General features: G+C 35.5%; 3 protein-coding genes across 3 annotated transcripts in view; all 3 read right to left on the bottom strand.

The window, feature by feature from the left end:
- Positions 1-483, bottom strand: part of lamp5 (lysosomal associated membrane protein family member 5) — a 9,089-nt gene extending 8,606 nt beyond the window's left edge. Inside the window, exon 1 of the mRNA XM_066705886.1 lies at positions 1-483. This exon is cut by the window's left edge and continues 250 nt beyond it. The gene's annotated coding sequence lies outside the window, so the exon portion shown is untranslated.
- A 1,539-nt stretch (positions 484-2,022) lies between these two features.
- LOC136759116 (uncharacterized) lies at positions 2,023-3,937 on the bottom strand. Its single transcript, XM_066713970.1, has one exon. The coding sequence runs from the start codon at positions 3,935-3,937 to the stop codon at positions 2,354-2,356; it is 1,584 nt and encodes a 527-aa protein (XP_066570067.1). The 3' UTR covers positions 2,023-2,353.
- Positions 3,938-5,809: 1,872 nt separating this feature from the next.
- On the bottom strand, positions 5,810-52,675 carry plcb4a (phospholipase C, beta 4a). The gene is made up of 39 exons (XM_066705873.1): positions 52,514-52,675; positions 46,375-46,472; positions 40,389-40,469; positions 39,548-39,607; positions 38,803-38,946; positions 37,865-37,944; positions 37,728-37,781; positions 37,504-37,585; positions 36,851-36,951; positions 36,199-36,256; positions 35,237-35,345; positions 34,326-34,536; positions 33,516-33,609; positions 33,220-33,299; positions 32,698-32,782; positions 32,518-32,608; positions 30,560-30,655; positions 30,047-30,067; positions 28,951-29,051; positions 28,236-28,322; positions 27,795-27,936; positions 26,108-26,192; positions 25,489-25,613; positions 24,552-24,603; positions 23,618-23,720; positions 22,342-22,506; positions 20,702-20,906; positions 18,731-18,819; positions 18,057-18,207; positions 17,489-17,541; positions 16,538-16,603; positions 14,763-14,878; positions 14,145-14,220; positions 13,865-14,040; positions 11,571-11,672; positions 11,124-11,181; positions 10,393-10,479; positions 10,031-10,067; positions 5,810-9,129 (listed from the first exon to the last, which is right to left on the bottom strand). Exons 2-39 carry the CDS (start codon positions 46,456-46,458, stop codon positions 9,041-9,043), a joined length of 3,696 nt encoding a protein of 1,231 aa, XP_066561970.1. The 5' UTR covers positions 46,459-46,472; positions 52,514-52,675; the 3' UTR covers positions 5,810-9,040.
- Between the last annotated feature and the right edge of the window lie 12,779 nt (positions 52,676-65,454).

Here is a 65,454-nt window from a genome sequence, read left to right as displayed (position 1 = left end):
GTGCAGATCTCAACACACAGTGCTCTGTGCTGTCCGGCCGCGGTCCCGGGTCCGAGGGTCGCTGAGCGCGCTGTGGCGCTGCAGACGTGCAGGCAGGTAACACTCGCTCACACGTGCTGCTCCAGCCTGCTGTGGCGATGCAGAAGAAAGAAGTGGGCACGCTTCGCTCTTAGACAGATCTCTCGGAGCTGTGCCTGTTCTGCAAATACCTACAGAGTGCAGATAAGGAACTGCAACGTGACTCGAGGAAACGACGCAAATGAATAACTTCTTCTAAGTTGTTTCATTGCAGCTACTCCTGCAATGCTGTTATTTCCATGTCTGAGGCTGCAGCTGAGCTTTGGGGATGGTCTCTATGAGAAGGGGTTGCAGCTGTGGTGCGGCTTGGTCCTGATTTCGAGATGTGCTCCTAATGCAGTGCTGTAATGTGTGTGCTGAGCCGTGTAAAGCAAAAGCTGCGACCCCATAATAATCATGCCCAAGTTGTCACTTGAAACATTGCGCTCTGAATTATTCTCCTCAGTATCCTTTATGGCATGCCCACAGTATAGACTCCACCTAACGTTTGGAAGTCGTAGGTTGTCCAATTTATTTCTGAAGGGATTCTTACCGAGATCACACTAGATAATTTTATTTTTATACAACCATTTAATTTTAAACACTTATTCATACATTAATCACATTGCTTAAAATAGAGCATTGTCTCACTCCCATATGTGCATGTATATATATGTATGTATATATATATATATATATATATATATATATATATATATATATATATATATATATATATATATATATATATATATATATATATATATATATATATATATATCCTTAGTCTGTTTAATGGTACACCAAAGAACAGCATGATAGTACTAGGGATGTTTCAACAATGTAAAGCTTGCATGTTCTGAAGATTGGTTTGGTGATAAACAGGTTCATCATCTCTCTGTGGGCTATGCAGGTGAATTCATTAAAAAGGTTTATTCAAAGCTCTGCCACTTCTAGTCTGTGACATTTGTCTTGACCCTGACCTTTTCCATCTATCTTTCAAGTCCGATCAGTGATGTTGAAAGTGTCTGATTTAATGTGATGTGCAGTCATATGTTAGTCAAACACTTTCCATTGCTCTTATAAGAGCATGGTATCTTTATGTGTTGGGTAGCTAATCCGATTAGTAAATTAGGATAATCCATTCGTGTCGAATTTCCTTACATTTTTAAATATATAGTCAATCATTCTATGTTTCGCATGAGCCTTTTTTTAGACGCAAACATTTTTAATGTGGTTCCAGTAACCTATTGGCAATCTATGCAGAAACGACATTATCAGCACATATTCTGCTAGTGAAATAAATAAATCTATAACTTAAAACTGTTTAGGCTCATCTATTTGTATTTTTCTGCATTGACTTCTCTTGTCTCAATCACCATTTTATTGCAAGTATAAATTAGGTGCAGCGGGGTATAGCCGAGTTTTACAGTGCTTGAGAATAAGGTATGGCAATGTTAAACTTCACTTTGACAACTGACCTTCATGGGTGGCTTCCACTTTTGTAAATTTACCATAAATTGGTGCAATGCACAACATTCATTACAATACTCGAGGAAATAATATTCAGGGTACTCGATTCCTTTTTTAAGATATGACACCATTCCCCTTTGGGTTCCAGTAACAACAGACGCAGTACGTGATGACGACACATCCCCAGTACCAGGGTTTCCTTGCTCAGACTAATTTTATTAGTACATATAAGGGTTACATGTTATAATAAAAAATAACCAACAGAGTAATTCATATTTACATTAGATTCTTAACTAATCAGAATAAATGACATGTATGATTAAATACGCCAATCTGACACAAGTGCTAAGATATGGAAAATGCAACACTGAATATAACAAATACATAATTAAATAAATAATGAAATCGAATATATACAGACTCAAATGTCAAACACTAATGTTATATATAATCTAAAAAATGTAAACAATGTGTCACAATAAACGTCTTAGAAACATGTCTATGTGTACCCCTTAGCATTATTGCTAATGAAAAACCATGGTTATTGTTTTTGAATATGAGATACAAAGATAAAACATGTTTTTTGTTGAGAAAACAAAACCAACAGACGGAACATCATCTGATGGAAAAATGTATACATATAATGTCGCTCTATTCAACTTATCCTGGGACTTTCTGCTTTACTTTGCAGAAAATGCAAATCCTAGTATCAGCCAGTAATGTGTCCGTCTCTAACGCAACCATGTGCATCCCTCCGTGCACAATCAGGAAGTTGCCCATAGTACCATGTAAACGCGTGCATTACCTTTGATTTAGAGCATCATCAGGATGCAGTGGATTTAAAGGGAAAGTCAAATTCGCACTTCACTGCGCTGATGCTGTCGATGCTGGGTTTGCTTCCCACTTGGGGATGCTTTTTACTGAAAGGATAAGTCTCAGATCTGGACATGCCCCGCGCTAATAAGTCAGGGCTGCTGACCGACGCATCGGCGCATCTATCCTCCTGCTGGTCCTTGTCCACCTTTCTGAACTCGGGAAAAGTGAATCGCCGGAATAGTTTGTTTCCTAGTCCTGTGAAAGTTGTTGAGGCAATGGGCGCAGTCGGACTCGGCGATCCTTGGTGACCGTTTTTCTGCCCACTCTTTGGTTTGCGCAAAGGCAGCAGCCACCGCTCAGGGGGCGCTGGATGCAGAGTGCTTGTGGGTAAACTGCACCTCTTCTGATAGTAACTGTCGTCGAATCGTCTGACTCCTGTGTCCAAGTCGGACTGTTTCAGCTTTTCGATCTGCACTTGGTCTTCACCAGTTTTGGCCGCCGCAATCGGGGTTAACAGGATGCCAAGAGGACTGGACCAAAGTGTGGAGGTGGAGACAGAAGTGTGAACCCGATTTGGAGCAGAACTGTTTGGTGTGTTTTTATTTGGCCTTGGCGAATGCAAAGTTGAAATCTGGAGATCGGAGGCTGCAGGTAAGTGTGGTAAATGCAGATGCACGTTGTTAGTTTTCTCTTGCAGTTTCTGGTTACTGTATTGGACACTCCAAGAGCGCACACGTGGTCTTACGCTAAGACCATTGTAAACATCTAATCTTGGCGACTGCAGAGCACCCTCGCTTTCCTTTTCTGTCTCGTCTATTGAAGCCATAGATGTCAGCCGATGTCTCACACTTTGAGACCTTTTCCGATCTGAAACGTCAGCGCGTTCATTTTCATTTGCGGTGATGGCGCATCTTGGCTCAATAGGTGGGCACACGGGACTATTGATATGTTTAAAATTGACTTGTTCCGAAAACTTTCTGGAGTACTTGTCTTCGAGTACATGTTTCTTAAATGGACTCTGTGGAAGCACATCTATTTCTTTATCATGGCTCTTCTTGGTGTGACTCGTTAGTGCCAGGAAACACTCTTTATGCCCCAGGAACTTAGCGACCTCAACCGCAGAATTGCCAACTCGGTTGGGTCGGTCAATCTCCAGACCCATCCTTTTAAAAGCTCTCACTAGAAATGCCACCACCGAGGTGTGACCGGCCACCGCGGCATAAATCAGAGCCGTGTTCCCCCACATGTCTACGAGTTCAGGGTCCGCATTATTCTGAACGAGGGTCTTCACTGCCTCCAAGTGCCCCCTTTCACACGCGTAACTCAGGGCAGTGCGTCCGCTCTCGTCCTGGCAGTTGACGTCTGCGCCTCTCTGCAGCAGCAGCTTCATGAACTTAGAGCTCATGTGTGTGTCGGCAAGCAGGACAGAAGACATGAGAGGGGTCTGAGCTCTCTCTGTCCGTGCATTGATGATCTTGCCGTCCAGGGCGTCCAAAATGAACCTCGCCAAGTGGATCTTGTCATTGGACATCGCTTCCAGCAGGATTGCAGCCCCAGTCTGCTCGTTTGCTTTCTCAGACAATTTCAACATGATGATGGGGGCACTTCCGACACTGGCTTTATTGGCGATTTAAGCCCGGGGATCGAGCATGCTTTTTTGGAAGTGTGGAGCAGGTCTGGCACACCTCTCTCCTTTCCAACCTGATGCTCATCACAGTGGATCATGAGCATCACACGGTATTTATACCCTGCAGAAGCGCTACTCTGCTACCAAGGCAACACTGCTTTCATACTTTGCCCGGCCTTTCAGACGCGCAGAGGAGCGCGATTAGCAAGAGGAGCTTCAGAGATCACAGGAACATGCTACACACGTGCATTCGTTATTCGTTTGTGTATTGTTGGTGCTTTAAAAAAGAGAAAGTTATGCAGTGTCTGTTTTCAAACAAGGTCCTTTAGAAACCCAGTCTAGTATGCACACAAGTACATTATGTAACTGCATATTTGATGCATAACTGCATAACTGCATAGTTTGATGACATATATTTCGTTCGGACAATCTAAAATAATGCACCCATACAGGCGTTTTCGTTTTCGAGCAAGCTTGGTCTGAACAATTAAAATATAAGATATAGTTTAAATGCTATAGAAATTGAAGGTTGACGTTTTGGAAAGTAATGTTGTCTAAAAGTGACAGTAGAGTAGACTCAATCAAGCGTGTGCAGTTTATGAGGAAGCGTGTGTGTGGAGTCTGATAGATATAATGCTCTAGACCAGTGTTTCCCAGTTAAGTCCTGTATAGTTCTGTCTCTCTCTGTAACAATAATTAGAACCAGGTCCCTTGTCAACACCACAAATAGTTGTCAATACAAAGCATTATGAGATGATATTCCTTCTCTTAGGCACAAAGCCATTCAATTGACCAAATGTTGTGAACTGTATAAGATTTCCAGCTGCCCCTTCAAAGCAGGTAACTCTTTGCACCTTTGAAGTTTTCTTTCTCTTGACTTGAAAAGCTGTGGTCACTGTATGTCAGCTTCTATTGTTCAAGCTCTGCAATGTGAACCTGAAGTGAGTGTTAATGGGCAAACTGTATCAGGTTCAGCTATACTTTCATTCAGTGTGGGTAGTGCTCCATGTTTTCTATCTAGCAGGTCAGCTGTGGTAGCAAGGAGAGAAAAAATAAGCTAAAGAAAACTCCAACATCCTTGTTTCAGCTTTACGGGCTGTTATTCACAGCTCTAGCTTATAGTCTTAAGGGGCATCTTTGCAGTTCAAAGTTCCCCAACCATCATCCAATAGCAACATGCTCCTCATGACCACCCCACCCAATCCAGCCATTCAGAAAGATATTTTCTTACTGCATTTAAAAATGTGCAGTTTGATTAATATTGGAATGGTATCTTATAGATAATTTGTGTTTTAATTATATAAAGTGGATTAGGCCACTTAAGTCTATTGCCAAATACAAAATACGTATTTCAACAAACTCAGAAACAATAATGTGTCTGACCAGCCTTCACACTCATGAGCTACTGCATTTTACTCAAACATTAAACCTGAAACTCAACTGTGACTGAACAGACTATATGTAGCCTCAGGAGTCATTGTTACATAGTTTTCCAAGAATTCATGTACAAACTGCATCCCAGATTGTAAAAAACAGGAGATTAGTTGTGGTCCACATACACAAAACATACAATTTTGCTCCATACAGTGAGGGAAAAAAGTATTTGATCCCCTGCTGATTTTGTACGTTTGCCCACTGACAAAGAAATGATCAGTCTATAATTTTAATGGTAGGTGTATTTTAACAGTGAGGGACAGAATAACAACATAAAAATCCAGAAAAACGAATTTCAAAAAAGTTATAAATTGATTTGCATGTTGCATGTGCTGATTCTGTGGGTAAGCAAGCAATATAATTAAAGCAGCTAGGGCTAATTTTAATTGAAAACAAGCTAGACCCATTTTAATATTTGTTTATTTATTCATACATATACTATAAAACAGTATTAAAGTAGCAGGAGAACAACGATATTTTCCTTGCTAGAAGTTCAACAAATACCGTATCAATAAAATAAAAATGAAAAAACAAACAAACAAAAAACAAAAAACAAACAAACAAGAAAACAAAACACCCAAATGATGATCCTTCACCAAGTTTTGGTTAAAACAGAAAAAAAACAACATTGTAATTCTGATGATACTGCAAAGTAATCAGCTTTTACAACAAACCTACAAAGCAAAGGTTACATGTAGTCACACAACAGGAAACATACAACCAGTGAAAGGAGCAGCTAATAGTAAATTGTAATATAATAATATAATACCCATATATATATATATATATATATATATATATATATATATATATATATATATATATCCCTTATTTTGGCATTTATTACTCATCTCTTACAAGAAACTTTCTGGACTTATTTCAGTGGCACATTTGAAAGCAATACAATATATTTTTAAAGCACTTTACACATAGTACCGCAATAGATATGTGGAAAAAAACAAAAAACCTCTTATGATGTTTTAGATGAACAAAAGAGAAAGAAAATGATACCGAAATGGCTGATAATTTGCTTTCCCAGCAACAAACATATCCTTATTGTCCACATATAACTACCACAGAGCCCTTAAGATTTTGATATGCCTCAAAACACATTTGGTCTAAAATGATAGACTACATACATATTTACAATAAAGTGTTTCACTATATAATTTAGTGTACTACAATAATAGAATAAAAAAAAATAATGTAAGAAAATTCTAGGAAGAGAATTGTATCGGTATACGTTAATAAAAAGGGCATTGATTTGGATGTTCATGTGGTCAGCTTTGTACTGTCAAGAAATCTCTGTAATATTTAAAACCATGGTCAACATATAGTGGTGCCCATTTACTAACAATATGAATACAGCTGCCTAAAACTAAAAATATTCCCTGTAGTTTGGGCACATAAATTGCAGTTTCTGTCTTCAAAGTACAATATTATCTACCATGTCTTGGCTATGGCGATGGTTTCAGATAAATAAACTGAAGCTTAACACTTAGTAGTTCATACAAATATAGAAAAGTGCAGACAGACAGGGGAAGGCTGCAGTGATATCCTTCTTGCAGTGCAAACAATAACTGTTTGACATTTGGGAAACCAATAGCTCAGGAAAATGCACTGACTCACTCACTCAGAATCACTCAACCCCACTTGTTTATTGCGATAGCCTGTAGTTTTTCAACTCCCATCCCTTTATCCCCAAGGTTAACTCAAATTGTGTTTAGGTTGCATGGCAAGAGTTGGCGTTCCTGTGTTAGACAGGAAGGCAGCGATGTAAAAAAACAGCCAGGCGTGTTCTCCCCATGTGTTTCAAAGTGCCACTCATTAAAGCAAGAGCACTATAACATTATTTAATTGGTTTTAATATAGTTTTCACCACAATATGTAACCTGACATTATCTGATCAATGTACAGTAGTCTAGTGATGTACCATATGAAGCAACTGGTTTCCATGCAGGAATGTTGTGGATCATTTTCTACTGCAACACAAACATGCGCTGTTCTGCAATAAAACATACAGAAATAACATGCTTATTAAATGTTGCATCAAACGGATTTTACATTTCATCAGTAACACAGAAAGATGGTACAAAAATGGACTGCAGACATACAGACTTTATGCTCATCTGTGTAACAAACGCACTGTACATTTTATTTATTACTTTTTTGGTTAATGACTGAGTTCCTTTACACAGACTGTATTTTCACACAGGTAATTTAATGCTTCACCTGATATTTGTTTTTGAAATGCGGTACTCAAATGTGTTCAACTTGCTACTGAAAGAGCATAAATATGACCTTTTAAACTTCAGCAGACTTTCATCTCTGACTTCAAACAGAAACACCCACATTCCAATTGATCGCATGGAAGAGAAATATTAGGAACATATTTCTTCTTCTTGATTTTAGTTTCTCTGTTTATACAACCATGAACAACGGTCTATTAGGGCCTTCAGATAAGAAGTTTGATTAACCTGTCTGGTCTTCCTGCTTCTGTAACTTTCTTATACAAGATGTGATGGCAAACACCTGTTTGATTGCAGAGGAGCAGGTTTCATTAGGATGTTTTTTTTTGACATTTCACTTTTTTGTACATTGCATACATTGAATCATTTAATGTAAGGAGGTGGAAGTAATAAAGGCATTTTGCCTTAACCAGAAAAAACAACAACAATTTTGTATCCTTTCTTTCAGCCTCCGTGTACTAATATAAATATTATTCAAATCTCTTTGCTCCTTTCCCATTCAGATATCTCTCTCTATACTGTAAGTAATATAAACCAAAATACCTCAGAAATGTCATGTGGAGGGGCCCAGTGGTATTCCCTTGTCAGCACATACATTTGATGAAAGAATAATGACATTGCAACTGAGAAGTATACTAGTGGTATCAAGTAACCAATATTTATGCTAACTTTAATAGCTACAGTGCATGACTTTTATATATGAAGGACTTTTCTTAGTTTTATAAATATAATGTATCCCCATCACCCCACCATAAAATATTCTAGCAATTCACATTCCATAAGAAACCCGCAATCCAAATACATTACTACGTCTGATTGTTTATCAGAAAATGGAGGATATATTTAGACTTTTTTTCACAGCCTAACATTCATAAAGTGCTCATGACATAGTACTTAACTCTTGAACATTACATCATCTGAAAGCTGCGCTGGCAGATTCATACCATAGCTTCTAAGGGCTAACTAGGCCGCTGTTCCCGCTTTTCCATTAAATTAAAAATAACAATATTCATTACGAATATTCAGTCTAGAATAATTACTAAAAGAGCTTCTATTAAGTTAAAACAATAAAATATTTAAATATTCTGAATAAATATAAACGCTGAAAACAATTTGGCCATTTAAAAAAATATCCCCCCAAAAAAAAAAAAAAATCCAGGTTGTGAAAGTGACCCCACAGTAGACTACTACTCCCAAATGACACGTCATCCTTCGTTGTTACGTGTGTAACAGCAGGCCATACAGGCAGGATCAGTCCTCCAAGAGCTTAAGTATTATGTCAAAGGATTTCATCACAGTAACAAATAATTCCAAAAGACATCAGTAAGAGCGTAAAAAGTGAGCAGGCGGGTGCAGCCGTCTGTGTGCAGTGCAGCTCTGCACCCTAGTTGGTCTGGGGGAACTTCACACCACTGTGGCTGGTCTGCGGCCCATCTCTGCTTCCAGCTTCACCATCTGCTGCATCTCCTTTGCCTGCAACCAATGAGCCAGACATGTACACAGCCATTTTAAAACCCCTGTCCTTCAGTCGGGGAGAGAAGGGAAAGCTGTCTTCAGCAAAGCATTTACAGGTTAGTGGCAGGTGTAATTCGATTATATTATGGGAACTGAGTTTTCCCTCTTGAACAGTTAGTTCTGCACCAATTGATAGTTTCTTTCTCTGTGCATGCTCCTTTATAATGCAAGCCCTGCCAATCTGAATGCCTGTCCCAGACTAACAAAGATACAGGGGAGGATGTTTGTGAAAATTGTTTAAAGAAAAAGGTGTGATTTGTAAGTGTGATTTTGACAAAACAACTCTTTATCTAGGTTCTGGTCTGAAACCTAAAGAGTGGATCTAAAGAGTTGGCACTTTTGGAGAACAGTAGAGATTTGACTATAATGTACTCCTTAGAAGTCTAACAGGCTGTGTGCATTAATGCAAAATTAAACACGTCAAGGCGCTGTGCTGAATATCACCCATCTAACCATTTGCTGTTTTATATGAAGTGAGAACTACATCAACCTGCAACAGACATTTGACATTCTGAGTATTTTAAAACCAAATATAAGGTTTCTTTACAAAAATTAATTACATTATTTTAATCCCCCATCCACCCAGTTTTTTTTTTGTATTTCCACCCAACACACTACAAAAGGTCAACAGGCATCAAGTGAACTCACCCTCTTAAGAAGGTGACTAATATTCTACCCCTGTTCCAGGCTCTTAGTTAATGAGCCACTCAGAAGCCCCAGTTGTTCAACTAATATTTCTGCAAAATGTGTAGTCATACTCAGAAGAAAGAAAAGTTTTACAAATCAGTGGGAATGCAACATTAAAGGAACATGAGAGAAGTTCAGAGCATGAGTTTATGATTTGGAATGACATGCCTACCTTGACATTGAGACACTGCATGATGTGATTTCAAAAGCTGTACAAAAACAAATTAAAGCAACTGATATTAAAAAAAAAACATGTTCAAAAATGTGTAACAATGAGCAATGAGAGGCAAAAATAATCTGAACAAGAGAATATGAATATCCTTTAAAGGCAAACAAAGAGACATGCAAACCAACAAAAACATGATTAGGTCAATTGCAAACTACATACCATATAGACACGTCAAATACCTCTAACTTGATTCTTAGTGCAAAGCAAGGTTGGTCCTTAAAACTACTTCAGATGAAGCACACAAAAGGGCAACTCATATTTTGTAGTTCTTTTCCTGGGAAGTTAAAATGAATGAACATCACTACCTGCTCATTGAGTTTCTCCAAGTTATCTTGTTGCTCGCGTTGAGCTTTCTCTAGTTGGTCCATCTCCTTAGACTGCTTCATTGCAAGCTGCCAGAAATATAATTCATTAATGAAGGTCACCACTTACATCATGTTGTTGAAGTCATCCTTTTCGACCAATGACACTGACAAAACACAGGTCTGTGCTTTAACCGTGAATGCTCAATCATAAGATCTATAGATTCATGAAAGACATTAACTACTTGTATGCCACTGAAAGAAATCTATTCCAGCAGAGACAACTCAGAGAGAATACAAGATACTGTACATGTTTTGGGATAATTCTATGATTCTAAGGGTCACAGATAATGTGCATCCTTATAAGCCTGATTAAAATAAAATGCCCACTGTCTACGATCATTTATAAGGTATATAATGTTACCGCACTCTTTACTGTACATTTTACTGCATGGTAAACTTCCTAACCAATATTTCACATCATTGCCAATTAGGTATTAAAAACAAGCATCCCCAGAAACGCAGAGTCTAACTGAAACTGGTATGTTTGTATCTTGAATCATACTGTGGTGGTTAAGAGCCTATATTACTGGTAGCTTGTCTTATTCTGTTGATTTACATAACATAATCTTGCATTACATAATTTATTTATTCATGCTATACCAATTCATTCTTTGTAAAGTGTGTAGTACAAAATGTTTTAAAGAAAATAAAACACTAAACTGAATACATACCCTTTTCCTTTCTTCGAGGAATTTTTTTGTGTTACTGCTGTTTAATTCTCTGACTCTCCTAGAGGTGAGAGAGAAAAAAGGTTACTTGAATTGTGTTTTTATCTTCATTATCCACATAAATTCTGTTGAAAACGAATGAATATGTATACCACAAAGTTAATCAATAATTAAATAAATAAGAGGAAAAGAAAATGAATGGCTAAACCGAGACTTGTTCATTTAAGAATATTTTGTAATATATAATACAGAGAAAATTAAATTAAGAGCTGAAGCAGCAATCACCATACAAATAACTTTCACACATATATATATATATATATATATATATCAAAAGACCAGCATGCTTTCTGTGTGAACAATACTTTGTAAACCACACAATTATACCATGTCAAAGCAGTGAACTATTTAATGTACTGCTTTAGTCAAAATCTGCTAATTTCAACTTACCTCTCCCTCTCAGCCTTGTTTTTAATGGATTTATCTTGGCTAATGGCTTTGCTGTTTTCCATGGATGTCTTTGCTTGGTTGGCACGCATCTCCTTGCTCTGTCTTTAAAACACAATTGAGGCATAAGAGTCATTCACATTAAACTAAAGTAGGAACAGTACTTCAACCAATGTAAGTTTCTGTAGCATCACAACTTTCAGAGAGAGTGACACATGCACTGTGGTGCCAGTGAATCCATTTGCTGTGAATATGGGAAGGAATTCTGCAAACAACGTTGCTTCATGGCACATAAACCCGGTACGCAGTGCTAGTTCATTTTCAATGGAAAACACCACAGGGTCTTTACATTTAAATAAACACATGAACACTTAGATGCCATGCACATGATGTCTTTGTGACTTAAAGGTATGTGAATGAAAACTCATATAATAAAACAATACAATAAACTCTTTAGCAGTTCTTCCTATTTATGTTTCTCTACTTACCTTAAATACACACCACCTCTTTTACAGATAATGTGAGTACTGTTGAGGTGTCCGAGGCAAACAAATGCACTGTTTCTATTCACACTTGGTGATGCTGAAGTCCACTTTGATGGCTAAGGAGACTACAGGAACAGGTCTGATTTGGGACATTGGAAGGGTGCCGTTTTGCAGATGTTTTGGAGCGTACAATTATTATATATTGGCTGGGTGCATTTGTAACATGTTTATTTATTGCAGATTTACCCTTTAAGGTGCCTGTCTGTGAAATGCTGTGGGATGAGTAGGAAAAGACAGACGAACATTACAGGCAGCCAGTGTAAATATGCTGTGAGAGATTAAGGGAATCATGGGAAATAGACAGTGAACCACTACTAAACTTGCGTTTAGCCTGAGTTAGAATGCCAACAATCCTTTAAAATGTAATCTCTTTAAGCAATATTTTCTGTAAATTTTCTTTAAAAATACAATGTGGTGCTAATAGGGCTGATGTACTGAGGCTCTGGGTAATAACATGATTCACAATAAAGCACGGAGTTAGACACACGTGGGCATCATCATAAAAGAATATACGAACAAAAGACCTTACAATAATTAAACTGGACTTGGTGCTTTTTATGAGAGCAATGCTAAACCAAATTTCATACAATAGCGTGCAGAATTATCTCCGCTATATTTACATTCAAAAGGCTTTATGCATTCTGTATTCTGTTTTCAAGTGTTATTAATTAATAATTCTCTGTAAAATACATAAAGGACCTTTTAATGAAAATCTCTGCAGAATTAATACTTTTAGTAAATTCAGTGAGGACAGCATTTGATCATCAGTGATATTATTAATTCTGCATATGTGCTCATGTTTGTAAACCTCAAATGATACTTTACAAGGTCTATACTTGAATGTTAAACATAGATTTTCTATTTCAAACTAATAGGTTTTTAAGAGCTACTCTCAAGATTTATTAAGTAAATACATGTCTCCTTACATTTCGCTAACAGGCAAAACAATAGCAAATTCCATCTAAATATACACAAGGCCTAGGGATTCTTGAATTAATTCTTCTCATTCTTGGTGTGAGATACTTTATATGAATGATCCTACCCAACACAAGCAGAATTCTGTGGAGGAACTACTAATTCTATATTGTCACGTTATGTGCTTAAAATATCAGACTTGGAATGATGTTTCTTATTAGAAATAAATCATTACTTTTGAGATTGTTTTCTAAAGATACATTTATATTAAATATACCATATTTGTTTCTTATGTACAATGAAGAAAATGTATCATTCAAAAACAAAACAAAACAACAGCAGTACAAGTGCTAAGTGCAATATATTTTAAGAATACAGTCCAAACACAGGAAAAATTACATTTTTCAAAATTCATGAAAGAGAGTGGGCTGGTTTGAGGAGGGGGATACTTGACTGTAAAATTAGTTGATTTACATAAAGATAAAAAGTGTGTATCAACTCTACTGCAAATCCTTCCCAGTTCAACATAGATTTGTTTTTAGAGTCTGTCCAATATGAAGTGTTATCTAAGTCACAATGGGTATTTAATAGGCATCAAAGAAATACATGAATCTGCAGACTGCTGAGTTTTAACACAGATGTTACTTCAACAGAGTCTATACCCTTTATTCTGATTTCGTGCTCTATAGCAACATGAAGTGCTCGTGAAGAGACCTCTGTCTGGGACACAGCCAGCCCTGTGTGTTGTATGAAATTGTGTTTGTGGAGTATTGTAAGAGAAGGGATGGAGAGGCAATGTGAAAAGTGATTGAACCTTGAGTGTACATTTGCACTCACCTGTCATGAATGAGCTTGAGTTGCTGGACTTGTTGTTCCTGCACAGAAACAAGGAGTTTCTTAAGATGTTCACACTGCTGCAGCACGTGCTGGTCTCTCAGCTCCTGCTCCTCGGCCCCATGTGAATTAATCATCTCTGACCACTCCTTGGTGTGCTGTGCGACAATCTCCTTCACCTGCCAGGGAGGGACAGCCTGATGTTACAGGATAGCTCTTCACCAATCAGGAGAGGGCTGCCCTTACAACCACACACACACAAGTTTCAGTAACATATATTTACCTTTACTTTGTGGTCGGATGTAAGTGTCTGAACTTTAATCTCTGTTTCCTTCTTCAATTCAAGGCAGTTGTTTTCTCTAAAATGAATTCAAATGTATAACGAATATTTTGAGTAAAAAAGACAAATATGCAGTGTAATTCCAAAGAGTCCCAGCATGCACTTGGTCTACTTTTGCACAATGGCAAACATTACACATTAGAGAAGTATGATCATTTGCCTGAGATATGCATTTTAATGTTTGATTTGAGCAACTCTGTTTACACTATAATGACATGTAATTGACTCATTCTGGTAGATGTGTTTATGTCAATATTGCAGTGCATATTTTGTGCTTAGAAATAAGTCTGATATGTGTTTATTGCAACAGTAATACCTGGCTACCACAGTGAAAGAAAACCTCACAAGAATCTGTAGTTGATTTGCATGCAGTTATTCAGAGTTTAAACATAATTTACCAAATAAATTGTCATATTGTACCAAACATGTTGAATTTTGTATTCATATCACTGTTCACTATATAAAAAAAAAACATTTGCATACTGTTTTTACATAAAAATATAGCAATATGATTTTTTACTTTACAAAAATAAAATAAAATAATTATATAAACACACACACCCCTTTTTCTTAATTGCTTTATCCAAGTGCTTTTCATGAGTCAGTTTTTCTTTGTCATGCTGGGCTACTATCTTGTCCACTTGGGTGCAATGCGACTTCTGCATGGCACTGTGGTCCTGAAAGATAGATGATGAGTTAATTCACCTTTATTTTCCACTGGAGACGAAGTGAAGGACATGTAATTAAGTCATTCTAAGAATCAGTTTAAATGGCACTGTGTCCATCCAAGTTGCTTACAAATACATGTGTCAACAGAACTACAGATATTTAAACTGACAGCAAAGCAGCAATTTTACTGTGCAGTTTACTGCCAAGTCTCAGTAAAAGGCTTTGGAAAAAGATGTCTGCTAAATAATGTTGTATTATAATTAAAATAATGTTGTTGTTGAAGTTGCTGTTGTTGTTTGCAAAAAGTGAATGTGCGTACGTCCCCCAAACAACAGATGGCATAGAACAATAAGGGAAAATCACATGCAAATAGGCTTGCAAAAAAAAAAAAAAAAACATAAAACGAACACACAAACCGTTAGGAGAGGTAGATGACTGCTATCAACAAGTACAATTCACAGACACTGTCTAGCTTCTACTAACCCCATATTGAAACAAAAGGACCATTTTACAATTAAAATGAATGTACCAAAGGATCTGCACAATGAAGGGGATCAAAGAAAAAGACACAATACTCTAGTATCAGACAGATGTCACTTTCTCCAGGAAATGTGTTGGCTTCATAAGCTTTCTAAGCGGAGCTACACAAAATTAAAGCAATGACACATCCATCTAGAACTCAAAATGATGAGGTTGATGGATTGCCCTAATTAATACAGAGGCTAGAGCACTGAACAAACATGACGATTCAAAAGGGGGAAATTATTTGGAAAGTACTGCAAGTGAACAGCCACCTTTGAAGATGCCTAATACACTTGAGAATAATATGTTATGGTCCTTATAAAATAACAAAAGGAAATAATGTCTTCTTGTACTGTGTTCTAGTATTTTATGTTATTCAGTCCTGTTTTATCTCCTGTAAGGTTTGCCTATATTGAATTAATAGTAGCTCCTGTTTGAACTTGATGAATGTATCTGGAATCTTTATTAGTACACACTAGGATGTATAAAAACAACAACAGGCAATGGGTTTGCTTGGAAAGGTTCTGTACATGCAGAAGGCACATCATGTGTGTAAATACACCTATACAAGACACTGCAACTTAAACAAAATCAAACAGAAAGTCAAATAAGAACAATAACCACAAAATACAGCACATAACCGAAGAGCTTATACGTGGCAACAGAAGGGAGAACTTGTAAACTATTACAATCCGTGTGATTAAGGAAGCCAGACTATAATAATGATAACACTATTTGAATCCCAGTTGACTGTCCAGTTTGTTCTGACCCAGCTATTCTGAGACTGCGCCCACAAAGAAACACTAATTATCTTCTCTGTGGTGCTAACCTCTTAGCTTGACTACTTCACAGAAATGCAAATGTGGTCAGTTATTAAACCGATTCAATCTTCATCTAATATTGAGCTGTGTCCTTTCAAACTGAAAAACACTCAGAGTACAAAAATAATCCTTGCTGTTAGCATAAGATGAGAATGATGCAACCTGAATGTTAATACTGGTACCTACATAGTGTTGGATCAGCTGATCATTTGTGTGTGTGTGTGTGTGCCTGTGTATTAGGTGGATGATTGTAAGCAGGTACAGTACAGCAAAAAGATACGTTGAAAGCAAGCATGAAGATAACAAATATAAAGTTTGCCTTACCTTTGCATGTTTTTTCTTTAAGGCATTTAGCTCTTTCTGTTGTTTCTTAATCAGCTTAAGGTATGTCTGTAACAAAAAAAAAGAATTAAGTTATTCAAGAAAAGACTACCTTCAAGAGTTTATGAATAATTTATTTTCCCCCTTAGTGAATTAAATGTACAGCAAATAAAGTCTCTGCTGTATTAAATCTGATTTAAAATAATTGAACAAAATATGCTGCAGTATAAATATTTATGCTTAGTATTATTTCAGCCTAAAAAAACGTGTATTTTGTTTGTTAAATAAGATATAGAGATATTGATTCTGCTAATAAATACTGGAACAGCTGTTAAAAACCTTTCTAAGAAGAAAAAAACAACTGATAACTGATAATGTTCATCCTTTAACTGCTAATTGGAATAGAGTTTCTTCCATAGAGTGAAAAAGACAAATTGAAAAAACTCCTGTAAGGATATATACGTGCAGCCACAGAACAGAAGGTGTAATGTATTGATTTCATTTCTGCCTGTTACCCTTTGAAACCCACAAACCAGATCGTGTAATGAAAGGACCAGGCTCTTATGGATTTATCACCTAGCAAATGGTTAAAAAATAATTCTTACACCCAGACCATTTTAATCTTTAAGACTGTGATTGTGCACCATTATTGCTTTGTGACTCCAAATGAAGATTACAGCAGCTGTTACATTTTCACAGAAGACAGAAGACTGACAGAATACAAAGATATAATGTGAAAGGGAAGAGCACAGATGAGAATAAAATGCTGCCATGCATGACAGAAACTGTAGAAGATGGAGGAAACTTTATCTCATGTGAAATGCATATATTTAATGTCACAGGTCTTATGATAAACATAATGCTCCACACACACAGGGATTGGTGTAGTTCAGATGTGCAGAAGAGCACAGAGTTTGTCAGCTTTATCAATGAATGCAAAACCAAGTAAATTACCTTCATCTGTTTCAAGTCATCAATATTAACCTGAGGCACAATTGCGGCTGTGTCTGGAATTAAAGAAAATATATTATTACCCTTTATGTTCCTTATGGTGCTGGAATATGAACCTACTCCATAAATACTTACAGGAGAACCATCAAAGCTCTTTGCACTTCAGACTTTTATAATGAGTTTCAGAAAACTGGGTGAAGATTCTGATTTTGGAGCACACAACTGTGTAATTACCCACATCTAGTGTGGGTTCACGGTGTAACACAACACTCAGTGGATTTATGCTGACCACACAAAACTGATTTAGGACATATTAATACAATTGTACAGTGGTACAGAAACAATACTCTGTTTAGGACAATGCAGGACTTCTATTTTAAGCAACTGGTTCCTGGTTTGCAGTCATAAAGAAATACCAGCATACTCATGATAAACAGAAAAGTCTCCTGCAAACTGTTGGGTTGCATTGTTTCATGGGTGGAAATAGAATTCTTAATCTGTCATTCCAGGTCAAAAACGAATAACATACTGATGTTTCTAACTCATTGTGAAGTGTATTTGTTTCACAAACCCTTCTTTGCTTCGTTGACATTGGCCTGGCCGGAGGTGGAGTTTTGTCTCAACTCAGAACTGCTTTGTGGCGTCACACTTGCTTTGACTTGGTTAACCTTCCCTTTTTTGTCGTTCTTTGAGCTGTCATTTGGCACATCTGCAATGTCGCTCTACAATTGTGCAAAAACAACAAATCAGTACCTTCCTATTATTTATGTTATTGTACAAAAAGGCACAGTTTCAATAGTGATGACCATATTTAACAGAATATACATTAGTTCGAGACAAGAAGCAAGCACCTGAAATGTACTGTGCTTGATATCTTCAAAATGTTTATTTTAATCAAACATATTTGACAGTTGTGTAAAATAAACAGAGTATCTCTGTAACTGCATGGCCAGGAAAATATCTGTTGTTACTTGAGGCATGACTAATAATCTGGCTCCATAACCCCTCACACTAATCTGCTTAATTATTTTTTGTTTGTTAGAAACGGTGGGATTAAGATGTGGTAGATGCATTAATTGGTGCTTTTTTGAGACATAGTAAATTCAGCTATCTTGAGAATGTAAAAATAATAAAGATGACAAAATGATAGGGGAGCATTTGGCCCATCTTTCTTGTTTAGTTTCTGTGAGTCAATCCACCACAGAAACGTATATGTAAATAATACAATAAATATGAAGAACTTACTGTTTCAATACCCATAGCTCTCATTTGGTCAGCTCTCTTTTCTGTGATGGATAAGAACTTCTTTGGATCAGAAAGTGCATCTACAATAGCTGAAACGAAAGCATGTTAACAACATGTTATGCATGTCCTCTACATGTATTAATCTGGAAACTGACGTGGCAGCAACAGTTCCCTTTTGAAAATGATCTGTACAAATTTATTAAATGAACTGTATGAGAAGATTAATGTATTCTGTTGTGTAGGGAGAAGACTTATAAACACCCCTTTGTGTTCAAAAAACAACAAATGCAATAAGGGCATATCTCAGAGAAGCAGGAAATGATGTATTTATGACAATTGGAGTAGGATCCATGAGTGACTAAATCCCCTTGGGTTCCCATCATATGAAAAGCGCTGTTCCACTCTCATGAAACAGGGAAATGGATTTTATCTGTAGGTTGTCGGTAATGATGCTTTGAAATGCTGGCATTTAATGGTGCGTGAAGTCTTTTTATGATGTTTTCAGAGTCCTCAGAATTGGATTTCTGCGTAGTGACAAATGACGCTTTCTTTGATGTGTAACTCGACTTTTCAATGAAGCTCATTGTCCACTACTTTGAAAAAGCAGTATACGGTACATTAGAGAATTGACCTCCATGTTAAAAGTGCTCTTACACCACCATTCAAAAGTCTGTCAACTAACTGTGTACAGAGTGACTCAGTCATCTTGAACAAAGCAATGAACTTTATGAGAAAAGCATTTTTGTAATCTTAGTAACTCATAAGGACCATGTGTATATTTGCAGCTTGAGCCTTTATTGTGAATAAACGTTGTTGTTCCATTGATATTTTCTTGTATAGAAACATGTCACTGTAATCAAAACTCAAGTGTTCTAGGATAAAGATAGCAATGATATTATGAATTATTATGTGAATATTTATATTCCTATTAATGGCTTTTTCCTTACAAAGTAAATAAAAATACACTGATACACAATATGTTTAATATATGTCATTAAAAGGCCTGTCCATACCATATACAAATTAAATAATACAAATAAATATTTAAGCAAGTGTTGAGAAAAATAGCATTTACCTTTACAAAATAGTATAATTTTAGAATCATTTAAAAATTAAAATACAAAACAACACAAAACATCACATTTATGCAGGGACATATGCATTGTAAATGTATTTTTTAATTGAATCACAAAGTCTGTTCTTGGATTGTTGCTGATCAGGCACTGGTTTCCTTTATTTTCAAATATCACTATCATGCAGATGAATCACACAACTGAAGCACAGAAGTGTCCACAGGACCAAGAAAAATACATTTCATAGTCAAAGTGTCCGTGGGTTGTCACTGAAGTGGAATTTTATCTGTCCCCTATCAAGTAAACTGACTCCAAAAATACAGATTAATTTCAGGTCTAGTAACTCATATGTACTTAATATTGCAAAGCATGGAGTCATGATGTTATAAACAAGTGATGATACTTATTATATTAAATATATACATTTGTAATCATTTGTTTACTTGCATACTATTGAGTGCACAGTAGTATCAGGTCCCAATGACGAGAAGAATAAAAATGAACAAAATTAACAAATAATTAACAAAATTCTACCTAAAGCTGTGGTTAATGTCCAGCCCTAATAAAAACTCTCGAAGTAGAATTCTTAGTATACTGCTGGTTTCGTATTCTTGCTTTCCTTATAGGTAGATGGTAATAAATGAAAAGAATCACTGGAATTGGCAGCAGATTGGAAATCACAGTCAATATTATTCAGCCTTAAAAGTTGAGAGAAGACCAATAGAAACTCAAGTCAAAATATTTTTTTCTGATTTGAATAAGGTCAACAAACCACACGTAAAACTGGTGGGATTATGAAGCTGACATGATTCTTAATAATCAGGTACAAGATATATTAGTATTAAACCTCCATAGAAATTTGTATACAAGTCAACCTGTACAAATGTGGTAAGCTTACCTCCAAATCCATCTGGCACATATGTTTTCAGCACTATGTTGCAGAAGACTGTGGGCAGTGACAAGGGTTTGTTGCCTTCATTTCGCAGAGAGATATGTCTGTATCCAGCTTGAAGGCCATCCAGGGGAAGAATCCTCTGGCCAATCAACTTATTATTGTCATCATAAACTGCTATCCTTAGCACAGCCAGGTCAGGGAGAATCACCTGCATACAGAGAGGGAACATGGGTTATAAGTAGAATCGGAAGTGTCTGAATTAGAGCACAGCATAAACTCCTATTTTTAAAGCACTCCTAACTTCTCATGTATTGGAAAGGGCTGCTTACCCCTGACAACTTCATCAGTTGCTGTCTGATGACATTAACACTTAGGCCTAGATTCAATCAAAGCATTGACCCATCCACTAATGGTAAACTGTGAACACAGTACTTGATGTTGGCCAGAGGCTTTTTGTGTCTGCCAAATGGAAACCTGACTTAAATAGGCAAGTCAATGTTTATAGTTACTGATGACTAATCCCTGATTATCATGTTTTTAATATATTAATTTAAAAATGTAACTGTCATAAAATGTAGCTAAGTAAATATATTTTTTGTTATATATGTTTGCTTACAGTTTCCAGTGAGAACATATTTTACGCATATAAGATTTTTATAGAGTTGGTTTGTAACTGATTGCAGGGGTGGCTGCATTTTAATAACAACAATAGTGGTTGATTGAACTATTGTGGGCATTTGATTCATATAGGTTATCTTCTGCATCGAGGCATGTACAAATCAATACATTTCTTGCTTACAAATCAAACAAAAGGGAAGAAAAATAAGCTGGATGTGGAAAAGCCAATTGATAGGGCAAAGAAATTAAAAGTTCTGTGATTAAGAATATATGTGTGTGGGCAATGATTCAAAGCCATGCCAAACTGCACTGTTTGCTTTGGGGATCTCTATGCTGGATGTGTGAAACCACCATGATTGAAAATATACTTCAAAACAGGGCCTTCAAACCTAATAGGAAAACATACTGAATCTTTTTGGTTTTAATTATAGAAAATTAAATCCATCACATCCCCGGTGTTATGCACTTCTCAATAATTAGACAACACTGGAGAGAGTAATGAAGCCAGTGTTTCCCTTGGCAATGTTCTGTGCAATGAATGACTAGAATAAATCTAGCCTCCATGCCATTTGCTGGTGCTGTGTTCTCAAGATAAGCAAGCAAAAATATATTGACACACATTATTGACTGTTCCTGAACGAGACAATACAGCCTAAAATGATTAGATGATAAGGATGAGAACTGATACTTCTATGGGTCTGTTGCGCTGGCCGTGATTTATGATCGCTGGTGAGAACAGAAAAAGTGTATTTGAATCTGCTGCAATGGGCAAGCATGTCTTCTTTCAAGAGGGGGAACTGTGCTGTACACTAATAACTTCTACTGTGTCTGAAGTGTGTGCAGGTATTTTCTTAGATTGTATACAAATGTTCTTGCACTGCAGTACTTAAAGGCTCTCTCTCTGATAGTTAATGTTCCTCTTCTGTTGGTGTTTCAGCTCTACCTCCTAGTGTTGTCAGTGTAGCCTGCCATTCCCAGTCAGATGCATGAAATATGGCAATTTAAAGAAATCCATGTTGACTGACCTTTCTGAAGACAAAGGGCTCCTCATTGTAAACAGGATTCAGGCCGTTGTTCATCACCATTCTTGTTCGAAACTCCTTTCGAATGGTGTCTGTTGGTAACCCGTACATATCGACTTCTACATACGTGCCAATCTTCTTGTCTGATAAAAACTGACCTGAAAAAACCTTAAAAAAAACACTAAATATTTTAAAGGAAACAAGGAAACATATGGGTTCACTTTAGTAACATAAAGCTTCGTTAAGTATTAAATATATTATTATTACCCAATTTCTTAGCAGATACTCTTATCCAGGGTGACTTACAATTGTTACAAATTATCACATTATTTTTACATTTGTAGCCATTTATACATCTGGGCTTTTACTGGAGCAATCTAGGTGAAGTATGTTGCTCAAGGGTACAACAGCAGTATCCCCAAACTGGGGATTGAGCCACAACCCTCCAATCTAGAGTCCAAGGCCCTGACCACTACTCAACACTGCCACCCAGATATAGCATGAAAAGTAGTAGTAAAGCCTTTTGTTAGAATTCATGACTTATGTGAACTCTATATACAGTGTAGGCACGTGTGTGTGTGTTAATAAATGTTTAATGTATTTAACTGAAAACCTATTTTTTATAGGTGCATACAAAAATCATCCATTTGTTACTCATTATCTTATATTGACAACAATTTAGCAATTTTCTTTTTAAATTACATTGAGCACAGAGAGTCCAGAACAGCACATTTTCCATATTTTGTTAAAGGATGGCAGAGAAATAGATGCATAGAAAGCTAGAAGTATAGAAATACAGACAGAAACACAAGACAGGACAGAATGATTGATAGATCGATAAATAGATAGGCTGATCTAGAAACGTGATAGTGCCTCCAGACAAGTTAGAATAATTATCAGGTATCCCCATTTGTATGCTTCTGAACAGATCTGAACCTAGACATCTAGTATATAATTACACAAACGGAGTCAAAACATTTTAAATTATAAACCAGATTATTATGCCACTTCTTTATATGTCTATGCTGTGTAAATAGCAGCCACTTTCAACCTATATCACATCTCTCTGTCCATTTTTTAACATGGAATATGTTCAGGTCAGATGGATATGCAGAGACACCTACATAATTAGATAGATACATTATACAGTACAAACTACATAACATCTGGATCTCATGAATGATTAATTAGTTTACGAGTTTATTTCTATTCATTGGATTGATCTTCATTTTCTTTTTCCCCTATAAGGGGTCCCTAGCCTGTAGTATGTATGATGTACCTGAACGCTGCAGGTAGCTGCAATTACACCATCTACAGGGGTTTCAGAGAAAGGATCAAACATTCGGTCTGGTCGCCGCATGAAGTCTGGCTTTAACAGGTACCTGGGTAGAATAATAAAAACAAAAAATCATTTGACAAATTAAAGACAGCTATGCATAAAATGAATTGTTTTGTTTAATCATTCCAGTTCTGGTTTTTAATATGATAACATTTCATCAGATGATCATGAGCGATTTTCCTATTAGTAAAGCTCACTTACAGCAGCAATCCCAGCTAACAATTTAATGATGTGACTTTGCTGTCATGGCATTCTGCCCATGTCAAATTCAGTTTGGACAGCGTACATTTGTAGACTCCCAGATACGCCACTAAAATATTGTGAGAACAAAAATTGAATATTGTTGTAACATAACCACACTGTTTCTGGAACCACTCATTGACATTTGTGTGCTTATGGGGAATGAAGTGCCTTCAGAAGAAGTGCACCCCTCCTACTCCTGCAACACAATATATACACACACGCACATATCAAGAGATATGTGTCAAAAATGAACTGGGAAGTATGAAATCCTGGTTTAAGACTATATTATACATTAATCACTAATTCATAGCACTGCTTAATGCTCAATTTACTTAAACAGCAGAAAACGCCTCAAATCCTACAAATGCAAAACATCATGACACAAATCATTTTCTTGCAAGTCAGATCTTTGCTTGAGGCTCCAGTGAAATAGAGTCCCCATTGCTCAGATATCAATTTGTATTACATGTTTTAAGATGAGCCTCTCTTTTGTATTTTTCCATTTTCTTTAATGTGCCTAGTAGTTATCTGGGGCCTCTGGTGATGCTTAAGAATATGACACATTAATTTATGAGGTCTGAGTTGCAGTATCTTTACACAGAACGATAATGGTTTAAACTACACTACTCACCCACATGATCCATTATACTCAAATTTACCCTGGTTTAGCTGCATTGCTAAATCTGCAAAAAGAAAGAAAGTTCAACTCAGACAATAGTGCAGTTATTGATGTGTCATTCATCCCCATGAAAGCACAAAGATAAAGCGGTGCATCATTGTCAGTGCCCATACAACATGCTCATGAAATACATTACTCTCAGGCATTCATATCAACGATCTCTGAAAAATCTGCTGTTCCAAGCACTGAATAATATGTCATTTCAGTTAATAATTTATTCCAAACTAATCTGATTATTATCCATCCCTTGCTGAACTGCTTTTCTGGGTAAAGGAAATATGTTATGAATGCTAGCAAAATTTAATTAGTCCTCGATATATGTTTAAATACAGGGTTGTCATTTTTGTGAAATTGGAATTTCATTTGAATAGAAAAGTGTATATTGCTGTCTGCATATAAAGGTCAAGAGCTATAAAAATGTAGTGTATTAGAAAAATACTATTCTTATCTTAACTATCCTTATTCAATTATTATTTAAAAAAAAAAGTTTAAAGGCATACAATATGTGATTGCATGAATAATTTAAGCATCTAAGTATCATCTTTAATATTCAGCATTACAAATAATGTACAGTGATTACTTTTTAAAAAGGTAAACATTGGTGTCCATTTTAAGGCAGAATATCTCTGTCCTGATACCCACACTTCACTGAAACAAAATAGCTGTGCAGGATTCTAAAATGGACACTTCCACCTTTTGAAATTCCAGTTCCTGTTGTTCCGTTTATACATTATCCACTATTGATGCCTTTTGATTCTGCACACATGATTTCACATCAAGCCATATGTCAGTATCCAAAAAATGCCATCAGCAAAATGGTGGCATCTGTTTAGGAGCTACAGCCCTGCTCCCGAATCGGGGTCTGGGCTGAGAGGACAACGCATTGTACCTGGAGTCTGGAAGTTCAGAGACACCATCTGGCAGCCAGCGTTCCAGAAGATCTGAGGCATGTAATTACTGGAATCCACTCGGCCTCCTTTGGGGTAGATTCGACTCATTTGACGTTTATTATAGCTGAGCATCTCATTCAGGAAAAAAAATAAGCCTTGCAGATGGATAAGCAATTAGATTTTTTAGAAATTACACTTTATTGTGTTTAATACCTTTGTTTTATATATGTGATATTTCATAATATAATATAGACCAGATTGTAAACTTTCCTATACATACACAACAATTGATAGCTATCTATCTAGCTATCTCTTTTTATAAGAGTGATTCCTTAACCATAGTACACACACACATACATAAGACTAATTCTATTATTATTATTATTATTATTATTATTATTATTATTATTATTATTGTATTTACAATGCTGTGAATTATACCAAAGGAATTCTCTTAATCACAATGTTTTTTATGTATTATTTCCTTTCTGTCATCTGTATTTCATTACTGGAACAGAACAACCCAAGGACAAATACACCTCATAAAAAAAAGAAGAAAATATCAGTTAACAATACATAACCATTTGTCTATTCAAAACAACAGGGACCAAAGGATACTTCACAAATTCTATGGCATTCGTCTTCAAGTATCCCAATCCAACTGATTCGTTGAATGATGACATATTGTGATGAATATTCCTTTCTAAAACAACAATTCACATAAAATGCCGTTACCATCGGCCAACTATCAGGAAAAAGAGTAATCGTACAGTATATGCACATAAATATGTTTCTTTAAGCAAGGGACTGCTCAACATGTTTTATATGTATATTAATGATCATTTAATGCCAAGGGCAGAGAAAGCCACTAACTGATTTGCCACAAATTAGGTGATAAATTCACATTGTATAGTTGGATGCACAAAGACAAAAGCTAATCAGTAAAAAAACAAATACACACACTATGTACAAAACAAAAAATAAATACATGTATTTAGTCAGATGAATGCTATAGTTATTAAAAGCTACCATGTTGCAGGGCTTTTTTAATACCTGCTCCTCAATTATTTAATTTGGGGTTATTGTCTGCAGGAAAGCAACCCAGGAGTTGCAACAGTCCCACAATGCAATGGGCTGTGGGGGATATGTGTTGAGTAGTCCTGCTCTTATACATTCGAAATTACCAGGTGTTACTGTATACAGCCAAATGAGGCAGCAGAACCCATGTGTAACTTCTGGTAATTCATCCTGTCATGGATATTACTTCTTAAATATAAGACATCATCCCATAGATAAGCCCAGGCACCAAGAATACCATTTTAAAGCAAAGACTATAGGCAGTAAGATAAATGTCTATCTCAAAGCATAAGAAACTATGGTATGGGATGTATTCATAAAGCAATAACCAAAATGTTTCTTCTTAAAAGATGAATGGCTGGATTTCATTCCAGACTGACAATTTAGTGTCATAACTCAATATTTTGAATATGTTTACTCTGTTTACTGTTGTGTTTGTATCCTGTAAAATGTGTGTTTTTGTATGTGCAATTTGTGTGTGAACAACATAGAACTAAATGCTTTTTGAATACAGCCCTATAAGATTGGGGCCAATTTGAAAATTTTCCTCTAAACCTGTATTTACATGTATACAAAGACATTTTAATTCCTTGTACAGAAAATAAAAAATAAAAACATGTTTTTGCAAAATGACAGGGTAAATAATGATTCTTCCTAAGGTCTGAAACATTCTGGTTAAGTCATTTGGAAATTGGGCCCAATGAAGATTTCACTTGATAAAGAAAAGCATTTGGAAACAATCCTGATGTTTTTTTAAAACACATGCAAAAGACCATTGCACGGTGATTGTGCTGAACAGACTACTAGTCACACACTGCCTTCACCAGCATATTTAAAGTAGGTGACTCAAAAGGCTACAGTATATATCATATAGTACATATGATATAGACAGTACATTTGTGCCCACATATTTATATATACATATGCATACACATAAATACATATGAATATATTAGTGCATAAATAGAGAAGGAAGGGGGGGAGAGAAAGAGAGGAGAGAGAGCAAGACAGAACTGGTAGAAAAAAATGTGTGTTTTGTATGCTGATGAAGTTATAGCATACTCTCCTGTGATGTACTGCCTCCTTGTGTATCATTCCACATGTAATCACCTAGCAGAAATAATGTGTCTAAATCGAAAATATAAAGATTTTTTTATTAAGGGCTATCTTTGCACAGACATTTGATTTAATTACTGTTTCCGTTACATGACATTCACTGTATACTTGCCTTCTGCGACATCAAAGCCCTGGAATTTCACCGGCTGGGCGTAGTTGATCATTGCTGAGAGGTACGGGTGAATGTTGGTGGTAGCCCCAACATACTTGTAAGAGGTTATCCAGGCCTGTTCATCCTCCACAGTGATACCTCCCTAAAAATAAAAACACAATGCCATCAACCACTCAACACAATTATCTTCAGTACTACTTAGATTCGTTTAACAGGAGTGGCTACAGTGACACCTATAGCATAACAATTGAATTACACTTGGAAAAAAAGGAGGTTGTACACAGTGCAGGGCCCTACATTTGCAGGAACTTTGGAAAATTTGTGAGAGGCTTCCTCTGATTCACACACATATATATAACACACGTGTGCACGATGTCCGGCCTGGCTGTGAGGGGAAAATGTGGCAAAAAAGATTTTAACCAGGCAATATAAAAATACTACCTTTTTATTATTGTCCTGTTCAGAAACATCTGATACATCTGTTACATCTGTTACATCTGCTACATCTGTTATCTCTTCTTCAGTAACCTTTAAAATAAAATCAGGAATTTACCCATTTTAAGGATTCTTCAGGGAAAATAAACAAGAAGAGCACTGGGTGTTTTTAAATCCTACAAACTATGGCATCTCTAGAATTATCAGATTGAAATATTAATATTTATTTTATTCACATTTCCTAAATTTATTTTACCAAACAAATACTTTTGTGAAAAGGAATTACCAGTCTTCTGTAAAGAAAATTCTTTGTTTGGCAAAAAACAAACCAAAAAAAACACATTAATGAAAAGCTAAAATATTATTTAAAACTATTTGATACCTGATTCCAAATGACACAAAACCATGACTGGAGGATTTTGAATAATTCTTGATCTACAATAAAATGTGTTCCTCCTTTTCTAAAAAACATTTTCAAATTTGTAAGTGAAAATGTATGCAAAGACAAATCAGGTATGAAAAACAGAAAATATTTGCAATGTTGAATTAGATAAATTAGTTGGAGCTGCAGTTAGAAAAAGTAAAGCCTTTTTTTTTTTTAAAAAAGAAAGATATTTGAAACCGATCCCATGGAGTCATAATAATGTACTGTCTGGACAAATACTGAAAGATAAACATTAATACACCAGTGTAATGTGAAAAATGAATCTATAAACCTCACCTTTTTCACACTGTTTAAGTGTGCTTCCTTCTGACTCAATTCATCGGAGGAGAGGTCGCTGCCGAACTTCAGTTCTGGATGTGCTTCTTCTTCAACATCAGCTTTTAAGAGAAAGAAAATGTGAAATCTATTAAACAAAAACAAACAAACAAACAAACACAAAACTACAAACCCACATTCCATACACACACCAACACACAAATAAATAATAATAATAATTTAAAATATATATATTGGAAAAGGGGGAAAAGTCAGAATAAGCAAGGAAGAATAATAGCTCAGTTTCTGCATCTCTTGTACTACTGCAAAAGTGGTATAGCACTCACCCAGCACCGTTAAAGCAGTTACATTTTCACAATTAACATTACAAAGTAAGTAAATAAATAAATACAAATTAGCCATCATTTTTGTAAAGCATTTACTATTGGGCTAAATTTACATCAGTCACGTCTCAAAAAAGTCATTGTATAAGAACATGAACATACTAATATGAACACTGAGCACTTGATTTAAACCCAAGATTCATTTCTAAAACCTTTTTAAAAGAACAAAAAAAGCTGGTGGTTGCATTTGTAGACATCATTTTTCAGTTTCTTGTTGTTGTTTTGTACGTATGTAGAAACACATGTCAATTTGAAGTCAAAAGCTTTTTAAGCACAGTAGAAAAATGCTGTAGGAATCAATTGGCCAGATGGCAGATACTGGGAATTATTTTCTCTGCTGTAGTATGTGTGACATTTGCAGTATTGGTATATGACAATAACAATTCTATATATTTATGTAACTGTTGTGGTTGTGAAGATCTAATTTAAAATATATACCATAATTGGAAGATTACGGATATACAAAACTTCTGTGGTGTCGAATTCTAAATCTCACCTGACTACAAAATTCACACTGTTTTCAAGCAGGATACTGGTCATAATTCTACTAATAATAAAATAAATAAACATATGTTGTATTGCGACCACTCTAAGCATTTTTCTAGAATTAGTGCAGAACCATAAAATGAGAATGTGTAAAGAATTCCCCGAAACCTAGAAAGACAAGTGTAAATCAGAAGAGGAAAAGTGCCTTTCACTCAGAAATGTCTTACCACGTGTTGCTGTGATGATAGCTAAAATGCAGGACAATAAAATCATTATTTACTGGATTTAAATGTTTCTGTACTGTTTTGTTTTCACTTTTCTGCCAGTTTAAACGGGTAGCCGTCTCCCTATTAGTTGAATAGTAAGCAGGAAGTTTATTGTTTTGTGAGTCCAAATACATTTTCATTCTTAATATATTCTTTGTCATTAGTTAATCTGAAGGTATCAATTTGCTGGACAAGACTTTTATACAATATTATCAGTAAACATCAACAAAGTACTTGTTATATCAATTTTAGATTAGAAAGCCCATTTGATGGTAATGCATTACTTGTATGGTATGTTCCCTTCACCAGCAGCTGATGCTGAAACCATACAAGTTTAAAATAAATAGTTGCGCTGATTATAGGAAATAACTATCTGATTTGACATTTCATAACAATTTTCCATAAGCAGAGTGAAAACTAAGAGAACAACATCCATGACTTAGTCAGCTTTCAACCTGGTAAGTGAATACTTACCATTTTCGATTTCTTCTTCATTCTCGTCTTCCAAAATATTAGCCGGGGCAACGGCTTCACCCGCTTCCATCAGCTTTTTAAAAGCTTCAAGTTGCTCTTTGAACAAAACAAATTAGATAGTTTAAGTAAAAATATAATAATTCTGCCATTTTTAATTGGTCTAAGGAGATTAATTAAATTGAAGGATGCTTTCCTTGTAATCCTAATTCATCAATATAAACTACCCTATTTGTAAAGTATTTTTGCAGTTAAGTGACTGAAGAAAATGAAATATATATGTACAGTGGCTCTTAAAAGTATTCAACCCCTTGGACTTTTCCACATTTCATTGTGTTACAACATGAAATCAGAATGGATTTAATCAGGAGTTTTTGCCACTGATCAACACAGAAAATGCCCATAATATCACAGTGAAAAATATAATCGGTAAATTGTTCTAAATTAATTACAAATACAAAACAGAAAAGAATTGAATGCATGAGTAATTACCCCTTCAGTCAATATTTGGTAGAGGCACCTTTGGCAGTAATTACAGCCACGAGTCTATGTAGATAAATCTCTACCAGCTTTGCACATCTGGACACATTTTTGCCCATTCTGAAGCTCCATCAAGTTGGATGGGGACCTTTGGTGAACAGCAATGTTCAATTCTTTCCACATATTCTCAATTTGATTGAGGTCTGGGCTTTGACTGGGCTACTCCAGGACATTGCCCTTTTTGTTTTTAAGCCACTCCAGTGTGGCTTTGGCTGTATGTTTGGGGTCATTGTCCTGTGGAAAGATTAATCTTCTCCAAAGTCCCAGGTCTCTTGCAGACTTCAGCAGGTTTTCTTCAAGGATTTCTCTGTACTTTGCTGCATCGATTTTGCCCTCCATCTTTGCAAGGTTTACAGGCCTTGACGCAGAGAAGCATCCCTATAGCATGATCCTGCCACCACCATGCTTCACGGTAGGGATGGTGTTCTCAGGATGATGTGCTGTGTTAGGCTTACATCAAATGTAGCACTTAGCATAGATGCCAAAAAGCTAAATTTTGGTCTCATCAGACCATAGAATCTTCCTCCACTTTGTCTCAGAGTCTCCCACATGCCTTCTGGCATACTCTAGCTGAGATTTGGTGTGAATGCCACTCTCCCATAAAGGCCACATTTGTGAAGCACCCAGGCTATTGTTGCAGTATGCACAGTGTCCTACAGCTCAGCAGTGGAAGACCGTAACTCCTTTAGAGTTGCCATAGGCCTCTTGGTGACCTCCCTGACTAGAGCCATTCTCACCCAGAGATACTCAGTTTTTGAGGATGGCCTGATCTAGGCAGATTCACAGTTGTACCATATTCTCTCCATTTCTTAATAATGGACATTACTGTGCTCTGGGGGATATTCAATGCCTTGGAAATGTTCTTATATCCTACCCCTGATTGGTGCTTTTGAAGAACCTTATTCTGGATTTGCATTGAATGTTCCTTTGTCTTCATGATGTAGTTTTTGTTAGGAATTGTACTAACCATCTTTGGGACCTCCCATAGACAGGTGTATTTAACCTGAAATCATGTGACACACCTTAATTGCACAGAGGTGGACTCCATTCAACTAATTACGTGACTTCTAAAGACAATTTGGTTTGACCACAGCACAATCAGGTGAGTCACAGCAAAGGGGGTGATTACTTATGCATTCAATTATCTTCTGTTTTGTATTTGTTATTCATTTAGAACAATTTGCAGATTATATTTTTCACTTTGATATTATGGGCATTTCCTGTGTTGATCAGTGGCAAAAACTCCTGATTAAATCCATTCTGATTTCATGTAACACAATATATACAAAAAGGTGGGTGAATACTTTTGAGAGCCACTGTATGTATATGGCTATATATATATATATATATATATATATATATATATATATACATAGGCATACGTACTACAACCAATAATAAGACTGTGAAAAAGGACTTACTCTGTTCAACCTCTGGTTTTAGTCGTTTGTTTTTAATGAGTATTTTGCGTTTTAGTTCGATAGGTGAGGGTAATGGCCTTCCGGTTTCAATCTGTAAAAAAAGAAAAGAAAAAGAAAAGTATAAGGAACATAACATTATAAGTAATTAAAATAAGTCAAAATCTATGAGATGATACCAACCGGATACATATCCAGGGGCTGTTTAAGTAACAGGTCTCCAAATATATCTTCACAATACTTTGCCATCTTATATTGCTGTGGTTTGCTTTAAAAAAAAAAAAAAGAGAAAAAGTTATTATTATTTTTTGTATTGAATATAATAATTATTAAATAAAAAGGTAATTTAAGAAACAGTGAAAAGTCGAGCCAGATTCTACACCTGAATTAGTGGCTGAATTTGCTAAATATCTAATGAAGAATTGTGCCCATATTATGTTGTTTGGGTCAAACTACATTAGTATTAGTATTAAAATCCATCAGCATTAGAATATCCAATGTGTAGTTGGTACAATACACTACGAATACGCTAATACAATGTCTGCATTTATAATTAATTCAAAACAACTTTTTATTTTAAATTCTCGAATGCCATTTAGAATTAAATAATCTTACGGATATAAACTTAACTTCTCTTGAAAAAATTGAATAATACTGCAACTTATATTTTGAAAATAAGCGTAATACATAGGTAAGATGACCTACCTGCAATGATTTTCAAAAGACAGAATCACTGGATATTCAGATGACACGAATGCAGTTTCTTTAATAGCCTGAATTACATCCTAAAAAGACATACATTCATCAGTGTTTGTATCTGGAAATTCACAATGTACACAAAACTGGGTGTATATGTGATTGTGTTCAGTGCATGGCTTTCCAAAATTTGACCTACTTTCCTATAGGCCTGTAGTGCTTAAAAAATCTGCAATATGTAGTGATGAGGCGAATACCAGATTGTGTGTACATGCTGAAATGCTTCTGCAGTGTTTGGTCCATACCTTAAACAGGATATCTGTGCACATGGCTTTTCCATGGGTGATGATGGGCTCCTGGTCTTCCCCTTTTCCATCCCAGCAATCGAGTTCTACGCATCTGAAAAAATCAAGACAGACTTCATAATACGAATCTACAGTGGCGGAGATTACATGTGTTTATTGACCTCACTTGAGACAATGTGCTCGAGTCAAAGATGAAATTACCTTCTCCCTCTTTGGGTTTACATGGTTTTAGTGTATTGCGCTTGGAACGAGTTGCTGTTTACCTGACGTCATGCAAATTAAGGGCAAAGGACTGAATTAATATGTAAATCAGCGCTACGTAAAATTCTTGTGCTGTTTTCGCAGGAAAATCCCAGAAAGGTGGTTTGCACGTGTGGAGAACAGTACTCGAGATGCTGACATCACATAATCCATGGCTGTCATGTGACAGTGTGCAGCTAACTATGAAACATCCATTAACAACTCCTTTTACCTTAAATCCCGCAATAAACATGTTGGTGTATTTTTCCAGTGTTTTCGTCATTTTAACGTCATTTACTCAAGTATTTGGGATTGACCATGTCTTTCTCTGTGGCCATTTTTTTGCCCTCAAATTAGTATTAGTATTAGTAGTAGTTGTAGCAATAATAGTAGTAGTTTTTAAGCTACACATGACATATGTCCATTTTTATTATTTATCTGAGTAAACCATGCTTAATTTGCAGATTTAAGATATACACAATAGTAAGCTCAACTCAGCTATGTCCTCAAACATAACTGTTTTATCAATGAAGATAAATATATAAATTAATAGTTTTTTTCCGGACTGACCTGCACCCAGCCAGAAGGACCTGCCGGTACATTTCTACAGATGACTTTCCACCAAACTGCCTGCCGGTCAAGTAGGTGTTGTGAGAGGAGCTGATAAAGTAATGTGCCAGGGGGTGCTCCATTTCCTGATACAGCTCCAAGCGATCGAGGAAGACTGGGGCATTTTCATCTGACATGAGATACCTACAGAATCCATCACTGGACATCCGACCTACAGACAGAAGAGTGAGATAAATAATTAGCAAATAATATGCATGGCATAGCAAGTATCAGGGAGCTGCTTAGTGCAGTATTTAACACTTACCTTTACTTATTATAATTATAATGATTATTATGATTATTAGTATCAATAATAATTAAAAACAAAGCACATACATAATTAACAAAACATACACACACAATATATATAATCAGGTAAACCAGTATTTTGCTGCAGAAATGTACATGTTGTAAACATGGAGTTCCAGTAGAGGGCAACAAAAGATCAACATTGAACACATTTCTCAAAAGAATTTAATTTTGAACTCCTTATAAAGACATTTGTACCATAAAAAAATAATAATCTACGAATTGGAAAGCTAAAATTTACACACCCCCTCTTAACTGTGTGATGTATGGGAATGGAGGCTGCAGTCCTACAAACATTAAAATATTCTTAGCCCTTGTGGTGGATGCTGAACCACTAGGATTATAAACCTTTAAAGCAGCACACTTTTGTAATTACCATGAACAACAACTCTGCATTCACTGCAACACCGTCTTTCATGACATGCATATCTAATGCATTTAAAGCAACAAGAGGTAAAGGGAAAAGTAAATAAAAAGGAAAGTGTCAGTTGCAATTAATTTTACAATCAATCCCCAAGTTCTGTGTCTGCCTCTTGTAATTCAGTACGCCCTTCATTAATTACCTTTTTTCTTCAGCTCCTCGTCTCGCTCATATGTCTCAATTATCTGCATTGCCCTTTTCGAATCATAGAACGGAAACAAAATTTCATTCAGCCGAGGGTCTCGTTGATTCTGGCAAAGCAAAATAAGGCATCTTGTATTACATAACCTTGTGAAAGACTTTCAATTCAATTTGAATATCTATCTATCTATCTATATATATATATATATATATATATATATATATATATATATATGTGTGTGTGTGTGTGTGTCTGTATATATATATATATATATAGAGAGAGAGAGAGAGAGATACATAAATAAATAGTGAAATGATTGTGTTTTGAATTATTATTCTTTTAATTCCAATTTAATAAAAATAAAACACTTTGTAGTTAATGGAAATGTACTAGCAGTGCTCTAACAATAAAAACAGGCACCCTTTAGAAATATTTTGGTGTTGTTTTATTTTGATCATTAAATGTATAATCATTACTCCTGATGATTTCTTGCAATTAGCGAGAGGCAAATATGTAAACAAATCAGCAAGAATCTAAATTTGAAAGCAGAAAATCAACATAAAATAGAAAGTACATTATTTTAAAAGAAAAGCAAAAGGCAGTCTTCACATTCTTATAAAAATGACATACAAATGACACTAATGTCTAAATACAAACATAATATATAATTATGAACTTTTGAAATTTTGGTCAAGAATATAACTACTGCATTAAACGTATAATGGCAGTCCAAAATAATAGCAAGAATATTTCAGCCAAAGAAAATTACATCAACAGGACGTACACAAAGCACATCTGCACATGAAGTAGGTTTGTTTTTTCACACCTGGAGGTTGTCATGGTTACGACATGAGATACAGGAGCAGACCACAAGTATAGAAGATGAAAGCATGATGCATGCAATGCAAAGGGATGGAGAAGCAAGCTGCTGCACAGAAAGTTAATGAATGAAAAAAGCTTACTTCATTCAGAAAGCTGACTAATTGGTCTACGCTTAAATAATCACTTTTGTCTCCATTGCTGAAAAGGAATTAATTAGAAAAAAATATCTGTTACACTCTTCAATTAAAGAAACTGAAAACTCAAAATCACTGTTGTCCTGATATGTGCTGGTATGCCATTTCAGATTAAAAATATCTTTACTATGCAACTCCACTGTTCAGCTACCAACACACCATTACCTTTCAAATATCACAAGCACCTAATTAGTTTTACAAACAGGTTAATACTAAATCTAATTCAGCAGGTTAGATTTTTAAAGGAAGTTAGTATAGCAGATGCAGACTATGCAATATTTACTATTCTCTGTGATTTCTATCATATGTTCCCTTTAAAGACATGAGGTGGAATTTGATTTTTTGTTGTCCTTAATTGGGTTAATGTCATGAGAGACCTGCAATCTGTGGACCACTTCAGAAATTAGTCACAAATGTTCTGCAAGTAATATATAAGAAGTCCTTCACCCTTTATCCATTTGTTCAGTCCATTAAATTAAATTTCATACACTATCAAATTTAAAAGAAATGCAGTTGTTTTATTATTTAATTATAACCACAGACTACAATAACCAGTAATGCTTTTATTTTTTTATTTATAGAAGCGTCGTACACTTACAGTTTTTTAAACAGCTCTTCAATGTCAGTCCGAGGGCAGATCTTCTGAGTAAGCGCATAAAACTTATCGAAGGTAAAGACTGAATGTTCAATTTCATCATTCTGCAATGAGAGATTTTTTTAGTCTCACAAAAAGTGTGTTTAATACATTTATCATAGAAAAGGACTAAATACAAACTGTAGCCGAGTGCTCTCAGCAAGTGACAAACAAAGTAACAGACGACACAGACATGAATCAATATCAGTTCAAAGCCATTGTTTTGTGTTTGATAAATACAAGGTATTCTCTTAGACAAGGTACAGACTGAGTTCGACTCTTCATTCAATATACAATGTACAGAATTATACAGAACAAAGTAGAAATTATCTTAAAGAACTGAACATGTTATGTACGTCCTCTTATTACAGTTTTACAGGATGTAGTCAGATGCTTTTTAAAAAAACATTCCAGATGAAGCAGCAACATTAAGGAATCAAATATTTAATCTAAAAATAAAGAATTTACATTAAGCATCTACAGTGTCATTGCTATGATGCTTTATTATCATAATTTACCACACATCATCTATTTTATATATACATTTATTTTTACAGGGAAATAATACATAATAATATGCTTAAGAACTAAAATAAACCAGATATATAGACAAATACCTTTCCACTAGGGAGGCCCAGCTCCTTGAGTGCCTGAAAGATCCCCTTTTCGGTTTTGCCTGAAGCAAAGGTTCTTGTTATGCTGAACGACAAACAAAATGTTGTTAGTTCCCAGATGAAGTTCAGAACATCCTACAATGCTGACCTGTTACACAATTTAATTCCTTCCAAATTTAAAACAGGTCAACTAAAGGTGGCACATCACACAACAGCAAGACGATCACCTTCTCACTGGGATCTTTCCGTTTACATTGGTCAGAAACGATAACCTCATCCAACTAAAAAGAAGAGAGAAAAAAGGTTTAAGGCTGCAGTCTAAGCTCTTCACTATTTCTTAATTCAGTTATACTTCGGTACTTACTGTTTTTTTAGGCAAGTCATTGGGCACACATTGTTAGCTCTGAAATTATGGATCACAGATCTCAACCCTTCCATCCATTGCTGCAAGTAGAACAATATGAAATAATATTAATTCTAAGCATTGCACAGAGATAAAAACAAGACGCATAATGTTTATTTTCTTACATTCTCCATGACATATTGAGGGAGTGGGAGTGGAAGTCTGAATTGAAAACTGATCACATCAAACAGATGCAATACTGCAGCACAGTAACTGCAGTTGTTAAGCGCATCACTTAAGTTTGTAAACTAGAGGTCATTTAAGGAAACCTATGCAATCTGGACTGTGGCCATAAGAGCTGGAGATGAGGAACACTGCATCAAAATATGAATGTCAGTGAAAATCCAGCTTTTAAGCACTAGAGGGCAGCAAAGCATAGTTTTCTCATGATTTTTCAAGCCACAGACCACTATTGTGTTCTGCCAGGGATAAGGCAAGTATCGCTGACAAAGCACTCTTCTTCATTGTGCTTCATAGCTTAAACCATTCAGCACCCGCATTTCCTGAGGAGGTTATTTTTAAAAGTTCCCACACTGAGGCAGGTACAGGATGCAGAATTTAACTGAGCAAAGCACGGCTATCAGTTTCTGTAAGATGGCATTTCTGACCTTGGAAAAAACAAACAAAACAACAAAAAGATCCTGAATCCCTGCCAGCAGAGTAATTGTCTGGCTTTGTTTGCAGATACCTCTAGGGTACATTAAATGCCTATAAGCATGTACTATTTCAGCTATTGCCTTATTAGCAACTTGGAAAGTCACACATTTTCAACAAAGATGAGATGCTGGTTGAATCTTAGATTTTTAAAATTCTCAGCAGTAACAGCATTGTCATAGTGTTTGGGTGTGAAAGAGGCATCTGTAAACGCACATGCTCCGTTTTAGGGAAATCCAACATACCTTAGCTGTTTCTGCACTGTCTGCCACCATGTAAATAAAATTGAGGTTCACCAGATCTGTACCACTGCAGAGACAAACAATCCGGCCTTCCAGGTCATTTTCTGTTTTCTCAACGGTTTCCAAGGCAGCCAGTATTTTAGGGTCCTTTTAAAATAAAAATGAAGAAACATAGATCACTGCTTTAATGTTATATAACAGAATACAGTATATTGATATGTTGGGTATTATAGAATTTGTTGGATCAAGTAACAGTAATGAGACTAATCCATTTTAAAAGCTACCAAAGATTCTAAATGGCAAATCCATCTTTATATTCTGTGGCAAAAATGCTGATCAGCCTTATCAGATCTTATTTATAATGTGTTTTGCTGATTCACATAGTCTTACATGTCCAACAGTAATATTTTATTTTGTAAATTGGGTCTAATGTGCTTTCTCTTATTAATAATATATAATAGTGCATATGGCCATTCACCATTTTCTTTATCATATGCTTGGGAGGTGCATGAAGCAATCCCTTTCAATTATATTATTTATAGCATTTCAAAAGCCTGAAAAGTTTTTCCTTCTAATATGGCTTTGTCCCCTACTTGCCTTCATGAACAATAAAAGTGCTTCTCACTGCCCTCAATCTCTTTAAATCAAGGTTACATTTCACTGCACCACATATAAAAGTCTCCTGACTTGAAGGCAGCGTCAGCAGAAGGTCATTTCAATGTCCTGCCATGCGTTTCTGTTTGCTTACCTTTGGTACTGGTCCACATCGGATACTATTGATCAAAGAGCATTCTAATACTTGGCCTTCCTATGGAGAAACAAAACAAACTAGGTAAAAATACTGTAGCTGGGCACCTGTAATGGGTTACGTTCATAAAACAACAGTAAACTGATATATATGCTGACTGACGAGAAAAAAACTTGAAAAACACGAGGATGTTGAAAAATGCATAGAAATTCAATTTCTAGGAACTTCCTAAAGCTTTATAATGTACAGCAAGGAGAACTTCCTTGATGATAAATATACGGCTAAAAGATTAAATATTAAGAATTGTTACACTGTTCAAAGACTTAAATCTGTGGGGTTTCTCTAAAGACACAAGATGTTGTGGGATGCCCAGCAGCAATTCTGCTTTGATTACTGCTGCCAGAATGTGAGAGGATTCGGTTCACCCACACTGATCTGGGCTTCAAAGTAAAGAGGTGCAAAGACACATAATGGATGACTGTGACAGTACACTGCACCGCAGACTGAGTGAGAAGTTATGTTATTCGGCATCAAAGACTCACCGCTGCTGCAGTGGGGTGCCGGGGAGATTTTTAGATTAAAATATTGTACAAGGCAAAATCAGCAATATCACTCAGTCAAGGGGGTCACTGAATGTAGTCTTTTCCCTACCAAGGGTTTATATTTATCCTTGATTAAATGCAATCCTAAATGTGCTGTTTAGCTTTCTACAAGTGCCATTTCACATTGCATTGCGGTGCAGTGACAACTGAAGAGACAACTGAACCCAAAAACGATTGCCTTTACTTCACACAGTGTAGGCTAATAACATATTTTAAGGTATGATACTGAGTCAGCCTACCTTTCCTTCACTTTTCCATGTAATAAAGAAACCAAATTCGTCCACTTTGAAGAGAGTATTTGGTTCAAAGACAAAAGGATCCTGACAAAAAATGAAAGAAAATGTATAAATCCACAGCCAGCTTGTCTGCCATCACTAGCATACTAATACCACCACAATTATTACAGTTTCCTGATTGAAAACCAGGCATGAAAGAAGCTTTTATCCATGCATACATTCTCGTGATCCACGCATACATTATCTGGATCAGTTGTTGAAGCCCTACACAGGATACGACATGTGGATGTGGATGGTACAGGCATGCTCAGAATTGGCCTGTAGACAAGCACACGTGTCCAAAATCATAAGCATTTCTCATTGAAGCAGCTGATTGGTTCAATGATTAATTATAAATAGGAATAAAACCAGATACTATGCCAGTCTTGCCAGCCTGCTTTCAGAGATAATGATTTGTGGCATGTAACCAACCATATAGGAATCTTGCTCAGAAACATCCCTGAATTGACATCATACCTCCCTGACTGGCAAAGCTGGCAAGTTGACAAACTCTAAAACATTACCAAATTAATAACAACCAAAATCTGTAACATAACAAAAAATATAAATGGCTGCCAAGATCTTTAAACACATCAACATAACGCAATATTGTATGCAAGTATTAAGTCAGCTATGGGGGAAAGTGGATTAACATGTGTTAATCCTCCACCTAAACAGATAGAGCAGCACTAACACACAGCTCCTCATAACTCATTTAGGTGTGATTAACGCATAAATCCTCGCCATGTTGTGTTGTAATGCATATTAAAATAACATTACTCATACTTGTCTCTTAATATGTAGGAATTTGTTTCCAAGTTTATAGCAACATAATTTGGAGTGTGCCAGCATGTATCACATGATACAGTCATAATAAAATAAACACTTTTCCCAGTCCTGAAGCACACAATTACACTTATAAAACAACCACAAGAAAAAACTAACAATAAATCAAAAATAACTTTGTTAGAAAACACAAAAGCTTCAACACACCATCATTACTGTTTCAACAAGATATTTCTGCACCATTCTTTTCCGACTTCAGACAGATAACTTTATTCCCTCCTGATTTTATTTATTTACTTAAATGTATTTATGAATTTTAAGAAGAAACAAAAAGCAGCAGATTCATGCATAACATTAAACTTGACAAGATGTTGAAAAAACAGACAGCAGCAGAAAACAATAAATAACAAATAAAATGGTCACACCACAGACAAGAGAAAAGTATTTCAAGTGAGGAATACAGGGTTGCAACACCCATACATATCTGTATTCAGGACATTTAAGCATACTTATTTTTTTCAAACTTGAGAAATCCTTTACTCTTTGTATGTGAGATGTTGGGGAGGTATATTTTCAATGAAGTCGAATAAGACAACAGGCTGACAAAGAGGCAAAGGCCAGTGTATTTAACTAGGATTGATCCATCAGGAACTATACCAAATTCACAAGTGGAAGCATTTGGATTTAAATGTTTTCCACTCGTAATGGAAAAAGTATAAAATGCATTGTACCAAAAATAGTCCAGCTTTAGACAAGACCAGATCATGTGCAAAGACACTACTGCCTACTGACACCACTACCAGCATGGGTCTATACCAGGGTAAATCATGGCGAGTTTATATGAAGAAGAATCATGAGTAGCAGCTACCCATGCCTAAAACACAAGGTGGAAGAGTTTACTAGTTTTACAGTATCTGTGTCCTGCTCCCAGAACAACCCTAAGGTAGATATACAGATGGACAATATATATTCATGTTAATATTGTTGATCTAGAAGAAAATCAGGCCTTTAGAAAAGGGATTTAAAGCAAGGCATGAATAGAATTAAGCGAGAATGGAATATCCACAGACATTCCAGAATTTAGAGCAAATTCTGTAAAGCTCCATATTATAGGTATGTGTGAAATAATTAATGTATTATCAACTACAATTTTCAGAAACAATTACATGAAATGCTTGACAAATTGAAATGAAATTTAATTTGATGCAAGAGACAGTACATTGAAGAACATAAATTATGAGGTATGAGGTACAATATGGTAGTTAAAAAGCAACTGCAACATGCTTAACTGAACACAATTAGCATTCTAAGAGTGTTTAAATCACAATAAAAGTTAAATGTAGTTTACTTTGTGCCTAATAGGTAGTGTAAATTACACAATTCTGCTGCAGTAACTGAGCACATTTAACAACACTTCAGCTTCAGCCTGTGGTATTATGTCTAAATTATACAACACAGGAGGCAACAGTTCAGTTTTAGTAGAATTATTTACAATCTTTGGGAACTGCCTTCAAGTACAGTCATTGCTTTTAAAACACCAAATGAACACTGTCAGGCATTACTTTTTCAAAAACAGTCACTTAGTCATAATTATAAATGGAGCTATTAATTTAGTCAACATTCACATTTCCTGTGGATTACTCGTGATTCAGAGCCTTTAATAATTAAAGAAATATATATATATACACATTCATGAATCAAATCAATATCTTCACATGCATCTAATGTGCTAATGTTTTAATGTGTGTGATTCATGTAACAATGCCAAAAGCACCAATAACTGAACATATCTTCTCCATATTAGCCCAGTCTGCTGCCTTGGGTCACATTACTTCCAGAGGTTTTATTGTGGCCTGGTTTATTTAACACAGCGAGGTGTTTATGATGGGTGTGTCCTATGTACTGCTTTTTGATTACCTCTTGATTAGAAGAGCATCTTGCATAACCATATAATAACCCCTCATCCAATTCCCTCTCAGAGAGCTTTTTTAATCTTGTACTTTGGTAGCAAAGCAAATAACAATATAGGTAGATAAACAACAGGGGATCCCATAGAAACCAACAGCAGTATACAAAATGAACTCTATATAGGGAGAGTGATTAATTAAAAAAACTAAATCTAACTGCTAGGTTGTGGTTTGACTTATCCTTTTCTTTTGTGCAATGCATGAAAGGCTATATATCTTCTTAATTAGCAATATATATATATATATATATATATATATATATATATATTTAAGGGAAAACACTTTTATAATACTTGTATCAATCAATAAAAGCAATTATTTTAACACTGATTAAAAGTAATGGAAAGGCTTAAATCCCAGTCATCAATTGATTAGAATGTCTTTGATCTGTGAGTAATACACCCACCCCTTGAGATACCTTTTTATTCTAACATAAGGCAACCATTAAAATGATTTTAAATAGGTGCAGAATATTTTTTAGGACATATTTCTTATTGAATGCTAAAATGTTCATGATTTCATGATGTCTCATTTTTCTGTTTTCTCAACATGCCTTTGAATCTCACTTTCTAAGGTATGTGCTCTGTGGATTGAGTTTCTCAGGTGATTAACTTTCGACTGACTCACTCCCAGTGAGAATTGTCATTTAGGCTAGAGACACAGTGTTCCTGTTTCCTGCTTGATGATGCCTAGGTTCAGAAAATACAGCAATATCATGGAAAAAGCTTGAGAAACCAGTCCATTGAAAGCAGAAAGATATCAGGGCCTCAACATATCGCCTTGTTGGATGCCAGAAGAAGAATTAACTCATGGTTGTTTGACTTCCTGCATTTTCCTTTTCAAATCAAGGTGATCACTTCTTGTCCTCTGCAAGCGTTCTGATATTCAGCTTAGGAAAGTATAGGAGGGTGCCAGGCTGGAGCGCAGACAGCATGTGTGCAACATCTCAGCTGTTATTCCACAGATACAATATTATCCTCATCACCTCTCCTTCAAATATGGATGTTATACAATAAGAGCTTCTAGACAAAGTCAACTCATTCAAACTTTAGAATCTAAGTGACTATTGAAGTGACTCTCTTTTTGCACAGTGAACGATTTTAGTAGTCTGCCTTGCAAATTGAATTTACAGTATCATATAAATCTGTTTCAAAGAGCTGGCTTAATACGGAAAACTATGAACAAAAGCGAAAAAGTCATTCCCTGAGGTCTGAGACAATGCTGAAATCAATCACAGCTGTCAGTTATATTCACTGAATTAAGCAGCCATCCTTAATGCACCAATTGCTGCAATACTAAACTCATTGTCCATATTCTGTATTTAGCCTTTCAAATCAAAAGAGCAAAGCTCTTCAAAGTTAATGACACAAACGCCTCCAAGGACATATTTACATGTTATGCCAAAAGCTCCACACTTAGCGTCATATTTTAGGAAAAATAAATTACATAAAACTGACTTTTTTCAACTGGATAAAAACAAACTGTGAATAACCTTTTAAAAAAATAAAAAGCTGTAAAGGGATTTAAAAGTTGACAGCTGTGATCCTGCACAAGGAAATGTGTCTTGTAAATTCTATTAACTGTAACTGTAAATGTACTTTAAATAGTTAATTTGATGGATAAATGGATGTACATTATGTAGCCAAATCAAGCTCTGAGACCCACAACGCACATGTTTTATGTAGCCATGGCAAATGAAAGATCTGTGGGTGCTTGGCAGGAGCATCTGTTACACTATGTGATCCATATAAACAGTATCTGCTCTTGTCTAAAATTGTTCCTTATTTACATATTTAATGGTAGGCTATGCATATGTGATGTTAATCAAAGATGTGTCCCTGCAGGGCAATTCAATTAATCAGATAAGAAAAAGTACAGTATCTACATTTTTTTTTCTTTCTAAAACTATGTTTTAATTTTAACCTTGAGAAATTTTATGAAAGCAGACAAGGGTGTATATTAAATTAAGAGTTACTCAGGTAGCTATTCTTTACAATGGCAATAACCGGTATAATTTGGCCCAAGATGCACAGAAACAATAATGGACAAGGATCTACCATGGAGGACATGCTTGATGACTGGAAATGCCACTTTCTTCGGAGATTGTGGTTCAGTACTTTCTACTTTAGATGTTTCTGTTGCATGTTGTAACATTGCTTTCACTTTCACGTAACATACATTTTCATAGTTTTCAGAAAACTAATTGAAACACTGGAACACTTAGAATAAACAAACAAATAAAAAACACACAAAAGGAAGTTCTTCTACAGAACGTCTAATACAAAAACTCAATAGGATTTTTTTCTCAAAATAAAGCATTTGACAGCAATCCTGCTGCAAGATGGAGGGCAGAAATGTGGGATGACAGACCATAAAGACAGTAGAGTGTGATCATACATGATTGTACTTCCACATCATTTGTCCTTATGTAATATTTTATTGGGCATTCTTTCAGAAATACAACCTTAGTTCTAAAAGCCTCTAGAAAATGTAACTGGATCCCCAGGACTGTTTCTGAAGATAATATCTGAAGCATAGCTGGTCAGAAGTCAATATTATTAGCAAGCTGATCTCCCAAAAAGGCATTCACTGTGGAGCACAATCTGATTTGTATGACAGCTTCACTGCAGTGCTCAGTTTCCGGCGTGCTGTAAGGCCTCAAATTGAAAGAATATGATTCAATTTCCTTTTTTGATGTTTAGATGGGTATACCATTAAAATGACAATTTCTGGGCAGAAAATACTCAACAGGTCTGCATTAAGAACAGTAAATATTAGATGTTAGCATATTTATGACGTTAAGGAAAATATTGCACTTGGGACTGCATCTTCTCAACATTATTAGACGCATAACTCTTTCTGGCCGCTGAGAAAAGTGGAGCTAGCAGAAGATAATAACAGAACACACAAAGAGGCCAAACAAATGATCTGTTTTCATCAAAGGCTTTTTCACTCAGTAGCTGCTCAAGTCCTGGAAATAAAACAACCTAAACATCATTTAAAATCATGAAGTCTCAAGATTTCCCCATTCTAATATTATTCCGGACGTGTATGTAAGTATATAACAGACAGATATGATATTTGATACATAGAATATAGATTGTTATACAATTCATATCAACACAAGTTACATTTCAACAAGGGTTTAACATCCTAGCCCCCAGCTGAATTAAAACCAGTGACAATTTCCTTCTTACCTCTTCATATCTGTCAAACACAGTCCCTTCTTGCAAAATACCTGGGAGAGGCTTCTGCCAATTAAATTCATATGCTTTTGCCATGGCTGCTCACAAATCTGAAAGATAAAAAATAATGCAACTGTTAATAGAATACAAAATATTATCATCAAAATGGTTGCTTTAAAAATAAATAGATAATAGGTAAAATAAATATAAAAATACATTTAAAGGTCAGTAAATTCATGTTTGTTTGTATGTTTTGAATATTAAATACACTTTAGGTATTAGGTAATATTTATCAATATCATATTACATTTAATGGAAGAATAGACAAACCAGAACAATTAATAGGGTGGTGTGTCTCACATATTTGGGTAACAATATATGACCTGAAAATACAAAAACATTAAAAAGTAAAGGTTACTCTGGTTCAGCTCAAATTTAATGGGGAATCAACATATTTTGGTATAATGGAAACATCCACAAGAAAACAGACGCCTTTTAAAGCACATATAGGATGCCTGGGAAGCCGTTTCCAACAGGGCATTTCAGAAATTGGTTTTAATTTATACTTGTCTAACTCAGCAGATAGGCTATCTGCCTTGCACTGCCTCCATGGTAAAGATCGATGCATATCCTTGTTTTTCTTCAGACATACATAATGAATTCACTCGTCCACATTCTGAGGCAGAATCAGACCACAAAAGTCCGGAATCAATCCACAGAATCTCCCAGCGTCTACAATTCCAGCCTTTCCTGTTAAATACTGAAACCAGAAAGGATGCTGATATCAATCAGGAATAAAACAGGGCATGTGGTAGCATGTGGGGGAGGGGGGCAGGTCTTTATCATGTGCTAATCTTCCTGTTCTCAGTAGTCACTTAGTGGACACGTGTGCCTTTAACGGAAGAGAATCTTTACTTTATTTTGCACATAAAGATGCATGTAAAGAATATCAAAGCTGGTCCTTTAAACCAAAAAGGATATTTTAGTTTATTTGTTGGTCCATCCACTTTAATCAAAGGAATGACAAAACATCAGAAGAGAGGAGTAATACAAAACAACCAGGGTCATTTTCTTATGCTCTTAAAGCTTTACATTTCACAAACACCAAATCTTGGTTCTTTCATTTTCCTCTAAAGATTGTGAAAAGGCAGCTTCCAGCTAAATCATATGAGCACAACTGAACATGACTTCTCTGAATCCGCTTCCAGCTGCATCACAGCCTTGAAACTGCCCTTGGGGAGACTGCCAGTGATCTCCTGCTCCACACTGACAAAAGCATCCCCAGTCCTTATTCTCTTGGAGCAAATTCTGACACCATGCAGCCCACAAATATTTCCTGCACACATTTATTTATCTGTCCTTTTCACTACATGCCTGGATGAACTTCTACTTTTCTGGGCACATTCAATTCTGTGTCCACATGTCAGCTGGTGTCCACTGGGACCTGTTCTTGGGTCTGTGCTCTTTAAATGGTATATGCTTTTCCTAGAAACTCAAATTCAGTGTCATAGCCCACACTTCCATCATGCCATCTCTGTCTCCCCCAGGCTTGATTACACCATTGCTCTATTTACTGGACTCCCTCCCTCTATCAACAGGCTCTAGCTGGTGCAAAACTAAGCATTCACTGGTAGTTATTATTAAAAAAATCTATATAAGGCTATGTGATACGGAGCACCTTCTATCCCTGTCATCTTGAATGCAGAAAAAGAACATCATAGTACAGACGCATATGCAGAAAGCACCTTCTAAGCTGCCATTATATATACAGAATGCAACGGTTACATTAAGATTATGAACTCACCCATTTTTCTCTGTCTTGAATCCCAGCATTTGCTTGTCTTTTTTGGGAGACTAACCTTTGAAACCACAATACTTTGATTAAACGTCTCCCGCCAATGATTACTGCCAGTCATACCTTGTAAAGTGATTAATTCTGATGATTAAACTCTTTCTCATCTCACCTTTTCTCCTTTATCGGAGTCTGCCATTACAGCCTACTACTATGCTAGATAATATTGGACATCTTCCCCAATCTATAATGATTCTGTAAAGGACTCTTTTTACATAGCAGATTTGGATGTGGCCCACTGAAACTAACTTACCTGGCTAAAGTAAAACAAACAAACAAAAAAATCCATTGCTGTAAAACAAATACACAGATTTATATATATATATATATATTTAAATTTACACCTGCTATTAGTGCTAGCTGCCTAACTTTCAGACCTAATTGTGACTGACCTGCATTAGACCTTGAAAAGTAGTTAAATCCTTCCAATTAAATGAATAATTAGTTTGATTACCTAACTAAGCATTATAACACAATAGTGTGGGGCCCTCAAGGACTGAAGCTGAGGAACACTAAAATGTACTGTATTATAGTCTTCTGTAATAGCCAACAGTGACGCACAGCGAAATGTGACCTAACAAGGTCTACACAAACAATCACGGGTGCATGGAACGAATTACCCAGCTATGTTGTAGAAACTGACTCCACGTGAACCATCAAGAAACGGCCAGATGAGATTATTGGACAAATTAACTACTAGAATCCAAACAATCATATGGCCCCAAGGCTTCCTGATCTTAACTTTTTGTACATGCTGGCGTTTTAACTCTTGGAATATCTATTAGCAGCCACTGCTGAGACTATAGAAGAAGTCTGCTCAAATAAACTTATTTGCAAGTTTAGGGTTTCTGTCACTGTCACTGAATTTAGTGGTTCAATTGCACTATGGTCTATCGAAAGGGTCTTTCTAGAAATTATGCAAATGTTTATGAAAGCTATTAAAACTGCATCCACAGTAGAACTTAAAGAACTCAGTTATGAATGTAACTAAATAATGACCTAGACAAAATATATCATATAGATAGATAACTGAAATACAGATATTCTGTCACCAAAAGTATCATTTTGTTCTACTGAATATTCTCTTTAATTTCAAATTACAGTTGTTTAAATTATATAATGGGCAACTAAAACTACTAAAACAACCATACACCAAAGTCTGTTAATGTAAAACATACTCATGGTTCATCTTAAAGTAAATTGTATATATTTTCTTTTAAATACATTTGATTTATTTAGTGATCATATGATATAAAATATAGGAACTGAAATAATGGTTTAGGAAAAATACTGATTTGGACAGCCATTATTATTTCACACAGCTATCCAAATACTCTGCTTCTGCAAGTGTGATTTACTTTAGTCCTTCCTACATGCATTATCATTCATCGTATTTGTGTATTTAAAATGTTGAAAAATATAAACATTTGGTAAGCACCAAATGTTTAATTTATCCTACTGTATCCTACTATCCTCTCCTAATATTCTGCTATGAAGGTTAACAAAGTAATTATTCCAAGGTTGTAGATGGTCTAGGCCTCTGTGCTCCAGTGTATCTGACCTGTTGATGTCCTGTCTCAGAAACCTGGGCCATTCATTTGAATTGTTAATAGTCTGACAATATCTGAAAATGTTGCTGGATACTGTGCATCAACTACTCTGCTGTAGAATATTATTTTTGGACTCTGTCCTGCCTGTAGAGCAATACACTACTATTAGTATTACTACTTGAGCAAAGTGTTAGTAGTAATAACAACAACAATAATAATAATAATAATAATAATAATAATAATAATAATAATAATAATAATAATAATAATACAAATTAGGCAACTAGGAAATTATCCACATAACTGGAAACTTTTGTCATGGTATGAACCCTGAGATTCTTAATCCCACATATACCCCTGCACACAAGAAACCCATTCCTTTACTGACTGTCTGACTTCAAACCTTAACAACCTCAACACACACAGACACGTGACTAGGTCCTTGTGGGAGTCATTGCCAGGGAGTGAGATATCAGTGACAAAATTGCGGGGAGAATTAAGCAGTTTGATTGAGCCACATGCATTTGCATATTTATTAATCATGCAAAACTGAGCTTCAGTATGAGACAAAACTACAACAAAACTTGAAGCAGCTCATATGTAAGCAATCATATTTAAAGTTTCTTGGAAAAATATTAAATTAACCATTAGTCATAGTATTATTATTTTTTTATATATTTTGTACCAAGTATCTTTTCTCTTTTCTGCATATAAAGCCTCAGAAAAAGCTGGTGTCCAAACTACCAAGAATTGTCTTTTGACGAAAGCTCCATTATCCTCTCTGAGGCAGTAATTTAATCTTCACAAGTCTGGCCTCTTTTTTTAGATGGTCCAGGACTAATTGTGTCAAAAAAAATGTGTCGGTTATGTGATGCTGCTCACCTTGGACCAAGAGAACTGAACTAAACTTATTTTGGCAGTGAGGTAACCCAGATTACAACAGATACATCCTGATTCGATTGGCACATGTCTTTACAAACCTCACTTTGCCGTTTATAGGAAAACAACTGTGTATTTTAAATGAACACAGCTCACACGTAGCTCTGCCCACATACTGACTCCTCTGACCAGCGAGGCTTTGCTTAATGAACATTACAGGAATGCAGCTGATCAATAACAACTAGAAGTGCTTATGCCTCTCTTACAGCTCAGTCTGATGATTGACAATTAACGGTTAAGGGTAAGGCAAATTACCTCACACAGCTTTTGCTTTTCTATTTGTACTTGTATTTATTTCAACATTAACATATTACAAGTAACTGAAAGGGGGGGGGTATATCTGATTATTATTATTATTATTATTATTATTATTATTATTATTATTATTATTACTACTACTACTATTATTTATGTATTTATTAGCAGACACCCTTACGCCGGGTCGACTTATAGCATACAAGAGCTATACAAAGTGCACTAATACAGTTTACAACTACAGATCAAAACATAATACAATTACAGGTTCAAAATTACAGAAGTGCATAGGTAAAATATACAGTTAATATAAAATACAAGTCCTACATCCTAGATTGTAATAGCTAACAAGTGCAGACCAAATGTGCTGAAGTCAAAGTTGAGAGCTAAGCGGAAGGGGTTTATCACAATAAACAACACGAGTTAGCTAAGTAAAAGCAAGCACTCTGATGAAATCATGATTAAAGTGTGTTGTTATTTCTTAGAAAATATCCTTATGGGAAACTGAATGAAAGGAATAAATACATATTCTTCCAATACGAAATCTCTTAGCATTGACATCTTTTCCACCTAAAGGTTTCAATCATTTAAACAATAAGTAATGTATCAGGCTGCTGATGGAATAAAAAGACATTTCCTAAATACTAACTATAATAGACAGGTAGGCCTGATGCTTTGGTTCCCCTTCTTTGTTTATTATTATTATTATTATTATTATTATTATTATTATTATTATTATTATCAGTAGCACTCATGATAAATTTGGGAAAGTAAGTTCAACTACGGTAGTGCCGTTTTTAACTTATTAAAAGAAAAAACTAATCTTGAAACTATTTCTAATTTGAATTATAATCCCTACCGCAATGCCAATAACTGGAAGACCTTGGGGTTGAAAAGGAGATTTCTAAGATTGTTTCTAATGTGTCTATACTGTATGGTAGCAGAAATTCCTCCATACATCTCTTTCCAATTAAGGTTTCACACAGGAGATAATGGCTTTCAAACTGCCATATCTATTAATAGCACCAGAGATGATTCCTTTGAAATCTTCTGGGAATTTTTGTCATATACATAGACCTATTCATGGCTTCTTGATGACTTGCAATCTCTTGTGCATAGTAAGAACCTTAAAATGTATCAATCCCTGTGTTTGTGACTGTGGAGAAGTCACATTTGTAACATGTGAGAAATTAATCAAAACAATTAACAAAAGGTTACAATGAGGACACACCACTGTTCCTTTTATCAATCAAAATATATTTTAATATTGTTATAACAAAAACACATGCACACGCACACACACATATATATGTATCAGTGTGTGTCTATCTGTGTTTGTAGTATGCATGCAGGATGACTGTTGCACATATATACACATATCTGTATCTTGTTTAATATACATTATACAACTATACAAATTCTAAAGTTAAACCTAAGACTGCCCTTCTATGGAAATAAATATTTCATAAGCATAACTCCACAAGCAAACAACTCTGTGCGGCTGCGAAACTCAATGAAGACAGTTCTTTAGATGCAAAGCTCATCAAGGTCTTACCTTACAGTGAGGCTACCAAGTCACTAGATAACATGTAAATGTACTTCAAGGAGACCGTTTCCACAGAATGGCTGTTATTGGAATATTTTGCTGTGACGATACGAGGCAGAAGGCAAACCACACTACTGATCCCAGTTCTGTTATGCCGTGCATGTGAGAAGTGTCTGGGATATAGCCAAGTGAAGAAATAATGAACTGAGGAGAACACACCTCTCACACTGCTGCTTGTTCACATCAGTCTCCCCCACCCCCAGGATGATAAAACTTCTGTCCTATTGTTCTCCTGTGTGTTCTCCTAGCCAAACATAACACGTGAAATAATGGATCGCTAAAGCTGGACTGTTTTGGTTAAATTCCTTTTGAAATGAATTTACAGAACAAAAACACTTTGCTATGATGTTGTTATTTTTAAGATTCAATGTGTGAATTATCTATTTTTTACAGACAGTAAAGATGCCTGTTTAATGTAGGAATACTGTGGACTCTATTATAACTCTGTCACAGAAACACTAGTTAAGATGTTTACCATACCAAGCATACTGAAATGATGAATACACTATAAATAAACTCCACATTTGGGAACTGAACCTGGTTTCTGTTTTGCAGCTTTCTGTCATTATAATTCCAAGACATGGGTGACATCAAAGTTTAATTTACAAACACGTTTTAAAACATATATATACCATGACCAGCAGAAACAAGACTGCATTATGAGGAAATATCCCTACCAATACATGATATTGTATTCATAAACTTTGCAATCTCCACAGCCCTTCCAGTAATCCGCACACGTTCTTTTTATATTTTCATGATAACAGGAAGACAGCTTAACTTCTCGCACAATGAAGAGGTTTAAATGAGAACACTACACAGCTGACAGAATGCCATTTTATGATACATGAAATCTCTAGTATAACTCAGGTAAATGTTACGAACCCGACTCCAGTAACAGTTTCAACTGCAGTATCTGATTGGTTCTGAAGACTGAATATTCAAATTTGATTAGTAACCCTAAATCATCTACCTTGAGAATTTTTCCCTGACATAGTGTTTTTGTTTGGCTAGACACTCATCTTTTTGTAGTGAGAGAAAATGAACGGTTGCCAAAAAAAAAAAAAGCTATACATTATTAATTCATGTGTACTGAAAATGCAATGCTCTGTTCCTATAGTGTCAAGACTAACAAAGCTAGCTGTTCATGCACTTCTAACACCTGTCAGACAACGAACAGAGGAGAGCTCCTGGCCTTCAGGTCACTTCACATTAAAATTAAAGGACTTAAATACAGATAATATCTTGAGTAGGTAAATTACTTATTGAGCTACACTGCCAGATTTATTAGAAAAGGAAAAAAAAGTGTTTTGTGTAATACTGTAACAATAATGTGTTTCATTTTTGTGACACAGGTTGACATCATTATATAGATTTTAAGGCCTAGCATGATTTACTTCTGACACCAATATGATGGAGCTTTGCTTGGCTCCCATATATTCTCAGACTAAAAAGCAGAGCCTGCTCCTGGAGTTCATCACATACATTCACTCACTGAACAAAATGCTGCTTTCTAAGGAGGTAAGCAACTGCAATTGAGCCACACAATCATTTTATTTTGACATTGGCATTCATGTCTAGTCTTTAAAAACAACAGATGAAGAACACATAGCTTACAAGTAAATACATAAAAACTAAAAAACAGTCGTATGTGTGTCGAGCTCAATCTATACAAAACTGCTTGCAATACTTTTCATGTAAAAAAGTACTTTCTTCACATTAGTAAAACAAGTTATAGCCAATGGGTTATTATAATTCTAACGTTTAAACGTATGGTAATGAACAACACAATGTTAATGAACAACACATACGAAGGCAGTGCATGCTGCAGACAGAAAGCACACTTCTACAAATTAACGGATCTCTCTCCAGGATTTCCTCTTCTGTAAGTGGGTACAGTATATGTTGTGGTTTTCTGGCATTCAACTGAAGTGACAAGAACCGGTTTAACACCCTCCCATGTTTTCTGCTGATAATTTGCATTTACAATCCACACAGAGTTCCCATCCAAAGCTATTTTTGTCTCCCTTGGTTCATATTTCAAACTCAAACCTTCTGCTTTCGTGTGGCTCTGTGGCTCATGCAAGCAAATGCAGGGCAATTTGAAGTGTTTTACAGATTAGAGAGAGTAGACCAAGGACTACGATTACTCTTATTACATCTTGTGTTTAAGACACCAGCTCAGTACAGACTGGCTACTCACCTCAAGTTAAAAACTATCTGTAAGCATGAATGTAAAACTGAACAGGGATCCACAAAAAGTGATCCCAGTGTGAGTCAGATATGTACTAGGTACATATACATGCATTACACTGACTATCAGTGTGGCTTCATAATAAGCAAAAGAGTTGCAGTAGCAGGATATGGAATATGCTATCAGTATTCTTCTTTCAACGAGCTGCCGAATTGAGCACTGTAGTGCACTGATAACAGTGCAGAAAACAATTGGGGTTTCCTCCTAGATAAAGTATACTTTTATTAAGACAGAAGCCACTGAAAGTGGCTCAGGAGAACTCAAAAATGATGATGTGACATTTGTTTTTCTATACTCCTGTGAGATTTTCAGAGCTGCAGAAGGCATTGTGATTTTTACTTTCCCACTTTGCATTACTCTTAAAAACTATATAAAAACCCATGCCCTTCACAAAATGATTAGAAATGTATGTGAAAGAGGTGGTGTTATCAGTAAAAGCAAAGTACTACCTAGTTAGTGTTACATGCTTGTTGGAACTAGCATTCACAAAAATACAACACTGATTTTAGTGCAAATATTATATATATATATTATTATTATTATTATTATTATTATTATTATTTTATTATTATTATTGTTGTTGTTATTATACTTCATTGAGCATCTGTGAAAAAAAAAAAAAACATACTAACAGCCAGTTTCACAGATCTTGATTAGCACTTGTCTTGGACTACCATATTTAAAATTGTATTGTATAGTCAAGCCTTAAAAGTTGCATTAATTTTAATTATTTATTTGTGGTTTTGAGTGAGAGTGAAATTGACATTTTCCGTCTGTTCTGTTTGTTATGTATTAATGTCAGTCACAAACCTCCAAAATAAATTAGCTTACTCTTTCAGTTCTGCTAGAAAACACAATACGTGTTCATTGCCTGTGAACGTTTTTTTTTGTCTCCTTATTCATTCAGAAAATAAGTTTAAACATTAAAAATAATATTAATATTTAGAGAATTGGGAATGCTTTACAGTTTGTAACATGTGGGTTTCTGTTTGGGCCCAGTAATGACTAGCTGGTGACAAGAGGACATGGCAAGATATTTTGTAAACAAAATGTGGTTAAGTCCCTCAGTGTGCCTCATTTTAAAGAAACGTAGAATAGATTACTTAGGTCAGTAAACATGCTCAATAAACCTACTATATGTAGCAAATCAATTAATATATAATCTATCTATAATGTGGTTTTGAAATAAGGCCTGGATGAAATATAAGATTCAAACAACCCGGCTGAAGAAACCACTACAAAACTCTATTTCTTCCCCAAGCTTTTTACATGGTTCAGTAATGTTGCATTCTTCAAGTCCCTATGCACAAAATGAAATACGGTTATGAAAACAAGGCTACTGTGAATTCTAATCTTTTAACAAACTTTGCAGAAGCATACAGAGCAATATAAATCTCTCTGAGAAAAAATATCCATCACCTCCCAAAAAGTGTTTGCTCCCAGAGAAAAAAAAGTTTGAAACAATGCAACAGTCTGAATCAACTGTACACACCCTATACAGATAGAGAAGGAAAGAAGGAGAAAAAGTCAAATCAAAATTACATCTGGACACTGAATTTGCATGAATTTTTGCAAGTGCGCTAAACATTTTGAAATTCCTCTTTGCATGACAAGAGCAGCCAAAAGGTCCCTTTAGTGAATTATTCTCTGACATAAGTCTAATTTGCAAGAGATTAGGGATGAGGATGACTGCACCCACACTTCACACTCGATTACTGAATGTTTTCTGGTCGACACATTTGCCCGAAAATGGTCAAAACATGAAATAGGCTGGGACGAATGTCTGAGCTCCACTGGTTAGTAGCATTATGAAGTAAAAACTACAAATTCCAGTCAGATAGTAATTAATTTTCCTTCAGATCTGTCTTATCTTGGCTGACCTTTTCTTAAATCATTAGAAATGATGGCTGTAATTCAGGGTATACCTAAACATGTTATTATAGCAACTAATATGTCAAATATGTCACCAGTCATTACAGGTTTCTCTTCTGCTTCACCCGGTTCCAGCTTCAAAATTATCCCACATAAAAGACTGACAAAAAACCCAACAAAAACACTGAAACATTCAACTGCCCAAATAAGTACCTATAATGAGCACTTCACAAAATTATGGCTTCTGCTCCCCTGACCTTTCCAGCTAATGTAGCCTGAAAAATAAGACACAACATATTTTCCAGTCACACAGAAATAGAATACTACCTTATACAGAATGCACAAGCAACAATGTGAGGGGTTAAGAGTTTACCACAGTTAGTTATGTACAGTTAAATGGTTCATTAGAAAGGTGGGTGTACTGCAGGTTGTAAAAAGAGACCTTTGAAGAAGACTAAAAAAGACTTTTAATGCCTCAATTACTGTTTACGTGATAAGTCATCAGAAAGTCAAAAGGGGGTAATCGGGAACATTCCATTGGGTCTCCTGGAAAACATAAAAACGCTGAACTGACTGTGATTCCTGAAAAATTCACAGCACTACGATGCTACTCTTATTCATCAATTATTAACAGAGCCGGAATTCACAAAATTCCTCAGCCAAATGAATAAATACGATTTATTTAATTGTATTGTTACGTAACATTAAATCGTGGGTTCCTGCTGACAGTAATGTCACAAAAAAGAGACTCAATGACAGATGTTCCAATAAAAATAATGTTTAAATTATAGATACAAGCATGTATTCAAACATATTTGTATGTGCAGAAGAGTTTGTTTCTCTCTACTTATTATCACAGAGTACACAGGGGATACTGAGTTAACATATTATTTTCATTCTGAAAGGGAAAGTAATGTATCCATGAATCTGCCGATGTTCTAGTGTTAAAAGCAGCAAAGACCAAGATAATTAACCATAAAACAAATACATTTAAACTATTAGTATAAATATCCTGCTTTAGTGCTTGCTGCAATTCTTTATTTTCCCATAGGTCTGAAGATTTTCCTTTAGGTCTTCATAGAGAAACAGACTGACCTTTCTTAAAAAACAAGCATCACACAGATGTTGCTCCTCTCTGACATCACAAATCTCCATAGCAACCTGTTAAGAGTGACTGCTAGTCAGTAATAGCTTCTGGTTTGCGGCACCAGGCCAAGAGCAGCACAGGAAAATACCTTGTTTCACACATTTCCCAGCAGCACTTTGCAGTACATTCAGGCCTAAAAGGTTGTCAGTGTATTTATAGGTAGGATTCCTCATGGACTCATTTTCTCTCATAGCACCATATACAATAATGGAAAATAACAGAAATGAAGCCAAATTTGTTTAGCAGTTGGACAACCATTATAAATAAGCAATATGAGCTGTACAATAGAGAAAACAGAAAGGAAAACTTAAGACTGCTAAAGTTCAAAGGTGACACCACAATTCCACATCATATGTTTTCACTGGAGTGGGCATGTCTTTCACTTTGGAGTCATGGGAAAACACACCCTTTGCTAATAGAGGATGAACAAACTTTTGTCTGTATCCAAAACATTACGTCTGTGTGATTTATGTATACGTTTGTAAATTATCGATCATTTTGAGTTTGTGCCAGTATATTACACGGGTGGTTTAAACTTTCACCGTCACTATGTCAACAAGATGCAGATGACTGAAACTGCAAATTAAAAATCCTCCCCCCATCCAACATTGAATACAAATAAGGCCTGACAGGAAAACCTCTGAAAAGTCCTACCAAGTAACGCAAGCCTAAAGCATGAGCTTTAAAAAGCAATACATTTAAGAAAATTATCAATACATAATCTGTAAACAGAATGATTAAACAAGGCAGGTCAACACTTAAAATCAATCATGTAAATTACAAAACTGAGGCCTATCGACCAAAATCAGAAAATACTATTACTTGAGTTTCAGTTTCTGTACGACAAAGGGTTCTTTCTCATGTACTGCGTGTTTAAAGTGCAATTGCTGGGTGTCTAAGAATGAACATGAATACTTTAAAATGGAGGCAGAGGGTTTTTTCACCATATACCATACTTGCTGTACAGTACTAATTTCTATTATAAATCCACATTCTGTAGGAAATACTGTACTGCTTTAACAATTACTCGCCACTGCTAATGATTTGTAATGTTTCAAGAAGCGGCCAACCATATTTCACATTTTAGAGATTTGAAAAGTGACATTGATTTCCAGCCTGAAGGATTTCCAGTATGTGGAAGAACCACCAAAACATATGAAGAGAAGGGGCTTTGTGCAATGACAGTTTTAAAAAGAAAAACACACAAACCACATAATTTATGAGAGGACTGTAAAAGGATCATAAAAGGATCATACTGATCCTTACTGTTGGGCACGAGCTATATACTGTATGCAATAACATTCTGTGTACATTTGATTGTATTCGCTAGTAAAGTGAAAAATATATTTAGAAAAACATTTTAATCTGAATAACATATAATGTTTTATAATAAAATAACATGGTTAGGATACAAGTAGTGTAAGATTATCTGGACATGCTTTCATAGTTTTAAATATGTTGGGTTTGTGTATGATCACTGAAGGTCTGCCAAATTTAGATTGTCTTGCTTACATCAAATTCATCTGTTTTCCTATATCTGTATGACTAAACCTCAGTTAGATTTTATTTTTTCCTCTCTAATGCCTCCCTGAAACATGTTTTTGCAGAATAACACAAATTTAATTTTGAAGATAATCCCCTTACCCCTTCAAAATCTGGGATAAAATCAGCTCTTCCAGATTCATTATTTTAAAAAGGCTCCATCAATTAAGGCTACATTATTGTACATATGTTATTAGTGTTTAAAGCTGTACTTCACATGTCTTTCTACATGTGGTGCTAATTAACTCATCCTGTACATCTTTTTTCCAATAAGGTCTAAGACTAATTTCTAGTTTGATTGTTTCAGGATCAATAATAATTTGTAAGATGTAAATAGATCATTAATATGAAATAAAATGGAAAAGTCTTGACTGCAGAAGTATTCAAACGGATTTGGATGGATGGAAATGGATTTCAAGCAAAGACTCAACCATGCGGACTGCTTAAGACCCTAACCAAGTCAGGGATAAAGTCATTGAACAGAACAGGTCAGAAGAAGGGTACGAAACATATCAAAGTGTTTGAATATCTGTGTGAGCACAGTCTACTCAATCATCAAGAAATGGAAGGTGCATTGTACCACGCAGACATAACCTAGATCAGGCCTTCCCTCCAAACTGAGCAGTCAGGCAAGGAGGAAACTGGTTAGGAAAGCCACTGTGAGGCCACATGTTTGCTGCAAAGTACACGCAAATACTAGAAGAAAACCTGTTTCAGTCTGCTAATGACTTAAAACTGGGGCGAGAATTCACCTTTCAGCATGACTATGATCCAAAACATAAAGCCAGAGCTACACTGGAGTGGCTCAAGAATAAGAAAGTAAATGTCCTTGACTGGCCCAGTCAAAATACTGACTTGAATCCTATTTAAAAACTGTGGAAAGACTTGAAAACAGCTGGCTAAAAGCGTTCCCCAAGAATGGGCAAACACTTAGACAGGATAGACACTTACCCCAAAAAACTTGTGGCTGTAAATGCTGCCAAAGGTGCTTCCACCAAATATTGGGTTAAGGGGTCTGAATACTTAAGCAATCTTTTTCTTCTTTAGTTTTTGCTGACATTTACTTTAATCTATCGTATCCTTAAAAGTCTTCAGATTGTAATAGTCAAATTTTGAATCAACATTAAGTTAAAAAAATGTATATGCATAATTTCGTAACTTGACAACATGGGACAGCATAAGAAGGGTTTGAATAATTTTGCAGGGCACTGTATATACCATACTTTGATCAGAGTCATTAATCTAAAACAATATGGAGATAGAAATGTGTCTTTTTATGTATTTCTAGTACTAAGGTTTTGACAAATCCCATTGCTATTCAGTACAGGTGATGGATCTGTATACCTACTATATTATATATTCTGTTTGCTGTAAATCCATCAATTTTCAGAACCACTTGTTTCAGCACCAAAAAAAATGTTAAACAGAAATCACAATATATCAAGATTACCATACACAGCAAGGCTGGATGTGAATCTGTCTTATGACATCACCATGTGAGACATTTGTAAAACACACTATATTCATATATTTCATGTGTTCAAAATATGATTTTTTCTACCTTAATTCCTCCACCATTAAGTAGAATAATATTGAATGATATGTCCCATGGACTGTAATGTCAGCTATATGCCCATGTTACCATATTTTTATTTTCTAGAACTAGAAAAGCTGATGAATTATGAACCCCTATAGGGCAGATAATGTAGGCTTTTATTTTACAGCCACACACACAATCCAGGGAGACAGAAAAAAATATATATTGTAGCTTTTGAACCAGGAGGCATGTATAAGAACCCATTACAGAATTAGCCATTGAAACTGTTCACAAGCGTAATGCACTGTGATGCCAATTAATCAGTATCTGTTTTTAGAAAGAAAGACAAAAGTCTCCACTTCCTGAACTAACTGGTCTCAACCTCAGTTAGTCAAATTAGCTGCATAGATGTATCAGAAGAGACAAGCATATAAATAAATAATAAGGCCTTTCCTTTCCTGTTGGCAGTTGACAGTGAAAGATGTGTTTTGTTCATGGCGGTAGTATTGCTGTATTCTGAATTTATGGTGTCAGGAACATGATTTTTTGTTTGTATGTTTTGTTTTGTTTTTTGTGAGAACCATGTTCTAGGTTGGATAAAAGATCATCAAGGACCATCAGCAACAGAGGCCTGTGTGTGTTATATGTTTTATGTCATGTATTTAATTTGTAAAGTTTCAAATAATTGAAATATAATAACAGTACCTGTTCGCCTATTCTTTATTAAATGTGGACTTACCTAACTGATGGGGTCTATCTGAATGAATGCGATCTGATTCAGAAAGGACGTCTTCCTTCTGTATTAGAAAAAACAAAACAATATTGAACTTTTTCAACAACGAGAAATCTCAAAAGAATTATGAGTCCTGGGAAACCTGTGCTAATAAAAAATGTTTAAGCAGGTCTTAGGGGGAATTTACAATAAGTGATCTCCTGACTTTAACAATGTTAAAGTTGTCTTTTTTGTTATTGACATAAGGTGGTTACAGGTATTTGGAGAGTAATCATTTAAAACGGCAAAGCTGTAAGTAAGAGAAGATGTAAACAAAACCTTTCAAAGGTATTGCACTGTTCAATTCAGAGATTATCATTTGTACAGTTCACATAATTTTGGACTGCTCAAATACGCATGGTGATAAAATGCCAAGCCCAGTATACAACATATTTGTATTTTTTTTAGTTTTACAAAGGCATATAGAAGTCCCGGTAGCTTAACTTAGTTAACAGACAGCCTATAGTCTCCACCTCCAGGCATTATGAGTTACACAACTAGCACATCCTTACTGTTGCTGCAGCATATCTAATCCTAGTAAATGTGAAGAAATATACAGCTTTCAGTACAATAAAATTAGTGGAGCAAAACTGTACTTTTTACCTAAAAAATCTAATTAGGGTAGTAGGTTCTAGTCAGTAAGATCTCTGTGCAAAACAGCCCTTGATTTATAAAAATGAGTGACACAATCAGATTCTTCTGCTACATCAATCTGTTAAAAATAAGTCAGTTGAAAGTAAATCTTAATCTTAATGGAACTCTAGGCATAAAGTCCTAATAAACATCAGTGTTTTCATATAATCATTTCATTAGTTGAACCTCTCTTGCAGCCCAACATGCACTAAAGTTTGAAGAGGTCAAAATGCTTTTCTCTAATACTCTAAACTATTGTGTAATAAATCAAATTATCTAATCTGGGATAAGTTTCTTTGTAGTTTCAAGCAGTCACCATTAATAACCATTTGCTATTTGATTCAAGAACATTGTTAAAGAACATTAAACTTATTTTTTTTTCCTAAACCAGTTCAACTTCTTCAACTTCATTCAGGATGTGGCACTGTTTTATGTGCACTTTGGATAACATCTGTCTAGGATTCAGGCTTGTAAAACAAGGTAATTGGTGTGTTTATATAGGGTGACTGCTCTTCAGTCAGTGGAAGCTGAACAGTTTATTGCTTAACCATTACCACACATTTCAATTCTCAAAGCCTAGGGTCACAGTATGATATAGAAATGCAGCTTTGGTTTCAATATCAGTTTCAGCTGAAATGTATGGGTACTGGGGTACATGGGTAGGCCTACTTTGTTAAAAAAAAAAGAGAGAGAGCAGTAATTTATCATAATTTGGCACTAGTATCATTTGTATGGATTTGAGATTTCTGAACCTGTTTTCAGCTTTGCAGTAATGCATGCTTCATACTAATAACTTGTTCCTTAATGTCATACTTCACATTCTGCATGAACACCATTAACTACATTACAACAACTTCCAAACAGTAGCTTATTTAAAATGAAGGCAACTACAGTGAAACAGGTCTTGTGGTTAATATTCATTAGCCTTAAACACATAAACTGATAGGTCTATCAAGCTTCACATCAAAACAGCTTTAAGATATGGATACAGTTCAGAATGTATTAGCACTGGGTGGAGTGGTTACAACATATATGACACATCAATATAACAATGTGAGACATTGACATGCAAGACCTTCATTTTTCAATCTAACAGGTGTGGTACTGCTCAAAATTGAATACTGAGCATCTTAATTAATCCAGCTGGGGAAAGTGAGTCATTAAAGGTCATATTGGGAATGGAAAATAAACTCAATGTTAACAATAATTCCCAATAGGCAAATCACGGATGTAGCATGAAATATTTAGTTTTGTTTTTTTCTCAGTATTTTAACAAATACATTGATAAGATATTTATTTGTATACTGCTGGATAAAGGCTATATTCCCAATGTGAGACTGTGAGATGCGAAAAGCTCATGTCCTCTTCTTGCACTCCTTATTACCACCCAGGCATAACAAGACAAAACATATGTCAATATGTACATTGCAGGGAATGTGTGCTCTTAAGTTTGTTGGTGTTTGCACACATGAAAGGCACACAGGTGTGGTCTTAATCACACACACTGCAAATGTAGCCAGCAGGGACAACAAAACATGAAGTCACTAGGGAATTCAGTGTTTGTCCCCCTACCATGACTGGACTCCAGCTGCATTATGAACTAACCAGAGGCATCTGTGATTGACTTAGACTGGGGGTAGAAAGTGTTCCGTATCAACCCTCAACTGAATGGAGGAACAACCCATTAGCCGGTGCTGGACAGTTCTGGTATGCCAGTCTTGAAGGCTTCAAATCTTCAAAGACGTTTAGAATTGTTTGTGTCATTATTATAACCAATATTGAAATTACTGAACAAACAGTGCTATGAAGAACTATGTACACAGGAATACCTCATTCCATATTAATGTCTTTACTATCAAATAGCTAAGCTGTCTTGTGATAAACCACAAATCTCCCAAGTTCATGAGCATTACTGCATTACAGACAAAAAATATGCTTTTCCCAGTTGCTTTCTATGTACTCACGCATAATTAAAAAGAGCCCCCTGATAACAGTAACAGCATCTCTGTCTGGTTCACAATGTTGTTAATGCAGCAGCGGTAATGTGAAATATTAGGTTGTGCTTGATGTTTGCTGAAGCAGAAGACAGTTTATTGTGTCCAATTCCCTGCTAGTATGTCATTCTAATTTGACTGTTACAGTACTGTACTTTAGATATTCATTTCAAAGGCTGCTTTGATTTGATTTACTGTGCCTTAGATATCGACTAACAGTCTGAACATATGTAATCTGTACTAAATTTTAGTGCTACATTAAACAATACAAGAGAAAAATGTATGATGTATGACATTTCAAAAACAAAACAAAGTGATTTAATTGCACATCCAATACAATATCAGTTTGTTCCTCTGAAACCAAAATCATAATTGCTTGCAACACATCTGTTTCTTCAACTGATTAATTCCAGTGATGTATATTTTAATCGGAATCATCTGTTTCAACGTTGGAAATATGATCACAGCATATGACGTCTCCTACACAATTATAATCAGTAACATATAAATTATGCAGTGATTTCAAAAGAATCCTTATTTAAAAGGTGAAGTTCGTTACTAAATTATCCCAAATCCGAAAGAGGATTAAGGCTTACATTTCTGTATTTCCTATTTCTGACTGATTGCTATATAGAGTCCTCGTCACCCACATTGTCGGCAGAGAAGAAACTGTCCAAAGAGAAATATAAAAACTATGAGTCATATATTCAGAAGTGTATATTTTATTAATCATCTTAATCCTGGTGGTAGCCCCTTATGCTCTACAAATGATCGTACACGTTATATATCATCTGCATACATAACAAAACATGTCATAAACAAATAAAACCAAAACAAACAAACAAACAAAAGAACTTGAACACATATACAGGCAATGGGTTTTCCTTCTTCCACCTATTTGGTCCTACTAATGCTTAGAAATTATATGTATTAATAACACTGAAGGTTTTACTGCAGGTCTTCAAACAGTTTTATCCTGAAACAAATCCAGTGGTTCATAAGTGCATGAGAACCATCTTCCCCAGAAAAAAAAACAACCTTCAGCAGCCTACCTAGTGAAACAAATTAATTATTATTAAAAAACAAAAATAAAGAACATAGATTTCAGTATTACTTAAACAATATATATCACTACTACT

This window comes from Amia ocellicauda, chromosome 1 (genome assembly GCF_036373705.1).
Source record: "Amia ocellicauda isolate fAmiCal2 chromosome 1, fAmiCal2.hap1, whole genome shotgun sequence".
Taxonomy (NCBI): Eukaryota; Metazoa; Chordata; class Actinopteri; order Amiiformes; family Amiidae; genus Amia; species Amia ocellicauda.
Note: the sequence above shows the minus strand (reverse complement) of the source record. Positions and strands in the feature narration are given on the sequence as shown.

Excerpts from the sequence above, each read along its gene's own strand:
- plcb4a (XM_066705873.1), bottom strand. The coding sequence starts at position 46,458 with ATGGCAAAAGCATATGAATTTAATTGGCAGAAGCCTCTCCCAGGTATT. Across the intron at positions 25,614-26,107 it reads AATGCCATAGAATTTGTGAA|CTATAATAAACGTCAAATGA; the intron begins GTATCCTTTGGT and ends TGAGATGCTCAG. Across the intron at positions 22,507-23,617 it reads CAGCTACCTGCAGCGTTCAG|GTTTTTTCAGGTCAGTTTTT; the intron begins GTACATCATACA and ends GTTTTTTTTAAG.
- LOC136759116 (XM_066713970.1), bottom strand. The coding sequence starts at position 3,937 with ATGTTGAAATTGTCTGAGAAAGCAAACGAGCAGACTGGGGCTGCAATC.